Source organism: Strigops habroptila, chromosome W (genome assembly GCF_004027225.2).
Source record: "Strigops habroptila isolate Jane chromosome W, bStrHab1.2.pri, whole genome shotgun sequence".
NCBI classification, from domain to species: Eukaryota; Metazoa; Chordata; class Aves; order Psittaciformes; family Psittacidae; genus Strigops; species Strigops habroptila.
Window position 1 is genome coordinate 15,412,261 of NC_044301.2, and position 70,508 is coordinate 15,482,768.

The following is a 70,508-nucleotide window of genomic DNA, read 5'->3' on the forward strand; positions in this document are numbered from 1 at the left end:
ACTGGCTGGGCTCAAACCACGACAGCAAACGCTATTGGTATGCCATGAGATAGTAGGGGAATTCATTGCCTATCTCTAGTGTGCTGGTTTCTCAAGTGGAAGCAAAGCATTTATAACCTTTAACATCCTCTTCCATTAAGAAGGGGAGGTAGAAATGGATCCTTTAGCTGTTAGTAGGACCTCCAGAGAGAGTTCTTTGTCCCAAGTTTGCTAAAGGTAGCATGGTAAACGGACTAAAGGAATTTACTCCGTTAACTAATTTAGTGTGAGCGAGAAGCATAGCCTCCGAACATGAGGTCAGGGAGGCAGGAAACTGCCTCGAGTCCACCACAGCATCCCTCTGAGGGGTGGTTGAAGGGGAAGGGGGATGCAGGAGACCTGGCTCTCACCCACTGAGTCAGCCAGACAGAGGAGCTCCAGCACACAAATGCAGAGCAGCGGTGAGAGCTGACTGCTGCAAGTTCAAAAGACCAAATGGACTGAATCCAAAGCTATTTTATTTGCCTTTGCTCTCTCAGGCACTAGATGAGCCCAGATCCAGCCAGCCTGGTCTGAGGACAACAAAGTGCAGGCTCTGTTTACGCCCTGTCACCAAGAGAGGGATCCTTTAGCCAGTCCCTGGAGGCTTGCCTGACATTTCTTTTAAAAATTAAGAAAACAAAGCTGTATGAGTTGAGTGAAAGTGCAATTACACAGCGCTTTGAAGTGCCTTGCTAATCCTCTTGCTCCCTCAGGACATGAAGCACCGGTTTGCAGAGTGACAGCCACATCCCTTCACCCAAATGTTGACACTGGCTCACAGCAAAGCCAGTTTTGTTAACAGCTGACCTGCTGTTTGCTATTGATGTTCAAGCCATAAGTAAAATACCTCTGAAATAAGCTAAGAAAATAAAACTGGTCAATCAAAGGTTTCAAGAGACCCATCATGCTGCATAGGAGTGCAGAGCAGCTAGGTGCCCTGTTTTAAGATTTAACTTAGTCTGTTACTATTTACTCTCATTAAATCCAGAGTCATCTGGCTTAATTTGATTTGCCAGGAATCTACTTTAGGATAATTTAGAGTAGGATCAGAGTCACCAGGCTGTCTAGGTTCAGCTGTAACAGTAATTTTTCTCCTTCATAGTAGTTGGTGCAGTGCTCTGTTTTTGACTTTAGTCTGAGAACAACGCTGATAACAAACCGATGTTTTAGTTGTTGCTAAGTAATGCTCGCCCCAATCAAGGACTTTTCAGTCTCTCATGCTCTGCCAATGAGGAGGGGCACAAGAAGCTGGAAGGAAGCAGAGACGCAATACTCGACCCAAACTAGCCAAGGGGCATTCCATACCACAGCACGTCATGCCCAGTATATAAACTGGGGGGAGTTACCCGGAAGACCCAGATCGCTGCTTGGGTCGGGCTGGGTATTGGTTGGCGGGTGGTGAGCAATTGTATTGTGCATTGCTTGTGTTTACGGGGTTTTCCCCCCCCTTCCCTTTTTAGTTTTATATTCTCTCCCCTTGTTATTTCCCTTATCATTAGTAGTAGTTTTATATTATACTTTAGTAATCGGACTGTTCTTATCTCAACACATGGGGTTTATATTCTTTCAATTTTCCTCCCCATACTGCCTGGAGTGGGGGGGGAAGTCCTTTGTGGCACCCAACGTGGGGCCCAAAGGGTTGAGATAATGACAGATCTGACCAGAGTGTGTCAAAACATATCTGTGATAAGCATTCATTGTTTCAGATTAATAGTCACTTGTCGCAATGTTGATTTATTTGCTCTCGGAGTTGTTGTGCTTGGTCTCAAGTTTCATTATGTCCCACCTTACTTGCAGCCAATATTTGCAGAATTAGTGTTTATTGGCTTTGTACTTTATGATAATGGCTTGTAATACAATAGAATTATTGATCCCAAAACTGGCCTGGCATGCGTTCTCAGCGTGGCCATCACCTCTATACTTTGGGAGGCATGTAATGGGAATTTTTAACAATTACACCTCTCTTTTCCCCCCCTCGGAGGGCCAACCTATGGAGGAGACATCCCCTCACACCCTCCACTCCACCACCAGGCTATTAACAGCAGCATTTGAGAATTCTAAAAGTTTTGAATATCCTTTGAATACCCTTAAAACCAGCCTGCTTCTTTTGCCGGGAACCAGCATGCTGCTGCATATACTGCATATGTTTTGCCTATGGCCATACCACCCTGAGAATGCCCTATTTCATCTGATCTCAGATGCTAAGCAGGGTTGGGCTTGGGTCTTGTCTAAGGGTAAACAACTATCTAAGAATACCACCAGGAGATCTTGCCTGAGTCTGGACAGTCATGAGTGGCAGGGTGTGTGGGATCATATGGGCAAGTACCTAGGCCAGTGGGCCGCTCCAGTGCTTTGGAACTTCACCCCTGAACAAGTGCAAAATCCGGAAAAACTAGTAAAGCACTTAGACAAGGTGTCCTGTCATCCTGGCAATGCCAGAGAGGGACAACTCACTGCAATGTGCTGGGGTTTGGCCTACGCCTACAGAGCCCTGATGGCCAAGCAACAGACAACGCGACTGCTCCATCCCAAGCAACAAGCACAGCAACTACTCCAACTCCAAAACAACAGACATTGCACCCACTCCAATCACAGTGACAGACACTGCAGCCACTCCAACCACATTGAGAGACACTGCAGCTAAACCAAAGGACCAATCTGTGCCAATATCAGTTGCCCCTATAAGCAAGAGGAAAAGCAAATGAAAAGCATGAACAGCAACTCGTGCAGTGAGGGAAGATGAAGACCCAATGCATGAACTAGAGGGGGCAACACCTGAATGAAAGGAATTATTACAGGAATCAGAGGAAGAGGTAACTTCTTGATCCCTGACCTTGACTGACCTGCAGAACATCATAGGAAAACATTTCAGCCATCTTCCAGGGGAGCACATCGTCACCTGGTTGCTCCCATACTGAGACAATTGGGCCAACAGTCATGAACTAGAAGGTAGGGAAGTCAAGCAGCTGGGATCACTTGCTAGGGAAGGGGGAATTGACAAAGCAGATGAAGTCAGAAATTTACACAGAGTGCACCATCATCATATGCCCACTCATTGGCATCAACGAGCTGGAGGGAGGCAGCAGCACCAACAGTGGATGAAGTGGTTCATCAGCTCCGGGAGTTTGAAGACAATCTCGCCCCTTCCACCATTTCAGCCATGGAAAAACTCCTATCCCAGGAGTTCAAACAATTGAAAAATTATCTATCCAGCTCCAGACGTGTACCATCCTACATCTCAGCTATTAAAAGAAGGTACCTTATTGCCTGAGAGAGAAGATATATGAGTGTCATGATTTAAGCCCAGCCAGGCTGAACCTAGGACAATGAGGTACATGCCACAGGCCACCTTATTACCTGTGGGATCATGGAGAAGACATGAGAAAGTGGGATGGAAAACCTACCTCAGTTCTGGAGGAAAGGGTGCATGAATTGAAAAGGAAAACAATAGTCAATAATGATCGACCCAAGAGAGTTGCTGCTCCAGTCTTCAGTGAGCAGTTTCCCAGATGGAGTAGAAGAGCTGATTTAATTCCTACTCCTATAACAAGGAATTCTAATCCCTTTGTACAAGAAGTGGAGAATCTTAGGATTGCTATTAGAGGGGCCCTGCCTCCAGCCAGGTGGAGGAGAGGGACAGTCAGGTTTACTGGACTGTGTGGATCAGATGGCCTGGCACATCAGTCCCACAGGAGTATAAGGCTCTACTAGATACCAGCGCACAGTGTACCCTGATGCCATCAAGTTATCAAGGGGTAGAATCCATTTGTATTTCTGGAGTGACAGGAGGACCCCAAGAGCTGACTCTACTGGAGGCTGAAATCAGCCTAACTAGTAAGGAGTGGCAAAATCACCCCATCGTAACTGATCCAGAGGCTCCATGCATCCTTGACACAGACTATCTCAGGAGAAGGAACTTCAAAGACCCAAAGGGGTGCCAATGTAAGTGCCAATCGTGACCACAACAGTGCACCGGCAGCAATATCACAACAACCGATATTCCCTGATTCCCATTCATAAGCTGATCCTTACACTGGAGAGCCAAGGAGTGATCAGCAGGACCCGCTCACCCTTTGAGAGCCCCATATGGCCAGTGTGAAAGTCTAATGGAGAGTGGAGACTGACAGTAGACTATCGTGGCCTGAATGAAGTCACGCCACCATTGAGTGCTGCCGTACCGGACATGCTAGAACTTCAATATGAACTGGAGTCAAAGGCAGCCAAGTGGGATGCCACAAGTGATATTGCCAATGCACGTTTCTCAATTTCTTTGGCAGCAGAGTGCAGGCCACAGTTCACTTACTTGGAGGGGCATCCAGTACCCTTGGACTCAACTGCCCCAGAGGTGGAAAAAACATTCCTACCATCTGCCATGGACTGATCCAGACTGCACTGGAACAGGGGCAAGCTCCAGAACACCTGCAATACATTGATGACATCATCGTGTGGGGCGATACAGCGGAAGAAGTTTCTGAGAAAGGGAGGAAGATAATCCAAATCCTGCTGAAGGCCGGTTTTGCCTTAAAACGGAGTAAGGTCAAGGGACCTGCACAGGAGATTCAATTTTTGGGAATAAAATGGCAAGATGGACATTGCCAGATCCCCACAGACGTGATCAACAAGATAACAGCAATGTCTCCACCAAGTAACAAGAAAGAAACACAAGCTTTCTTAGGTGTTGTGGGGTTCTGGAGAACGCACATCCCAAATTACAGTCTGATTGTAAGCCCTCTCTATCACGTGACCCGGAAGAAGAATGATTTCAAATGGGGCCCTGAGTAACAACAAGCCTTTGAACAGATTAAACAAGAAATAGTTCATGCAGAAGCCCTTGGACCAGTCCGGACCAGGCAAGATGTGAAAAATGCTCTTTACACCACAACCAGGGAGAATGGTCCTACCTGGAGCCTCTGGCAGAAAGCTCCAGGAGAGACTCGAGGTCGACCCCTCGGCTTTTGGAGTCAGGGATACAGAGGAACCGAGGCCAGCTATACTCCCACTGAAAAAGAGATACTGGCAGCCTATGAAGGGGTTCGAGCTGCTTCAGAAGTGATTGGAACTGAAGCACAGCTCCTCCTGGCACCCCGGTTGCCTGTGCTGGGCTGGATGTTCCAAGGCAAGGTCTCCTCTACACATCATGCAACTGATGCTACATGGAGTAAGTGGGCCGCACTAATTACACAACAAGCTCGAATAGGAAATCCCAGTCGTCCAGGAATTCTAGAAGTCATCATGGACTGGCCAGAGGGCAAAGATTTTGGGATGTCACCAGAAGAGGAGGTGATGCGTGCTGAAGAGGCCCCACCATATAATGAACTGTCAGAGAGTGAAAAGCAATATGCCTTGTTTACTGATGGGTCCTGACCTATTGTGGGAAAGCATCAGAGATGGAAGGCAGCTGTGTGGAGTCCCCTGCATCAAGTTGCAGAAACTGCTGAAGGAGAGGGTGAATTGAGTCAATTTGCAGAGGTGAAAGCCATCCAGCTGGCCTTGGACATTGCTGAACGAGAAACATGGCCAGTACTTTATGCTGACTCATGGATGGTGGCAAATGCCCTGTGGGGGTGGTTGCAGCAATGGAAACAGAGCAACTGGCAATGCAGAAGTAAACCCATCTGGGCTGCTGCACTGTGACAAGATATCGCTGCCTGGGTGCGGAACCTGGTGGCGAAGGTACACCACGTAGATGCTCTTGTACCCAAAAGTCAGGCCACTGAGGAACACCAGAACACCCAGCAAGTGGATAAAGCTGCTAAGATTGAAGTGGCTCGAATTTAGATTGGCAACATAAGGGTGAATTATTTTTAGCCCAGTGTTGCGTGAAAAGGGTAAAATAATTTGGCAGAAAATAAACCCCCTTGCCTTCCAGCTGGTCCTCAGATATTAGAGGGGCTGGGTGCGGCTAGGCTTAGATTCTGAGTGATGCCCAATTTGCCACTATCAGTCCGGTCGCATTCAATATATTGAATAATCACGATTCCGGATGCACTAATAGTGCACTGCACCTTCAGTCTAATCGTGCTCACGAACTAGCATGGCCACACTGAGGGAGCTGGTCGCGTTCAATGAGAGATTTACGATTAGCTACTTAAACAGTGCAGTTTATTAAAGCAACAGATACAGGTTCTTGTGGATTGCCGGTGATAAATACACCGTCTGCAAAAGCACATGCAAATAATAAGGTATACAACCGCACGACAAAGTTATGAATAATACAGCCTGGCTTTAAAGTATAAAAGTAAAAAGTAACTCTATATAGAGATTCCTAATTTTCCCAGGGAAGCACTGGATACAGTGCAAGTCTTACCCAAAGGCGTCCCTATGGGGGGGGAGAAAGGTCCAGCCCGTCGACCGGTCCCAGGAGTCGAGAGTAGTCAGCTGATGGGGTCTTCCTCGGCTCATCCACGATGATGTCTTCCCTAAAGCCCCCCACTTTTTGGGTCATTTTTATACTATTTTTCACTTTCAAGGTGGAGCTTGAGTGACTCTAGTCATACATACCTTTATTGTTATTGGTGTAAACTTTCCTCGCTTCGCTTTTAAAGATATATGCCACAAAAAATTCAAAGAGCATGCTCAAAGAGGGGTGGTCTCACTTTGGAGGCAGGTAGCATTGGAGGTGGAGATGTGTTTTCGTATTAAAATGCATTATAATGAAGCAAAGTTCACACAAAGGACAGCATTTTGTCAAAAGATGACAGACCGTTGGCTCAGGGCAGCAAGTATGCAGCTTATCAGTTTTAAGTACCCCCTAGTTCCCATCTCTGCTGGTGTTGGGACAGAGTTTGGCCACAGAATTTCCACTCTGCTCCATCCTCCGTCAAGCAATGTTGCCACGGGAACCGCTGTGGAGTGAATTCCTGGCATACCACGTGCAGCTGCATCTTACCCTGAAAGTCCATTTTTCCTTTATGTGTGAGCAATGCTACATTTTTAAATATAAGTTTAATTTCTAAATCATATTCAGTAATTATCCCACACCCAGTGGGCCCATGACACCTCAGGCCATCAAGGCAGAGATGCAACATATAGATGGGCTCGTGATCAAGGGGTGGACTTAACAAGGGACACTATTGCCCAGGTTATTCACGAATGTGAAACATGTGCTGCAATTAAGCAAGCCAAACGATTAAAGCCTCTCTGGTATGGAGGACGATGGCTGAAGTACAAGTATGGGGAGGCCTGGCAGATTGACTGTATCACGCTCCCACCAACACACCAAGGCAAGCGCCATGTGCTGACCATGGTGGAAGCAACTACCGGCTGGCTGGAAACATACGCTGTGCCCCACGCCACTGCCCGGAACACTATCCTGGGCCTTGAGAAACAAGTCTTGTGGCGACACGGCACCCCAGAAAAAAGTGAGTCAGACAATGGGACTCATTTCCGGAATAACCTTATAGACACTTGGGCCAAAGAGCATGGCATTGAGTGGGTATATCATATCCCCTACCATGCACCAGCCTCTGGGAAAATCGAACGGTACAATGGGCTGTTAAAAACTACACTGAGAGCAATGAGTGGTGGGACTTTCAAACACTGGGATACACATTTACCAAAAGCCACCTGGTTGGTCAACAGTAGGGGATCTGCCAACAGGGCTGGCCCAGCCCATTCAGAACTATTACGTCCTGTAGAGGGGGATAAAGTTCCTGTGGTGCACATAAAGAATTTGTTGGGGAAGACAGTCTGGGTTATTCCTGCTTCAGGTAAAGGCAAACCCACTCGTGGGGTTGCTTTTGCTCCGGGACCTGGATATACTTGGTGGGTAATGCGGGAAGATGGGGAAATCCAGTGCATGCCTCAAGGGGATATAGTTTTGGGGGAAAACAGCCAATGAACTCAATTGTATGCTGTTGCCTGCTATATAACACTTCTATAGCCCATCAGCTAGATGCCCATCTCTGCCATTCTGGGCTTCGAAAAGAAGATGTGTCCTGTCATGATCATCAGCAGAGAATAAAGTTGTGGGAAAAGTTGGCTGCAGCAGCAGGAGTCTCCCAGAACTGTCCTCAGGTCACCATCGACTGACCCTGACTTCCCTCCGATCATCACCCCAACATAGAATGAACTTTGATGAAACCAGACGAGCTCAGCAGTGACCAGATGAGTTCAGTGGTGTCATCAGCAGGGAATAATCCAACACTACACACCGTGTCTCCTGCCCTGAAAGACTGTTACAACAGATGGAGCCTTACATCATGGACTGAATGAACTCAGCAAACTTTGTAGGGATGGTCTATGAACCATGGAATGATATCTGTCTCTGTGTGTGCTTGTGTGTGTATATATAAAGAAACAAAAAGTGATGGTATATTGAAAAATGTGGTACCTGAGCATGACTTAAATGGTATGGAATAAGGGGTGGATACTGTCCTGGGTTCAGCTGCAACAGTTATTTTTCTCCTTCCCAATAGTTGGCGTAGTGCTCTGTTTTCAACTTTAGTCTGAGAACAACACTGATAACAAACCGATGTTTTAGTTGTTGCTAAGTAATGCTCACCCCAATCAAGGACTTTTCAGTCTCTCATGCTCTGCCAGTGAGGAGGGGCACGGGAAGCTGGAAGGAAGCAGAGACACAATACTCGACCCAAACTAGCCAAGGGGTATTCCATACCACAGCACATCATGCCCAGTATATAAACTGGGGGGAGTTACCCGGAAGACCCAGATCGCTGCTCGGGTCAGACTGGGTATCGGTCGGCAGGTGGTGAGCAATTGTATTGTGCATCACTTGTGTTTATGGGGTTTTCCCCCCCCCTTCCCTTTTTAGTTTTATATTCTCTCCCCTTGTTATTTCCCTTATCAGTACTAGTGGTGGTAGTAGTAGTTTTGTATTATTCATTAGTTATTGGACTGTTCTTATCTCAGATTATGGTTAATTGCTATGATATAAATGAAATGTCTTGAGATCTGATGTGGCTCCAAACAGTCCTTCTAGAAAAGAGACCTGATCTTTTCTGTAAGGACTGGTGCTGGTACGGGCAGTTTATTTTAACCATCCAATGAGACTGAAATAACTTAAAAGGATTCATGTTGCCAATGATCTTTTTTTTTTTTCCCCCTCCTTGCATGGTATTTGATAGAAATCAGGATTTTCCTTAACTAAATGTCTTGTGGTCTCCTTAGCTTTGTTTCTTAACGGGTTGTCTTTATGTTAGTTTTCTTTGGCTTCCCAATAGAAGAGTAACAGATTTCTTTTGAAGTTTTTATTGATGAATGAGCTCCTATAAATAGCTCTCTGTAGCAGCAGCTTGATCTCAGAGTTTACTCTGGAATAATAGTAGCAGTGGGAATGGAGGAAATTTATGGCAGCATAACATGAAATAATTTAATGGGCTTCATACTGTTTAACTTAATCTTTACAGATGTAAAAACAGAAACACAATTATTTTAACAACTATTATTACATATTGTTTTTCTAATTAAAAAAGCACCTTAATAAGCAATTGAAGATAGGTAGTGAAGAATTAGAGTCCACCTCACTGTAGATTCAGGAATTAATATGTTGGGCCAGTGTATTTGCAAACCTTCATCTGGAGAGCCAAGGGAGAGCTGAGGTGGCTGGGAAGGAAGAATCTACAGGTGAAGTGAAGCTGAGTCATAGCGCTTCAGATCAGGACGTAGATGCTTGAAGCTGCCTAAAACCAGTGGAAGCAGTGGAGCCCTGTCTTTGGAGGAAAAGAAAACCAAACCACACTCAGCATTTTCTTCCATGCCCCCTTATTTCACCTGTCTGCTTGGTGAGGAGCTGATCCCAATCCCACCAAAGTTCATAGGTATCTTTGGCGACACTGGGGGACACTTGGCCACATCCCTTTTGTCTTGTAATCCCAGGAGCGGTACAGCTGTAATTCTCCCACCGTAGGAGCAGAAACAGGTATTACACTCACACCAACCAGAGGATGGGAAGGACGGACGGAGATGATGAAAACTGAGCATGATTTCCAGGCTCCAGCCCTCTGATACTGACCCAATAAAAGAGCATTTAACTGCTTACCATTGCAAGTCTGCTCATCTTCCCATCACGGGTTTGCTTGTTTCTCTGAGGCAACATCACTTAACAGAAAGGTGGCCCAGATGTGCCTCTTTTACCTGGGTAAGCTAAGGAAGGTGAAAAGGAAAAACTTCAAATCATCTGCCTTCTGTCTAAATTCCCAACTTGCAGGCAGGCTGGCATTTAACCCAGCCAAGGATCTGGCCAGAGGACTTTGGCAACCAATGTGTGAGACGTGCGTGTAAAATCCAGTACCATAATTCCTAAGAAGAGGCACAGGACCTAATTCAAATGTAAGATTTCCTTTGCAGGGGTTTGAACATGGCTTGTAGCCAAGCGCAGCTCCATTGTACTTTCTGGTGCTTTGTAAAGAGCTCAAGTAAATATTGAAACATGTTGATGCTCTGCATAATTTCTATAACAGTAGCTGACAGCTATTGTTTCCTCCTTGAGGGAGCATTATTTAAAATGAAATTACAATGAAAATTATTAGCATTGTGTTCTCAACTGTCTGTTTAGTGGGAAATTTGCATTATTCATAATGCTTTCCAATTCACAGAAATTGCCCATGCAAGAAATAACTTGCAAATTCTTACTCAATTTCAAAAAATGTTGGAAAGTTTATTTCTCCATGCACTCCTGATTCGCAATGTGCTCTCTAAAAATGTCACTAAGATTTAGGCTAACCAAGCTCATGTTAAATTTAGCAACTATATTTTAAATAAACATTCTTTACACTTTACTGAACCGGCTTTGAAGCGAGCTTAAAACAAATTGCGTTTGCATGAACATTAACAATGTTTTACTTTGGACTAAGTGAATCTAAATAAGTAATAATGTATTATTCCATATAATCCAAAAATGAGATTTAAGAGACCTAATTCAGCCAATTTAGGAAAGATTCCTAGGAAGAATAACGAATCAGACCCATGTTTATTTCTGTTCTCCTTGACCACACAAAACTCTTCTGGTGTCTTATTAGACACTGCAAGCTACGAGCCTATGTGAAATCAGCTGTGACTTAGCATGTATTGCATTTGAGGAATCTGGCCCATTTTAAAGCACTTAATGATTTGTCTGGATAAAGCACTAAAAATATACTGTGGAGAGCAATTATGCAATGTCCAGACTGATGGATTGCATAACCTCATAGACCTTTTCCATCTGTAACTTCTCTAATTCTGTGATCTTGTCTTCTTGGTCATTCACTGAAAATCAAATATGTGATCTGTTTAATATCCAAAATGCTGTTTCCCAGGAGATCTGTTTTCTGGGTGTGTGGGGCTATGAATCAAGTAATGAAGCAGATCCCTCTCCCCTTCTCATTTCAGGAATTGGCTGCTCTTCACAACAGCCTTAGGAGCAATTAGCCAGTGGGTTTTGGTATGAAAAGGGATGCTCTCTCCATTACATGTCTTCCTTGGTAAAGGATGGAAAGAGAATTTAACCATTAAAAGGAGGAAAGTAGAAGCAGTTACAAAGTCCCTTAGAGTTATGTGACCTTGAAATCAGATATGGACAGCCATGTACTTTGAGTGACAAGTCTTGAACATGGCTTCTGCTCACGTGTAAATACTTTATTATTTTTTATATATGCTATAGAACCAACTTTAAGAGAACACACACTGAGCATATTTAAAGACTGGAAGCCTCATTTATGAAAAATTAAATTCCTGTATTATTTTAATATGCCAAATTTTCAGTTCCCCTCAGGTCCTTTATATTTGTCTGTCCTGTACTGCCCAGCACCAAAATTCACAGGATGTATAGAGGATTAAAAGATGCTCCATTACATCCAAGTGGCAGGTACTGCGGTACTGACATGCACATTTATTTCTCCTCACCAAAGCACTGTTGTTTTTATTGTACCATTACTTCTTCTCTATATAAACAGATGACATGGAAAAGCCATGTGTGGTGAGTCATTCTGCCTGTTGGCAATAAGACCCTTTTTCTTGGTATTCATCTCCTCCAAGTTACATCTATGGCCTGATCCCAATTAATTCCAAATTGCCGCTCATAACTATTCGCTCGGTTCTGAGTTCATTCGAGTTAGTGTCACTTTTTTACTAATTTTACTCTCTCAAGTGAAACCAAAATTAAGCTCAGTGTGACTTTTAAACACTGCAGCTGTACTTGGTCCCAAGCCACTACTACAAAACAGAAATAAAATCAAATGTAACCATGAGCAGACCTTCGCAAAAAAATAAATCCCCTTTGCATAGAAAAAGTTGAATCTCAAAAAAAAATTATAAAAATATATATGGTGTACATATCAGACCGCAATCCTAATGTGAGAATTACTGCTTCAGATTTTGGGGTTATTTTTTTAACAGGACTTGCCACTAAAAACTGCCCTTGTACAGAAAGGGCCCTGAGGTGGAGGGGGTACACCCGTATGAGTAGGAAAGGAATAAAACCCCTGTTTGCAGGTCCAAAAAGGTACTTTGGGAGCTGGAACAGGAGCTGAGCAATACGAAAACTGGGGGGTTACATCTGTGGTGCCAAGTTAGGAGGGGAAAAACCTAGGAGAAGGGAAAGGAGAAGGGAAGGGAAGGAACCTAGGAGAAGGCAAAGGGAAGGAGAGGAGCCTGAAGACATAGGTTAAAAATGCTTGGGGGGGGATTTTTCTTTGTGTGGGGCTGTCCTCATACTCTGCACGCAGAAGCAAGCGCTCACCCTCATGAGCTAAGCTGGATCTTTTCCCTACCCCTGCAGCTTCCCAGGAGTGATGTTGCCACACAGACTCCGAAAAGACCGGTGATGTCAGCCCCCAGCCTTGAACAGAAACCTCCTCGCAAGGTGGCCACTTCTTTAATTGGCTATAATACCTATCTGGTTACACACAGGAGTGGCACTGTAGGGACTGAGGATTTCATGCAGAGAGCACTAACCCTCTCAGCACTTGCCCAGCCTTGTACGGTGGGAACACACATGGCTTTTTCCCCTTTACAAGTTAGTTGGGGTTTTTTTCATTCCATGCCATAGCTTTAAAGAATGGACTCAATAGATATTCAAACAGGAATTGTCAGAAATAGGAAGCATATAAGGGATTTTATTTAAATAAAGTCTAGCTTAAAAATCTATATAAAAAGCCCCCATCTCCTTTTTTATTTTCTTTTTTTCCACAGTGAGAATCTGTAGCTCTGCCTATCTAAGGATCCACCTGTGAGCATCCTTCTTTTGGGAAGCTCAGCATCAGTTCCCACCTTTGGGAGATTTTCTGTACTTCCCCAGATGAGAACTCTTTGCCTTGAGTTGAAATGAGCTCCCCTGAGCTCCTGGTCCAAATGTCAAGGCAGTTTGATGTCAAAGTTGAATCACAACTTAACTGAGAAACCAGATTTCCAGTAGTCCAGGTGCTAATTTGACAGGCTTTGCTAGTGAGACAGGGTGAGAGAGAGGAAGAAGAAAGAAGGAGAAACAGAATCATTTTGGGAACATTATCTTGGTCACAAGGAATGTGTGATTTCCCAGGGCCCTATTTTTAGCCTCTCCCACCTTTTACCTCTCCTGTCAGTGTGGTCCATCATGTCATCGCCAGGATATTTGCACCAGAGCTCACTGCTGCATCCAGCAGCAGGCCCCGCTCGTTTGCCCTCTGGCCACATGAGCCAAGGGGTGTTTTACAACACATCAGCCACAGTCCTGAACAAAATACTTTTATTGGATATAGGTTTGGTTTCATAATGAAAATTGAGAATATAGATTTATTTTTTTTTTTCCAAAAGGGCATTTGTCCACTAATATACAAAAAGCTTCGGGGGGGGGGATGATAAAAATTCATGATGGCTTGTATTGTGTCTGGATTCTTCCTTTTCTAAGAAAAAAGAAAACTTTGGAAACATAGCTGATGTCTTTTGTCCAGGTTGTTAACACAGTTACTTCAAAATGCCAAGACCATCCTCCACAACCCTGCTTCAGTCTTTTTTGTCAGAAGCAACTGATCCCAGCAAGACGTGGAAACTGGCCACATCTCCACATTCACAACATGTTCACTCGTCGGTCTCCCTCTCTCTGGCCACATCAGTGAGACAGAAATACTGTCGCAATACTCGAGAAGCACAAGTGCTAGGCAGGAAACCAACTCGTGTTAATGCTATATATACAGTGCTGAGTCAAAGCGAGCAGGATTGTGCAGAACGAGCCTGGATTGTTTGGTCTGCCCTTGTTTCAGGCCTGGTTACCTGCCTTTTACCTGCTCAGAGGACTGGGCCAGTAGAGCAGTATTAGGAATTGTTATGTGCAGGCACCCATGGGTATTAATAGCAAAACACAATTCAGCCTCCTTCCCCAGGGATGGAAGGGGCAGGTTTGGTTTTTGAAATTAAAAAATAATAATAATAAAATAAAAAGAAGAAGAAGAAGAAAACTGGAGACCCAAAGGGCTTGGCAGAAACCAGGCCTGAGAAACCTGAGGGATGCAAAGTCTAAAGGTGCAGAGCCAACCCAGCAGGGCTGGGGGCCAGCATGGGCCCCCCCCCGCTGCCTCCTCTGCCCCTCCACCACTGCAGGAAAAGAAAACTGGTTTACCTTTAAAAGTCGATCTGGCGGGGGGGCAGGAGGAAATTGCTAAAGAGAGCTCCACAGCAATACATGTCTTGAAAATGCCCTGAAATCCTGAGTCACCTTTAACAACGCTTTTTAGGGGTGCTTTTGGTCTTTACCTGCCTGGCAAGGACTGAGTCTGGTCTCTCCCTCCCATCGCCCCCCCCCCAGAGCAGCGATGGGGGTGGGGTGTTGGTTAATTATAGGGGCAACTACTGCAAATTAAACACCGCCTCGGAGAAGTGGAGAGGGAAGCAGGAGAGGAAGGGGATGCCGATGTGGTAAAGCCTCCCGTGCACCTGGGAGTCGAGCGTGAGAGAGGCGCTACAGGCCGGGCTGCAGCCGCCGCTAGCGACCAGGGAACCGACAGGGCTACCGACGGGGCTCTCCCGGGCCGCCCTGGGGGCTGCCCCAGGGGGCGGCTGCCTCAGCCCCCGGGCCAGTATGCTCTCGATGCTGAAGCTGCGGCCCCAAGGGCCGCTCTTGGCCGGTGGGACGGCTGCGGCGGGCGGCCGGGGGGCGGCGGGGGCCGAGGTACCGCCGCAGGGGGGGAGACCCCCGGGAGGAGCAGCTTCCCTCCCGCCTGGCCCCGGCACCACCTCGTCGCCCGAGGCCGTCGCCGCGCTGCCCTCGGCCCTCTTGGGCTCGTCGAGGCGGGCGGGCGGCCCCGGGTGCCCGCTGCCCTTCGGCTCCCGCGGCCACGGGACTTTGGGCTTCCTCTTTCTCCGGCGGTAGTTGCCGTTCTCGAACATGTCGAGGCACCGCGGGTCCAGCGTCCAGTAGCTGCCCTTGCCAGGCTGGCCCTTCTCCCGCGGCACCTTGACGAAGCAGTCGTTGAGGGAGAGGTTGTGGCGGATGCTGTTCTGCCAGCCCTGCTTGTTGTCGTGGTAGAAGGGGAAGCGGTCCATGATGAACTGGTAGATGCCGCTGAGGGTCACTTTCTGCTCCGGAGCTTCTTTAATGGCCATGGCGATGAGGGCGATGTAGCTGTAGGGGGGCTTCTGCGGGGGGTCCTGCTGGGAGATGGCACCGCTGGGGGCGAAGTCCAGGGCGGCTGGGAGGTACAGCACGGGAGGGCTAGCCATGGAGGGGAGGGGGCTGCCGTAGAGGTGGTTCATCGCCGGCGGGCTCCCAGCCCCAGGTCTTCCACCGTGGAGCCAGGCGAAGGGATGGGTCAGGGCAGGAACCTGGGACGAGTCCACCGGGGAGCTATTTGTGCGAGCTCGGATCCCACCCCTGCCTGAAGGAGCTCGTTCTGCTTCTGTCCCTGCTTCATAGCTCTTAAAAAAAAAAAAAAAAAAAAAAAAGAGGGAGAAATAAAAAAAGAAAAAGTTAAATAATTGTTGTAATTTTGCTATTATATGTTGACTTAGCACTGGAAAATAAATTGTCTCTGATAAACAGTCGTTTGAGTTCTCAGCCCACCCACATTAATTAAAATTTCATTGCTACAAAACTCCAACCTCTCTCCACGTGTCCCACTGGTACCAGCCAATGGTCTCGGGGTTATTCCTTCATTTGTTTATAGAATTAGTCTGTTGGTAAGTCTGCCCACCCAAGTCGAATCAAGCTGTGTTTATTTGGAAAAAATTCCGGGCACCCAATATATAAACGCACTAATCTGATGTTTGAAATATCACGTCCACCCTTTGACACTGTAAGCACACACAGCAGAGCAGCATATACACTGCAGGAGATCGGAGAGGAACGGGAGAGAAAAACAACAACAACAACAACAAAAAAATTAAAATAAGAAAAAGAAGGCAGGCAGGAAAGAAGGAAGGAATACAGGAAGGAAGGAAGGAAGGAATATAGGACAGAAGGAAGGAATACAGGACAGAGGGAAGGAAGGAAGGCAGACAGGCAGGCAGGCAGGAAGGAAGAAAGGAAGGAAGGAATGCAGGCAGGAAGGAAGAAAGGAAGGAAGGAATACAGGCAGGCAGGCAGGAAAGAAGGAAGGAATACAGGATGGAAGGTATACACGACAGAAGGAAGGAAGGAATATCGCATGGAAGGAAGGAATACAGGACGGGAGGAAGGATGGAAGAAAGGCAGGCAGGCAGGCACGCAAGCAGGAAGGAAGGAAGGAAGGAAGGCATACAGGCAGGCAGGGAAGAAGGCAAGCAGGCAGCCAGGCAGGAAGGAATATAGGCAGGCAGGCATCCAGCCAGGCAGGCAGGAAGGCAGGAAAGAAGGCAGGAATACAGTAAGGCAGGAGAGCAGGCAGGAAGGCAGGCAGGCAGAAAGGAAGGCAGGAAGGCAGAAAGGAAGGCAGAAAGGCAGAAAGGAAGGAAGGAATACTGGCATGCAGGCAAGCAGGAATTAAAGAAGAAAGGCAGGCAGGCAGGCAGGCAGGCAGGAAGGAAGGAAGGAAGGAAGGAAGGAATATAGGTAGGCAGGCAGGCAGGCTGGAAAGAAGGAAGGAATATTGGCATGCAGGAAAGCAGGAATGAAGGAAGGCAGGCAGGCAGGAAAGAAGGAAGGAAGGAAGGAATACAGGCAGGTAGGAAGCAAGAAAGGAATACAGAAAGGCAGGAAGGCAGGAAGGCAGGCAGGAAGGCAGGAAGGAAGGCAGGTAGGAAGGCAGGAAGGAAGGAAGGAAGGCAGGAAGGAAGGCAGGAAGGCAGGAAAGAAGGAAGGAATACAGGAAGGCAGGAAGATAGGAAGGAATACAGGCAGGCAGGCAAGAAGAAAGGAATACAGGCAGGCAGGCAGGAAGAAGGAAAGCAGGAAAGAAGGAAGGAATACAGGACTGAAGGAATACAGGATGGAAGGAAGGAAGGAATACAGGGCAGAAGGAAGGAAGGAATACGGGACAGAAGGAAGGATGGAAGGAAAGCAGGCAGGAAGGAAGAAAGGTAGTAAGGAATACAGTCAGGCAGGCAAGAAGGCAGGCAGGCAGGCAGGAAGGAATACAGGTAGGAAGGCAGGCAGGAAGGAAGGCAGGAAAGAAGGAAGGAAAGAAGGAAGGAATACTGGCAGGCAGGCAGGAAGGAATACAGGCAGAAAGGCAGGCAGGAAGGAAGGCAGGCAGGCAGGAAAGAAGGAAGGAAGGAAGGAATACTGGCAGGCAGGCAGGCAGTAAAGAAGGAAGCAAGGAATACAGGCAGGCAGGAAGCAAGGAAGGAATACAGACAGGCAGGAAGGCAGGAAAGAAGGAAGGAATACAGGCAGGCAGGCAGGAAGAAGGAAAGCGGGAAAAAAGGAAGGAATACAGGATGGAAGGAATACAGTATGGAAGGAATACAGGACAGAAGGAAGGAAGGAGGGAAGGAAGGAAGGCAGGCAGGCAGGAAGGAAGAAAGGAAGGAAGGAATATAGGCAGGCAGGCAGGAAGAAAGGCAGGCAGGCAGGAAAGAAGGAAGGAAGACAGGAAAGAAGGAGGGAAGGCAGGAAAGAAGGAAGGAAAGAAGGAAGGAATACTGGCAGGCAGGAAGGAAGGAAGGAAGGCAGGCAGGCAGGAATGAAGGAAGGAAAGAAGGAAGGAATACAGGCAGGCAGGCAGGAAGAAGGAAAGTGGGAAAGAAGGAAGGAATACAGGATGGAAGGAATACAGGATGGAAGGAATACAGGACGGAAGGAAGGAATACAGAACAGAAGGAAGCATGTAAGGAAGGCAGGAAGGCAGGCAGGAAGGCAGGAAGTAATTCAGCAAGGCAGGAAGGAAGGCAGGAAGGAAGGAAAGAAGGAAAGAAGGAAGGAAGGAAGGAAGGAAGGAAGGAAGGAAGGAAGGCAGGCAGACACACAGGCAGGAAGGAAGGAAGGAATACAGGGAGGCAGGCAAGAAGGCAGGCAGGCAGGAAGGAATAAGGCAGGCAGGAAGGCAGGAAAGAAGGAAGGAATATAGGCAGGCAGGCAGGAAGGAAGGCAGGAAAGAAGGAAGGAATACTGGCATGTAGGCAAGCAGGAATTAAGGAAGAAAGGCAGGCAGGCAGGCAGGAAGGAAGGAAGGAATACTGGCATGTAGGCAAGCAGGAATTAAGGAAGAAAGGCAGGCAGGCAGGCAGGCAGGAAGGAAGGAAGGAAGGAAGGAATATAGGCAGGCAGGAAAGAAGGAAGGAATATTGGCATGCAGGCCAGCAGGAATGAAGGAAGAAAGGCAGGCAGGAAAGAAGGAAGGAAGGAAGGAATACAGGCAGGCAATCAGGCAGGAAGGAAGGCAGGAAGGGAGGAAGGAAGGAATAAGGTAGGCAGGAAGGCAGGAAAGAAGGAAGGAATAGAGGATGGAAGGAATATAGGACAGAAGGAATACAGGATGGAAGGAAGGAAGGAATACCGGACGAAGGAAGGAATAGAGAATGGGAGGAAGGATGGAAAGCAGGCAGGCAGGAAGGAATACAGGCAGGCAGGAAGGCAGAAAGGAAGGCAGGAAAGAAGGCAGGAAGGCAGGAAAACAGGAAGGCAGGTAGGAATACAGGCAGGCAGGCAGGAAAGAAGTAAGGAATACTGGCAGGCAGGCAGGCAGGAAGGGAGGAATGCAGGCAGGCAGGGAGGCATGAAAGAAGGAAGGAAGGAATACGGGCAGGCAGGCAGGCAAGAAGGCAGGCAAGAAGGCAGGAAGGCAGGCAGGAAGGAAGGAAGGCAGGAAAGAAGAAAGGAAGGAAGGAATACAGGCAGGCAGGAAGGCAAGATGGCAGGCAGGCAGGAAGGAAGGAATAAGGCAGGCAGGAAGGCAGGAAAGAAGTATGGAATACAGGACGGAAAGAATACAGGACAGAAGGAATACAGCATGGAAGGAAGGAAGGAATACCAGACGAAGGAAGGAATAGAGGATGGGAGGAAGGATGGAAGGGAGGCAGGCAGGCAGGAAGGAAGGAATGTAGGCAGGTAGGCATCCAGCCAGGCAGGAGGGAATTCAGGAAAGAAGGCAGGAACAGAGGCAGGCAGGCAGGCAGGAATTCAGGAGTGCAGGCAGGCAGGAAGGAAGGAATACTGGAATACAGGCAGGCAGGAAGGAAGGAAGGAATACAGGCAGTCAGGTAGGAAGGAATGCAGGCAGGAATACAGGAGGGAAGGCGTACATGAAGTGATGAAGGCAGGAAGGAAGGAATACAGGAAGGGATGAAGGCAGGAAAGAAGGAATACAGGAAGGGAAGAAGGCAGAAAGACAGGCAGGAAGGAAGTTAGGCAGGAAGGCAGGCAGGAAGAAATGTAGGCAGGCAGGAAGGAAGGAAGGAAGGAATACCGGAAGGCAGGCAGGCAGGAAGTTAGGCAGGAAGGAATACCGGAAGGCAGGAAGGAAGGAATACAGGAAGGAAGCAATACAGGAAGGGGTGAAGGCAGGCAGGCAGGAAGGAAAGTAGTCAGGCAGGAAAGTAGCCAGGTAGGTAGGCAGGCAGGCAGGAAAGCAGGAAGGAAGGAATACACGAAGGAATACAGGAATGCAGGTAGGCAGGCAGGAAGGCATAGATTGAGGGAGGGATGGACGAGTAGAAAGCAAAAGGGACTCTCTGGAGCCCCGAGGAAGGGGGCCTCAGGTGTGTGAGGCTCCCCGGCCAGAGCCAGCACCTCCCTGGGTGTGGACCCGGCCCCGGGTGGGTGGGAGTCTCGGGGCTGCGCTGGGGGAGCCCCCCGTGGGCTGCAGCAAGCTTCATAACGGGGGATTTTGGCAGGACCGGGAAGGAGAGCCAGTATTTGTGAATGCAGTCCTGTTGCTTTATATTATGTGCTTTCCTGTTTATAACAAGGAGGGGGATTTTATCAACTTTACAAGTGCACACAGCTGGCCAGTGCTTACATTAGGAATTTGTGATGTTCTTTTTCTGTATAAACGTCCAGGTTTGGGCCTGTGTTTTCTGTTGTTGGATTTTTATTATTATTATTATTATTTACTGATTTAACAGCTTTAATCCGAGGCCCCGAGGGATTCCGATGCAGTTGGAGGTGTCTGCTGTTTCTCCAGCCCCCGCGGCTTGGACCATCGTTAGACCCCAGGGGAGACCCTGTTCCGTGAAGCATCATTTCTCTGGGGCAGGGAAGAGGAGGATCCCTTTCTCCTCCAGAGAGAAATAGCCCATCAGTGCAGCTCCCACCACCGTGGTGGGACTTTAACCTGGCAGGGGAAAAGGTAAAAGCTCCGAGGTGTCCCCCAGCACCTCCCGGTCCTGGCGATGCTCCCCTCTGCAAGCCCCCCTTCATCCGTGGGGTTTCTCGCCCACTTCTGCTCCCGTCCCGCCGTTCCCCCAGCAAACCATCGGGCGAAGGGGTTTCACCCCCGGGGTAAAACAACATCGCGGCGGCTGCGGAGCCGCCGAAGAGTCCCAGAGGCTGCCAGAGCCGTGCGAGCCTGGGAAATACAGCCAGGGTGAAAAGGGAGGGGACTTCTCGGGGGAGGGGACTTCTCGGGGGAAGGGGGTCTCCCCGCTCACTGGCTGGCCCCACGCAGAGGGGAAACCCGCCTCTCCGACACCTCCCTTGCCAGTAATGCCGCATCCCTCCCCCTCGGTGCACACACCCGCCGGGCCCGGGAACTGCGGGACCCATCCGGCGTGTCATAAACGCAATAAACCCCCAAATAAATAAAAAAAGGAGACAGAAGAAGGGTTGGGGTCGGGCTTCCCTTGTTTCGACACTGAGGATCAGCACTCTCGGAAAGCATCCTCGCCGGGGCGGGATGGGGCACGGCCCGGCTGCTCTAACGCATCCTCAGGGCAGCCTTCCGAGGCCGAGGGTCGCTTCCCCCCCAACCCCCACCTCGGGGAGTCCCCTGCTCCTTGGGACACTCCAAGCACGGATTATTAAAACAATAAATACTCGCGTGTACGGCAGGAAACAGGTACACGGGCTCCCGCTCCCTCCCTGAGCTCCCTCCCCGAGCTCCCTCCCCCAGTAAAATTCTTGCTTCCTCCTTGTTTTCCCCTCTTTGCGGTAGGAAATCCTTGGAGGCGGGGATGTGGCTTTTCTCTCTACTCCTTCTTCCCAGCCCATCTGCTGCCTGTTGTCCCTCTCCAGCCGGTGGCACCAGTGCGTTACCCGCCCGGGAACAGCCCTCCGAGCGGCTCCGACAGCGGCGGGGAAGCAACCGGCGCGGCGGGGAGATGTGTGTAGGGGGGTGTGTTACCGTCGCTCTTCCCCTGGACGTGTTTCCCCTCCTCTCCAGCTGACAAGTCTCTTTTAAAGTACCAGCGAGGAGAGCTTCCCCTCGGGGCCCCCGGGGGGAGCGGGCACAACTCAGTGCTCGTCACTCCTGCTGCATCCTGGCCCCTCGGGGGGAACAGGGCGCAAATCAATGCTTCCCAATCCTTGCCGTATCTCCGCCCCGGGGTAGCGGGAGTGTAAATCAGTGCTCCCCACTCCTGCTGCATCCCGGCCCGGGCTCCCTCAGACACGACCGGCGGGAGCTGCCCACACCTCGCCGCGCACGGCGCTGTATACAGTTGCAAAACCGTCCGATATCGGCCCGGGCTCGGGGGTGTATTTCTTCCTCTCCCGGCCCTTCAGCGCCTGGTGTGGATTTTCTGCAAAGTCCCCTCCAAAGTGACACAAGAGTTAGCGGCCTTCCGCAAAAACCTCCTGGCCGGCTCCTTCCCACGGCGCGTTGTGGAGATCTCGGGGGGATTGCCCGGGAGGCACCAGACAGCTCCGTGCTGGATTGTTCAGAGGCCTGTGGGGGGGCCTAAAGGGGCTGTTCTTTACCCGGGTCCTGCAGCCCCGGGGAAACGCTCCCTTGGCCGGGCTGCGGGGACAGCTGCTCAGGGACCTTCCCGGCGGGAACGAGCTGGAAAAGCGCCGGCCCTTCCCCTCCTGAAACCCGGACCTGTCTGGGCTTTTCGGACAGGTTTGCGAATCCGTACGTTAACGGCAGCGCCACAAGAAATAATAATTATTATTATTATTATTAAATAAAACCTTATCCACCATCCTCATCCGCTGCTCGGAACCGCGCTGGGCCCCGGCCCGGTGCAACCGGCCATGCAGCAGCTTCAGCCAGCTCCCCCCAGGGGCCGAGCTTGGCCCTCCTGATCTGCTCCTGGGGGGAATCATGCTGGTCCTTCAACTGCGAGGGCCTGCGGGGCCCGATCCGGCTGTGCGGGACCATAGGCCTTCCTCTTTCCTTCCTCCCCTTCTGCCCCGTCCGGGCTGAAATCACCTGTCGCGACAGACTCCTATCGCATTATCCACCTCCATAACTCAGCTTTTAAATACAGCTCCGAAAAAGATTCCCGTGTCCCGCATTTGGCTCTCGCCTAGCCTGCGAGTCCAACCCACCCAAAGGGCTCCCCCCGGAACGGTGGGGGCCACCTGTGCTCAGCAGAGGGGGGCTGAACCCCCCGGGACGGGGCACAGCGGTGGGACAGCACGCTCAGCTCCTGTCCCTGGGAGGGGGGCTGGATGCCCACCCTGCCCTGATGGGGGGGAGGCCTGATCCTACCAGCTCCCATCCCCAGGACCTCAGGACCTAATAGAGGGATTTTATTTTTCTGTCACGCTCCTGGAAACCTTAAAACCTAAAATCCCGAAATCTTAACATCCTGACATTCTGATATCCTGACATCTCCGAAGCCGGAGTGCAACAGGGCAGGGAGTGGGGAACAGGGGCCGGGAGCAGCGCAGACCCCACGCAGGAGCGTCCCGTCGGGACAGGGATGGGAAAAAAACCACCGACAAGGGGTTGTGGGAGCAAAGGGGACCCCCAAGCCCGGCTCCAGCTGCGGCCCCCCAGGAACTGTCCAGCAGCGGGGGGGGGAGAGAGGCAGGTTGCAGCACCTCCGGGGGTGCCCCGGCCCCCAGCATCGCACCCCCATCTCGGTGTCCAAAGGGTTCCCGTGGGTCCAGCGCCATTACCCAGCATGGGAATATGTGGGAGCAGCGGCGACCCCAGGATTTCTCGAAGGAAGAAAACCCACAGCAGCCACCTGACTTGAGTCATCCCGGAGGGTGGGCACCCACGCACCCGGCGCTCCCTGCGGGGAGAAAACCCGCAGGGAAGAGGGGCTGGACGAGGGGGGAAAATTCTTCCCAGTTTGGTTTTATTTTTTTGGTTGGTTGGTTTTTGTTTGTATTTATTTACCCTTTTATGCTATTTATTGTCTTTTTACTCCATTTATTTCTTTACCCTTCTACCGTATTTTTCTTTTACCCTTTATGTATTTTCTCTCTTTAAAATAGCACTTTGGATTCTGTTGCATTAAAAACAAATAAGAAAAAAACCCCCACCACACCACCCTCTGAGAGCCAGAAAAAATGGCAAGAGTTTTACAAGAATGTTCCTTAATATACAGATCAAGTGAGGCTTGGACATTCTTTTCTCATTTAAATCGAGAGTTCCAGTGCTTTTTGCCAGCTTTCTAGCGCGTGAGAAGTTTACCCGATCAAAACCAATTTATATCATCGATTAGAGCAGCCTACCACGGATGTAACCGCTCCCAAACCCGGCCAAGGCTGCGAGGGGCGGCAGGGGCACGGCCGGGAAGTGTCCCCGGGAAATGCTGGACGGCTGAGCCTCTGCAGCCGGGAAAGGAGCCGGTCTTGGGAAGTCCCAAAGAGCCCTCCTGAAGCCTGCCTCAGGCTTTACCGGCATCCCAGAACCGGGTTAAAGCTGCTTTACCAGGTTAAGAATGGTTTATGGAAAAGGCACAAGTGTCAGCGCCCGGCATCGCGAATAGGAGCTTAAACAGATAAAGAGAAGGTTAAAATCAGCCAAACCTTCAGACGGGAAAGTGATTAAAAAACGTAAAATTATTCTGAAGTGAACTTTCCGCCTTCTTTTTAGACTCCGCAGCGTGTCCGGGTTCAGCGATAGCATTCTTCCCCCCCCCCTTTTTTTTTTTTAAAGGATGGGGTTGGTTGATTTTATTTTTTTTTTTGCCATAGAAAAGAGCCGGAGACACGCCAAGCACCGCGCAAGGCCCGCGCCTGCAGGGACGGAGCAAAGGAAGCAGAAATCCTCTTTCCTGTGGCCCCTTTTTTCCCCCCTTTCTCCCCAAACTTCTTCCCTAAGTTTCAAGCTGGCCAAGGGTTTGGGATGGAGGGAGGGAGCCGGGGCCCAGACCCGGCCCTCCCCGCGGTGCCTTATTCGTTTCCCCCCGCAGTTGTCTAAATTCCACCTCTAAGCCTTTTCTCCAACCTCTAGGCTCCGGGAAAACGACTTTGTTTGTTTTAAAAACAACCAGTGCCACGTTTTCCGCATGAAGAAAAGGTAAAGGGAGGAGAAAAAAAAAAAAAAAAAAACACCACCTGGGAAAAAACCCACACACAGATAAGCGCCAGACTTGGAGCAGAAAAAAACAGCATGGATTTATTTTAAGGTAAGTACAATTACGACCACATAAGACAAACGAACTTTGAAGCAGGTTAAAGCAAATAGTCCTTAGGAATGGTCAAGGTGAAATCTATTATACAAAACATCACATGTCGTAAATAATAACAATAAAAAAGTATCAGATACTTAGTCTTTTTTTTTTTTAATCCACCAGCAAAAAATAAATTATTTCATCCTCTTGCAAAAAGAACAGCTCTAAACCCAATGAAACTATTGCATAATTGTACACAGAAGAAAAAGAAGAAATCACTTGTCATTAATTTGGAAGTTAGGAATCGTTGGGCGAGACAAAAATAATCCAGTGAACTCAACTTTAAATATTATATTAATGGCTGTGAAAAATCAGCCTGATTAGAAATCCGCACATTTTTTACAGCACAGAGAACTTAAATACCCAGGACGTATATTTATATATAATATATATTTATATACTTTTTTCTATTAAAACGTATAAATGGTCGTTGTGATATTGGTCCATAACTTATTTTTTTCACCCCCCCATACTTTAGCATATAATTTTTGCCACTTCTAGATAGACATATATATACAGGGGTTTTTTGTTTGGTTTTTGGGGTTTTTTTGGTTTTTTTTTTTTTTGAGAGAGAGATTCCCTTTTCAAGTAGGATTTACTTGTCTGGAATTTAAGGAGGCCCGAAATTGTGTTTGGAATCTACAAATTGTGGTCCCCGAGTGCACGGAGAAACTGTCGTGTTTTATTTTTATTCTTTTATTTATTTTTCCTGTGTCTGAAGCCTTTGGTATATTCTTATATCTCCTGATTTTTTTGAATTATTATTAACAGTTTTTTGGTTTTTTTTTTTTTACTTTTCTTTTTGGCAGGTGGCCCTATGCGGGAGGTGTCGGCTACTTAGTGCAGTCGTAGGAGTAGAGGGCGGCGTGGCGGTAGAGGGAGGGTGCAGATCTGTAGGGGATCTGACAGGCGGAGTTGCTGCTCACCTGGTGGTCGCTGAGCGAGGCGCTCTCCATCCCCAGCCGGTGCGACGTGAACGTTTCCCGGACGTTGGGAAAAATCTGCTGCTGGGAGTCGAACGTGTGCCCGGGCAGGTGGCTCAGCTCAGCCCCATAGTTGAGGTACCAGGAGGCGGGGGGCTGCCCCCCTCCCGCCGCCCCGCCGTCGCCGCAGCCGTAGGGGTGCCCGGCCCCTAGCGCCCCTTCTTGCCCCGCCGGCAGGCCGAGGGGCGACGAGGCGCCCGGGGGGTGCTCAGCCAGGCCGTCCTCCAGCGCTGCGGGGGGCACACACATGTGTCCCGGCCTCTCGCCGTTGTAGAGGCTCATGGCGCGCACACTGCAGTGGTAGCTCCCACTAGTGTCCGCGGCCTGGCTGCACGCTGCGCCGTACCCCGACGGCTGCCCCGGTGGGTAGCCCAGCGGCAGAGCAGTGCCCGTCCGGCCCGGGGCGGCACTCACTGGGCCGAGGTCCCCCGCGGGGGAAGTCCTCAGGGTCATGATGCTCTCCATGGTGAAGCCCGGCAGCCCGGTGCCAGCGGAGTGGTGCTCGGGCAGCGCGGCCCCGGGGGAGGCGGCGGCGGGGGGCGAATCGGCGCTGTGGGGACTGTCCCGGGGCGCCCCGCCGCTGGCCGGGCTCAGCGTCTCCACCTTGGTGATCACCAGCAGCTTGGGAGACGCCGTCTCGCTCTTGATCACCACCTTCTTCTCGGAAGCCGGCGCCGAGACGGAGGAGGAGAAAGAGGAGAAAGCTTCCTTCGGGAGGTCGGCGCCAGGCAGTCCGGAGGGCTTGGACTGCTCCTTCAACAGCCGTTCCCGGGCCTCCTCCTTCTCTTTGGAGACATCCTTCTTGAAGCGTCTCCGGCGGCGCAGAAAGCTGCCGTTTTCGAACATGTTGTAGGAGTCGGGGTCCAGGGTCCAGTAGCTGCCCTTACCCGGCTTTTTGTCGTCGCGGGGTACCTTGACGAAGCACTCGTTGAGGGAGAGATTGTGGCGGATGCTGTTCTGCCAGCCCTGCTTGTTGTCGTGGTAGAAGTGGAAGCGGTCCATGATGAACTGGTAAATCCCATTGAGCGTGATCTTCTTGTCGGGGGCGTTCTGGATGGCCATGGTGATGAGGGCGATGTAGCTGTAGGGCGGCTTCACCAGGTCCTTGGGGGCGGTGGGCTGGTAGGGGCCGTAGGAGCGCCCCATGCCCGCCGCGCACTGCTCGGCGGGGCCCGGGTACACGCTCATAGGGTTGCCCATCCCGCCGTACATCCCTGCCATCCGGTAGTAGTTCTGCTCGCTTAAATATGGCATCACTCCTAAAGCATTGGGGTCCGAAACGGAGTAGCAAGCCTGCATCATGGAGAGGGGCTTCCCGCGGCCAGGGAGGAGAGGAGGAAGAGGAGCAGGGCGGAAGACCCTCACCCCTGTCCGGGACCCCTCTGCGGAGAAGGGAGAGGGCGAGAGCGGTGCAGAGCGAGTCTCAAAGACGAGCTAAGTCCCAGCGTGTCTTCTAGCAGCGGCACCGCGGCAGCATCCTTCGGGTCGCCGGGGCCGAGTGGGCTCTGCCGGCCTCTCTCCCCCTCGTTATGGCTGTGACTCCTGCCTACACACCTGTGGCCCGCGGCGAGCGCTACTGCGGAGTGAGAGGTGGGGAGCGGAGGGGCTGCTCTCGCAGTAAAATGGAATTATTAAATATATATATAATTAAACAAATGGGGGGGAAGGAAAAAAAGCAGTCTTCCGGAAAACCAGCCCTTGTCACAACAACCGGCCAGGATCTTCTAAGAGCCAGCGTGGCCCGCCGGCTCCATGCGCGGGGGGCGCGGAACAACTCGGCTGTGTTGTGAAGCTTCAAAACTTGCCCCGCGCCGCCGCAGCGCTTTTACTCCCCGCTGGCCCCGTCCCCCGCTGCCACCGCCCGCCAATGGCCGAGCGCGCCCCCGCCGCCTCAGCCAATGGAAAGCGGCGGCGGGGATGTGGTGGCGTTGGCGAGCATCACAATGCAGGCATAATGCCACCCACCCACCCCCACACACACACCCCCACACCCCACCCCACCCCACCCCACCCCACACCCCACACCCCACTCCACGGGCCGTCTCGTCCCACTGTAAACCCCCGTATGCACACATCAAGAACGGGATCACCCACCCTTCATTCCGTTATTTTAACGTTTTGGCCCCAAAAGGAACCAGCGCCAAACGGCTCGGCCCGGGGGTCTCGCCGTCCCGCGGCACCATCCCGCGCGCTCCCCCCAAAAGCCGAGTTTTTGGTGCCAGGTCGATGTCAGGGACGGCAGGAGTCGCGACATTGCGCTCATCGCGCCGACAGAACGGTGCTCCCGGGACGGGCAGGCCCCGGTTTTACATAGATGGAAGTGAAAAAGCCCGGCGGGACACTGGGTCCCGTCCCCACTTTCTTCGCCCGGTGGCGAGTGGCACTTCGCCCTGATGGCCCCCGGCCCCGCCGGCGCTGGGGATGAGGGGTTCCTCTGACACTTTGGGGGTATTTTTTTTATTATTATTAATAATTAAAAATAAAACAGCACACTTTTTTCTTTCGTTCCGGCCACTGAGGCAGATTTTCCCGTGGCTGTAAAATCCGCCTCTGCCTATTCCTAAACGATTTCATTAGAGGCAATTAGAGAGGAACAATTAGGGACGCGCGGTAACCAAATGTAAATACAGATAGTGGAAAAACTGCTTCGAGCTGCCCTGTCCCAGCCGGGAGAAGTGCGGATCTCCCCGGCGAAGAAATAACGGTAGGTGTCCTGGGTTCAGCTATAGCAGTCATTTTTCTCCTTCTTAGTAGCTGGTGCAGTGCTGTGTTTTTTAACTTTCAGCCTGGGAACAACGCTGATAACACTGATGTTTTTAGTTGTTGCTAAGTAATGTTTACTCTGACCAAGGATTTTCTCAGTCTCATGCTTTGCCAGGGAGGAGGGGAAACCGGGAGGAAACAGAAACAGGACACCTGACCCAAATTGGCCAAAGGGGTATTCCATACCACAGCACTTCATGCCCAGTATATAAACCGGGGGGAGTTACCCGGAAGGCGGAGATCACAGCTCGGGTCGGGCTGGGTATCGGTCGGCGGGTGGTGAGCAATTGTATCCTCTCCCCTTGTTATTTCACTAATCATTATTATCATTGGTGGTAGCAGTAGTGGTTTTGTATTATACCTTAGTTACTGGACTGCTCTTATCTCAACCCATGGGAGTTACATTCTTCCGATTCTCTTCCCCATCCCTCTGGGAGCAGGGGGAGGAAAAAGGGGGGGAATGAGCGAGCGGCTGTGTGGTTCGGAGTTACCAGTTGGGCTCAAACCATGACAGTTCTTTGTGGTGCCCAACGTGGGGCTCGAATGGTTGAGATAACGACAGATCTGACCAGAGTGTGTTTAATCATATTTGTGATAAGCATTCATTGTTACTACTCGTCACAATGGTGATTATTTGGCTCTCAGACTTGTTGCGCTTGATCTCAGAGTTTCAGCATGTTGTACCTTACTTACAGCCACTATTTGCTGTTTTAGTGTTTATCGGCTGGGGGGCCTGGGCTAAGGTTCTTGTTTCACTGTACTTCATGGTAATGACTTGTAATACAATAGACTCATTGATCATGAAACTGGTCTGGTTTGTGCTTCCAGCGTGGCCATCACCTCTATACATTGGGAGGTATATAATGAAATATTTTAGCAATTGCATATCTTTTTTTTCTCCTCGGGGGGTCAACTTACGAAGGAGGCATTCTCTTTCACCCCCCGCTCCCCCACCAGCCTTTTTGCAACAGTAGTTGAGAGTTCTGAAGGTTTTAGATGGCCTTTGAATACCCTTGAGACCTGCCTGCTGATTGTGCTGGGGATCAGCATGTTGGCACACATACGGAGTGTGTTTTACCCATGGCCATCCCGCCCTGGGAACATCCTATTTCGTCTGATCTCGAAAGTTAAGCAGTACGAGGTTCAAATCTGGTCTAGGGTTAGAGGACGATATAGGAGGACCACCAAGAGATTTTCCCTGAGGCTGGACAGTCATGAGTGGCAGGGTGTGTGGGATAGTATGGGCAAGTATCTAGGCCAGTGGGCCCCTCCAGTGCTTTGGAACTTCACCCCTGAACAAGTGCAACATCCGGAAAAACTAGTAAAACACTTAAACGAGGTGTGCTGTTGTCCTGGTTATACCAGAGAGGGACAAATCATGGCAACGTGCTGGGGCTTGGCCTATGCCTAGAGAGCCCTGCTCAACACTATCCAGCACCTTCAAAGGGAAAAAAATGTCTCTGGATCTGATGGCAAAGCAACAGACAATGCAGCTATGCCAACTACAAGCACAGCAGCTACTCAAACCCTGACCACAACAGACAACGCAGCTACTCCAAGCACCGCAGCTACACCAACCCCAGTGACAAGCACAGTAACTACTCAAACCCCGACAGCAACAATGTGGCTACCCCACGCACTGCAGCTACACCAACCCCAGTGACAAGCACAGTAGCTACTCAAACCCCGACAGCAATAGACAATGCAGCTGTTGGTGTTACTCAACTCCCAAGCACAACAGCTGCACCAACCCCAGTAACAGACACTGCAGCCACTCCAACCCTAGTGGCAGACGCTGCAGTCACTCCAACCACAGTGACAAACACTGCAGCTAAACCAAATGGCCAGTTTGTGACAATGTCTGTTGCCCCTGTAAGCAAAAGCAAACGAGAGACACAAAGAGCAACCAGTGAAGCGAAGAAAGATGAAGACCCAATGCTATTACTACACGGAACAGCATCTGAACAAGAGTTACTACTACGTGGATCAGAGGAAGAGGAAGAAGAAGAAGAGGTCACTTCTCGACCCCGGACCTCAACCGAGCTGCGGAATACGCGAAAAGATTTCACCCGTCTTCCAGGGGAGCACATTGTCACCTGGTTGCTCCGATGCTGGGACAATGGGGCTGACGGTCACGAACTAGAAGGTAAGGAAGCCAAGCAGCTGGGATCACTTGCTAGGGAAGGAGGAATTGACAAAGCGATTGCAAGAGAGAAGCGAGCCCTCAGTCTTTGGAGGTGGCTCCTGGCAGCTGTGAAGGAAAGGTTTCCCTACAAAGACGATATTACGAGTCGCTCAGCCAACTGGACCACGATAGAGAGAGGCATCCAGTCCCTGAGGGAATCAGCCATTCTAGAGATGATCTATCGTAGGCCGGATGCCAGGAACACATCCGTAGATCCAGATTAAGTCGAATGTACACGACCCATGTGGCAGAAACTTACATGGAGTGCGCCATCATCATATGCCCACACATTGGCATCAATGACCTGGAATGACGGAATATCACCAACAGTGGATTGCCTGCTTCGTCAACTCCGAGAGTTCGAAGACAATCCCACCCCTTCCATCATTTCAGCTGTAGAAAAACTGTCCCAGGAGTTCAAACAATTGAGAGACGATTTATCCGATCTCTCCAGCTCCTCCAGCTCCTGTGATAAGGAATACTAATCCCTTTCTACAAGACATAAGTGGAGAATTTTATGATCACTATTAGAGGGGCCCTGCCTCTAGCCAGGTGGAGGAGAGGGATAATTGGGTTTACTGGACTGTGTGGATCAGATGGCCTGGCACATCAGTCCCACAGGAGTATAAGGCTCTAGCAGATACCGGTGCACAGTGTACCCTGATGCCATCAAGGTACCAAGGGGTGAAACCCATTTATATTTCTGGAGTGACAGGAGGATCCCAAGCGTTAACTATACTGGAAGCTGAAATCAGCCTGGCTGGGAGGAAGTGGCAAAAGCACCCCATTATGACTGGTCCAGGGGCTCCATGCATCCTTGGCATAGACTATCTCAGGAGAGGGTACTTCAAAGACCCAAAAGGGTATAGATGGGCTTTTGGTATCGCTGCATTGGAGACAGAGGAAATGAAGCAGCTGTCCACCTTGCCCGGTCTCTCAGAGGATCCTTCTGTTGTGGGGTTGCTGAAGGTCGAAGAACAACAAGTGCCAATTGCGACCACAACAGTGCACCAGCGGCAATATCGCACCAACCGAGACTCCTTGATTCCCATCCATAAGCTGATCCGTAGACTGGAGAGCCAAGGAGTGATCAGCAGGACCCGCTCACCCTTTAATAGCCCCATATGGCCAGTGCAAAAGTCTAATGGAGAGTGGAGATTAACAGTAGACTATCGTGGCCTGAACGAAGTCACACCACCATTGAGTGCTGCTGTACCGGACATGCTAGAACTTCAATATGAACTAGAGTCAAAGGCAGCCAAGTGGGATGCCACAACTGACATTGCTAATGCATTTTTCTCAATCCCTTTGGCAGCAGAATGCAGGCCAGAGTTTGCTTTCACTTGGAGGGGCGTCCAGTACACTTGGAACCGACTGCCCCAGGGGTGGAAACACAGCCCTACCATCTGCCATGGATTGATCCAGACTGCACTGGAACAGGGGCAAGCTCCAGAACACCTGCAATACATTGATGACATCATCGTGTGGGGTGATACAGCAGAAGAAGTTTTTGAGAAAGGGAGGAAGATAATCCAAATCCTGCTGAAGGCCGGTTTTGCCATAAAACGGAGTAAGGTCAAGGGACCTGCACAGGAGATTCAATTTTTGGGAATAAAATGGCAAGATGGACGCAGCCAGATCCCCACAGATGTGATCAACAAGATAACAGCAATGTCTCCACCAACTAACAAGAAAGAAACACAAGCTTTCTTAGGTGTTGTGGGGTTCTGGAGAATGCACATCCCAAATTACAGTCTGATTGTAAGCCCTCTCTATCACGTGACCTGGAAGAAGAATGATTTCAAATGGGGCCCTGAGCAACAACAAGCCGTTGAACAAATTAAATGAGAAATAGTTCATGCAGTAGCCCTTGGACCAGTCCGGGCTGGGCCAGATGTGAAAAATGTGCTCTATACCGCAGCTGGGGAGAATGGTCCTACCTGGAGCCTCTGGCAGAAAGCTCCAGGGGAGACTCGAGGTTGACCCCTTGGCTTTTGGAGTCGGGGATACAGAGGAACCGAGGCCAGCTGCACTCTCACTGAAAAAGAGATACTGGCAGCCTATGAAGGGGTTCGAGCTGCCTCAGAAGTGATTGGAACTGAAGCGCAGCTCCTCCTGGCACCTCGGTTGCCTGTGCTGGGCTGGATGTTCCAAGGCAAGGTCTCCTCTACACATCATGCAACTGATGCTACATGGAGTAAGTGGGCCGCACTAATTACACAACGAGCTCGAAGAGGAAATCCCAGTCGTCCAGGAATTCTAGAAGTCATCATGGACTGGCCAGAGGGCAAAGATTTTGGGATGTCACCAGAAGAGGAGGTGATGCGTGCTGAAGAGGCCCCACCATATAATGAACTGTCAGAGAGTGAAAAGCAATAGGCCTTGTTTACTGATGGGTCCTGCCCTATTGTGGGAAAGCATCAGAGATGGAAGGCAGCTGTGTGGAGTCCCCTGCATCAAGTTGCAGAAACTGCTGAAGGAGAGGGTGAATTGAGTCAGTTTGCAGAGGTGAAAGCCATCCAGCTGGCCTTGGACATTGCTGAATGAGAAAAATGGCCAGTACTTTCTCTCTCTACTGACTCATGGATGGTGGCAAATGCCCTGTGGGGGTGGTTGCAGCAATGGAAGCAGAGCAACTGGCAACACAGAAGTAAACCCATCTGGGCTGCTGCATTGTGGCAAGATATCGCTGCTCGGGTGCAGAACCTGGTGGTGAAGGTACGCCACGTAGATGCTCATGTACCCAAGAGTTGGGCCACTGAGGAACACCAGAATAACCAGCAAGTGGATAAAGCTGCTAAGATTAAAGTGGCTCAGATGGACTTAGATTGGCAACATAAGGGTGAATTATTTTTAGCCAGGTGGGCCCATGACACCTCAGGCCATCAAGGCAGAGATGCAACATATAGATGGGCTCGTGATCGAGGGGTGGACTTAATGATGGACACTATTGCCCAGGTTATTCACGAATGTGAAACATGTGCTGCAATTAAGCAAGCCAAACGGTTAAATCCTCTCTGGTATGGAGGACGAGGGCTGAAGTACAAGTATGGGGAGGCCTGGCAGATTGACTATATCACACTCCCACCAACCCGCCAAGGCAAGCGCTATGTGCTGACCATGGTGGAAGCAACGACCAGATGGCTGGAAATATACCCTGTGCCCCACGCCACTGCCCGGAACACTATCCTGGGCCTTGAGAAACAAGTCTTGTGGCGACACGGCACCCCAGAGAGAATTGAGTCAGACAATGGGACTCATTTCCGGAACAACCTCATAGACACTTGGGCCAAAGAGCATGGCATTGAGTGGGTATATCACATCCCCTACCATGCACCAGCCTCTGGGAAAATCGAACGGTACAATGGGCTGTTAAAAACTACACTGAGAGCAATGGGTGGTGGGACTTTCAAACACTGGGATACTCATTTACCAAAAGCCACCTGGTTGGTCAACAGTAGGGGATCTGCCAACAGGGCTGGCCCAGCCCAATCAGAACTTTTACGTCCTGTAGAGGGGGATAAAGTTCCTGTGGTGCACATCAAGAATTTGTTGGGGAAGACAGTTTGGGTTATTCCTGCTTCAGGTAAAGGCAAACCCACTCGTGGGGTTGCTTTTGCTCAGGGACCTGGATATACTTGGTGGGTAATGCTGGAAGATGGGGAAGTCCGATGTGTACCTCAAGGGGATTTGATTTTGGAGGAAAACAGCCAGTGAACTCCATTGTACGCTGTTGCCTGCTCTAGAACACTTTTATAGCCCACCAGCTAGATATCTTCAGGTCGCCAGCAATTGACCCTGACTTCTCTCCGATCATCATCTCAACAAAGAATGAATTTTGAGGAAACCAGATGAGCTCAGCAGCGACCAGACGAGTTTGGCAGTGTCATCAGCAAGCAACAACCCAACACTACACACTGTCCCTCCTGCCCTGAAAGACTATTACAAGAGATGGAGCCTGACATCATGGACTGGATGAATTCAGCAATTTTACAGGGATTGGTTCATGGACTAGGGAATGATATCTTTCTCTGGGTGTGGGTGTATATATATGTGTTTATATGGGACAGGGGCGATGGTGTGTTGAGAGATGTGGGATCTGAGCATGACGTGAATGGTATGGAATAAGGGGTGGATACTGTCCTAGGTTCAGCTATAGCAGTCATTTTTCTCCTTCTTAGTAGCTGGTGCAGTGCTGTGTTTTTTAACTTTCAGCCTGGGAACAACGCTGATAACACTGATGTTTTTAGTTGTTGCTAAGTAATGTTTATTCCAACCAAGGACTTTCTCAGTCTCATGCTTTGCCAGGGAGGAGGGGAAGCTGGGAGGAAGAAGAGACAGGACACCTGACCCAAACTGGCCAAAGGGGTATTCCATACCACAGCACGTCATGCCCAGTATATAAACCGGGGGGAGTTACCCAGAAGGCCCAGATGGCTGCTTGGGTCAGGCTGTGTATGGGTGGGTGGGTGGTGAGCAGTTGTATCCTCTCCCCTTGTTATTTCACTAATCATTATTATCATTGGTGGTAGCAGTAGTGGTTTTGTATTATACCTTAGTTGCGGGTCTGCTCTTATCTCAACCCGTGGGAGTTACATTCTTCCGATTCTCCTCCCCATCCCTCCGGGAGCGGGGGGAGGAAAAAGGGGGGGAGTGAGCGAGCAACTGTGTGGTTCTGAGTTACCGGCTGGGCTCAAACCACGACAGTAGGAAATAGCGAATTCCCCACTCGGAAAAAAACAAAACAAAACAAAACAATACAAATAGTCACCGCAAAATCGATTCGAGCCCGAAGAGACCAAGATAAGGTTAAAATTAATCAGCTGTCATGTCGGCAGGGTTCCTTCCCGCCACCTCCCCGAGCCCGGCCGCCTCCGCTCAGGTTTCCAAGCGGTGATCTTTGGGTTTCCTGCACTGTAATTCTGCCTTTCCATCCTTGCAATTTGTGTGGCTTCGGAAGGCTTTAAACAAAGGTTTTTTTATTATTATTTTATACCCTCAAAGTCAGATCGGGATTGTCGCTGGCTGCCGGTAGGAAGAGTTCTGCCGTGGCGGCGCTGCTAATTACCGGAGATTTTCTTAATAAGAAAATTTTTATGCGATTAAAAATTTTATGCGATTGCCGGGAAGAACAAAAAAAAAAAAAAAACCAAACCAAAATATAAAATAAGAGGCAGCTCCTCTACAAGGAGGTACGGTTAAAAATTATCTGCGATGGAAAAATGGATCGGAAAGTTTTGCCGGACGCTTCGAAATCGTGAGTTAATTTTGATGAAAATAAATGGAAACGTTCTGGGAGAGTTTCATCAACCGAGCAAACGTCCGGAGTTTGTTTTTTTTTTTTTTTAATGAAAACAAATAGTGAATTCTGCCAGGTCTTCTGATGCTTTTTATGTACGAGCAACGAGAAAACATATATATATTATTTTTTTCTGGAATAATTTGAGAACGGAGAACGACTTCCCATTTTTATCTTCGGTTTTCAAAGTAATCATATTTTTGGTAAAATCTAGGGAGTTATCTGAGCGTGCACAAGCACACAGGATTTCTTAAACAATATAACTTTTTAAAAAGCGGGATTTTTTCAACGCAAAAGCTTGACCCGAGCCAGCCCCGCGCCGTCCCAGCGCTGCCCCTTCCCAGAGCCTGATGCGCTCAGGAGAAATACCCTGGACGGAATCTCACCTCTCCTCGGCTGAAAGCTTTACCGATATGAGTTTCTACAGAAAGCCAGTCTCTGCTCGCCGCGGCCGGGAGCCCCACCGGGTCGAGCTCCGCGGCGGGGAGAGTCCGAATTTCGGGTAGCAGGAAGGAAAATAACACCGTCTTTGTGAAAATAGCCAGCTCCCTAACGGGGGGAGCGGAGAGCGGGGTGCCTCCGAGTGGTGGCCGGGGCAGCCGCTCCCCCGGCACGGCGGGTTCTTCTGCCCGCCCCCTGCGGGGCGCCGCGCTCCTCCGCGTTACTGAAACGGCGGCGGCCGGGCAGGCGGCGATGTCCCACCGCAGCTTTTATTAGCCTTTGGCGAGCAACAAGGGCCAGAGCGCGGATCCTTCCCCTCCCCGGGCTCTTTCCACGCCGGCTCAACGGGCCCCGCGGCGGTGCCGGCAGCCAGTGCGGCGGCGGGCGCGGTGCTCACCTGCCCGCCCCGGGGCTAGGCGCAGCAGGTGCTGCCCCCCAGGGAAGGGAAGCGCCGGGAAGGGAAGGGCCATCCTCAGGGAGCGCACCCACCACTAGCTGCAGGGGCTGACCCAAACCCCACACCTATTTTCCAGCAGCAGGTGATGTCCTGACAGGTCAGCCCGGGCCAGCCCCACCTGCCCTAAGGTGCCTCCTTTGTCGGGTTATTTTGTAAGCACAAAAATTCGCTCGTACACCGTTTATTCACACACAGAAACCCACTTCATAGTGGTTGAAAGACTAGTTTCTAGTACCCAGCTAATACACTGTATTAATGAAAACGTCATTAATAACTGTTGCCTTCAAAATTTGTAGCCTATTTTTAATTTTCAGTATTGAAACCCAAGCAGAGTGCTATCGCTAGCTTAGCACTCTTCTTTGGTTGTGTTTTGCCTGGTTTTTGTGGCTGTCCTTGTGTGTTCAGCCTGCATGTCAGAGAAATTATTCCCACAGCACAACGTGGCACTTTCTAGGTGTTTTCACAAATTATGGGTGTTTCACACACGAGCTGCATTTTGTCTTTTGTATGAAAGCTCAGGATCCTTTTTAACCTCTTTCAGTTGAGTATTTTATTCAGTTTGGTAAAATGTATATTAGAAGTGATGTAGGCACCTCCAATAGAGTAATTCCATTTATAAGGATGCTGGTAGCCCTGCCTTGCTTCCTGCTGAAAAGAGAGGCTTTCTCATGGCATCCATACGAGCTGCATCAGGCTGTTAGAACTAATGCTAAAGGCTGTGTGATAGAAGAGACCCTGGAAAAATAATTTGGAGCAAATTTAAGACCTGTAGAATCAAAGCAGAGAATTGAACCAGCAGAAAAGCCGTCATCTATTAGCAAGCTCCTCATTTGCTCAGGACAAAGTATCCTGACTTCTAGAAAACCAGCTCAAGCCCTCTTTTTTGGAAGGCAAATCCATGTGAGGAACAGCTTTACTGAGCATCTTGCACGGAGGTTGGAGGGAGATGTAGGTGGTCTGGTAGGATCTGAGCCCCCCTCAATTGTTAGTGTATTAATTAACAGCACTGTTGCTACCTCACTAGCTTCCTCAAAGGAGAGAAAGAAGGGAGTGCGTTGGAGTGGAAACAGGTCCCACGAGCTACAGCGTGGCAATTTTGGGTGATGGCGGACAGGCGCACAGCACTGGCACTCTCAGCCCAGGAGTGCAAATTGCAATGCTGAATTAGAGAGAGGTTGTAAATTGCTCACCAAAGGCCCAATCCCGAACTCCCCACAGAGATATCAAAGTTGCTGGGAGTTTTCCGTGAGTAGGAAGCAGAGGAATGAGCTTTAAACATTTAGGCCCAGCTCCACATGGGTGGTCTATTATGCCTGGATGGATTCCCACTGGCTCCAGCAGCACTTCGAGGTAGTGAAAAGGCTCTTTCTAAATGCACCCCATTGCAGAACCGGGGCTCTAAGTACTTTCTTTGAATGCTTATGAGGGACTTCAGTGGAAAGGTGAAGCCTCAGGCTCAGCACAGCTGCTCTGCAGCATTTAGCCCAATATATTGATATTAATTTGAGTTTGAAAAAAACACATAGTTGGAGAGGGAAAGATTCCTGAGCTTAGTGGAGTCCTGGCCTTTGATTTACACTGTAAAAAAAAGAAAAGAAAAAAACCCCAGCACTCAGCCCAGGCCTCTGCCACAGGGCACCATTTGACAGTGAGGAAGCCACCTGCCACCAGAGACACTCTGAGAAGGGAGCTGAGGCTGTTACAGTCACGCACATTGTGTGAGGCAATGTTTCTCCTCAGCATACCCCACTCACAGCAGGCCCAACGCCTGAGGAAAAGGCCCTCCATTAGGGCCCAGGTTTCCTCATAACCTTTATTCTGTAAAAGGGGCCTCTTGCAGGGCCTCACCTTGCCCAAGCAGACAGCACAGACAACCCCCTGGCTGCCATCCCCATCCCTCCACCATTTTGCAGGCTGGATCAATGGGCTGTGGCCAATGGTATGAGGTTCAACAAGGCAAAGAGTCTCTTCTCCCAAGTAACAAGTGATAGGACAAGAGGTAACAGCCTCAAGCTGCACCAGGGGAGGTTTAGACTGGATATTAGGAACGGTTTCTTCACAGAGAGGGTAATCAGGCATTGGAACAGGCTGCCCAGGGAAGTGGTGGAATCACCGTCCCTGGAAGCGTTCAAAAAACCGTGTAGATGAGGTCCTTAGTGACATGGTTTAGTGGTGGACTTAGCAGTGCTGGGAGAACGGTTGGACTTGATCTTAAAGCTCTGTCTTTTCCAACCCCGTTGATTCTATGATTCCGCTTTCGAGGCTGTTTGACCTGTTGCCGCCGCCGCAGACGCGTGTGAGGGGCGGATCCACGGCGAAGGCTCCTCCTCCTCCCGCCGCCGGTGGCGCTGCCATGGAGGGAGGCGTGCGGCGGCGTGCGGCTGCGTGCGGCTGGGCGCGGCTGGGCGCGGCTGGGCGCGGCTGGGCGGGTTACGTCACCGCGCAGCGGTTGGGGGCGACCATTGGCCTGAGGGAAGGAGGGAGGGGGGTGGCGGGCTCGGCTTGGTGGTGGTTGTGGGGCTTTTTTGTGAGGTGTTCGCTCGTGTCCTCAGCTCTGCTCTCCCACAGGTGCTTCTAGGTGGGATGCCCGGTAGAAGGCGTGGGACTACTTGGAGGCCAGTGGTCTGTCCGATTTCCTGCGGCCGGTGCACCGTCGCATCCCTCACTTCAAGGTACGGCGGCCCACCTGCAGGTCTGGGCCGCTTCCTTCTTCTTTCTCCCTCCAAGCCTCGGGCCCCCGCCGGGAATCTGGAGCCCGGAACCCAGACCGGCAGCTCCCCCCGCAGCAACCCTGCCTGCTCCGCGGCTGCAGCCCTGAGCAGGCAGCTGTGAACTGCACGTTCCTGCGGGCTGTGTGGTTGGTCAGTGGCTGTAGTGGCAGAGCTCCGAAAAACAGTGTGCAAACGGCATATATCTATAATTTATAGCGAATAAAGAAATACAGGGATGTGTATCTGACAATACATGGCAGGTGTGTGCTGTGTTTTAATCGGTGGATACAAAAACATCGTGTGAATGCAATAAGTATATTTATGGATGGGAAAACTGAGGCATTCTGAAATTATTTCAATCCCTAGGGCCTTCAGTGGGTGCGTTGGGATGGAAAGCTGAAGTCACCCATCTTGTAGGACTTAGCCTGGGAACACTGCTGCTAAAATGTGAATGGTGTTCAAGGTATTACTGGCAAAGTGTTGCTGGACAGTGGTGGGAGAATCCTTCCTCTGGCTTCATTGCGTCCCCAGTTTGATGGCGGGGGGGGGGAAGTAAGAGGACTTTAAAGTATTCATTTACTCAGGCCACTGCTTCACTGTCTACCTGTTTTAATCCAAGCTCAAGGTGTGCAGCCATGCACTGAAGAAATGATGACCAAAATAGCATTGTGGGGAGGTGTGTTGTGTGTTTTAACATTGGGAGAGTGTTAGGAGATGGGCTCTGCTTTTGCTCAAGAGACTGGCAGAAGCATTCTGCCTTAGTTTGGCACTGAGGTAAGATGGGTGCTGAAGCAGGTGGAGGAAGCCTCAGGCTTTATCACACCCTGAAGCAAGGGGATGTCAGCTTAAGTTACAAGAGGAGTGTATGTTGTGCTAAGCTTGAGCACCTTACTCTGCTAAGAAACTAATCTTCTGAGTTCAATAACTGAAAGAGGGCAGATTTAGATTAGATATAAGGAAGAAAATCTTCCCTGTGAGGGTGGCGAGGCACTGGCACAGGTTGCCCAGAGAAGCTGTAGCTGCCCCATCCCTGGCAGTGTTCAAGGCCAGGTTGGATGGGGCTTGGAACAACCTGGTCTAGTGGAAGGTGTCCCTGCCTGTGGCAGGGGGTTGGAAATAGATGATATTTAAGGTCCTTTCCAACTCAAACCCTTCTGTGCTTCTATGAATATAGTGTCTGTAAAACACAGAGAGCCTTGTCCAGAAAGTCTTCATCTAAAAAAGTTTTGGCTTGTGTTTAAAAGAATCTATTTGCATTCATTGATTAAAAAGGGAATTGATCTCCAACTGTCAGTTAGGTATGAGTGAGGGTGAAATTGGGCAAAGTGACTTACTTGGATCCCCTCTTTTTCTGAGGCCTGCAAGATATTAGCCAAGCACTCAGCATCTGTTGGTATGTGAGAGTTTCCCATAGAAAACATCACAAAATGAACAGTATATCCCTCATATTTAAAATCTGGGCAAATCCATTTCTCTGTAGGATGAAAGATTGTAAAATGGCCATCTCTGTTGTGAACTCCTTAGTGATGTGCTGATATCTTATGAAAACAGGGTGCATCCCATGCTGCGACAAGGCTTCTGGGTTTACAGGAGTTCAAAGCTGCCAAGACTGTAAAAATAAATCCTGATGCTCCCCAGAAGAACGCTCAATTTCTAATGCTGGAAGTAAGTGAATGTGTTCTCTCTCGATTCCTTTCTTCATGCAGGGGTTTCACCAGGCTTGCTGCTCTATTAGAGCGCTGGATGTGTTCAACAGAGCACGTGAGATTTAAGTGGATCCTGACAAACTTCTCGGAGGTGTTCGGCTAGCTGTGCTGCAGGTAACAGCACTGTTGCACCCCTGAGGAGGATAGTGGAACCGCAGCACTTGGCGGCATTGCATGGTCAAACAGTGCGGTTTCTCTGGTGGAATCTTTACCAGTCCTTAGCCTCGAAGTTGTTCGTGTAAGGATGTCTTTGCCTTTTTTGACAAGTGGCAAAGGTGCAGGTAGGGTTTGGGGAAATCAATATCTTTCTGCAGAGCAATAGCTGTTTCACTGTCATTGTATTCTTATTCCCCGAAATACATACGGTAGCCTTACCTCAAATTGCCTTGTTTATCACAAGATGAATGTGACAGACTTACCTCAAACCTGCATGTGTTCACTGGCTTATATGTGTAGCTCAGTTGTGGACATGCACTTTACATCAACAGTCATGTCTTGCCATCTGTTTCTCAAATAAAACCTTGCCTGGGATTTTGCTGTACTTGAGGGCATTCATCTACAAACATTACACCATCAGCAGTGCTAACTAATCAATAGCAAATGAGATTGACAACATGGAGACCTATAGGACAGTAAAAATATTTCTTTAGTGTAAAACGAGCCCACCTCCTTTTAATGTGAGAACTTCTTTTGTTACACAGGCAAGGAAGACTTTGTTGGTTCCCATGCCACACCTGAGAACTGGACTGTTCAATAAGATTGTTCCACCTCTAGGTGCAACTAAGGAGATCCTGCGAATATGTGCTACATCTCAAGTAGGAATGAAGAGTGGGGGAGGTCTGAATTAACTGGTGGAAGAGTATTGTGTTATGATAGTCCAACTAGAAGTTGGAAAACCAGGTGCTACCTGACATATTCTTCTGCTAGAGTGTTATTCCTGGTTTTATGTACACAACCACCATTAATAATTTTCTTTGTTGGTACTTAAATCATGAGGAAATTTAGTATTTTCACTATGTTTTATTAAAAGAATGGTGTTGATATTTTCTGAATGCTTTTTGGAACATTGAGCAGCTTTCATAGGTGAGTTCTTTAGGTTTCTAATAAATAGTACTCATTCTTCTGCAGTTTTCAGCTAGTGAACCCTATGAGGAATATTTCAATGTTTACAGTTTTTGCATAATCTGGTCAATAGAATATTAGGTGTTGCTAAACAGGAAAGATCAGTTCGTTTAGAATCCTAAGTTTAAAGAAACGTTAATTCTGTCATTTACATCAACTCAGTTGCAAAAATGCGTTGTTTTCTTTTGAAGTGTGGTATGTTGCTGCCCTCTCGTGTTAAAGTATCGTACTGTACAGCTAATGCCATTAGGCAGAGAAACCTGTGTTGATATCATTTGCATCTTTATTTGATACGAAAACGTAACGTCTGCAGAATGACTAGGCCAGCTACGTGGGTTTATTTTGTTCTTTATCTCCTGCTAAAGGCAATAAAGTTCCACAGTAATCCTGTATACAACTGAAGGTTGCAAATGGATGGCAATTAGTAGCAACTTTCCTTGTTGGAAGTTCTATTAAAGTCATTAACTAATTAAGCTTCTCAGGGTTGAAGAGCACTTTTGAAAGAGACTTTTCTCTTGACCTGCTTCGGGCCTCATATCTGATCTGTGATCTTACCACCATGTGTCTTTTTTTTCCCCCAGCCAGGTGTACTAACGAATAAATGCTATTAGCAGTTTATATTTACAAAGCACTGTGCAAACAATTCTTACCACACTGCTGCAAAATGGATAATGAGCATTATTACTGATAGTCACAAATTACTGATCTCTTTTTTTTTTTCTTTTGTGCTACACAGAAAAATTGGCTTTTTATTGTGAGGATTAACTTAGCACAAAGTTGCATTGGTTTGAGGAGGATTTACATTACACTGTACACATATGTTAAGAGTGAATGAATCACAAGATATCTTTTAAAAAGTTCTAAACCTCTGATATTTGAAATCCCAAGTAAACACTGGTTTTTAATTTCTGCAGCTCTGGACAGAATTTTGTTAGGATGTGTTCTTTAGAGAGGAGCCTGAAGAGGGGTGGGTGGGGACAAGCAGGGAGAGAGGGGAAGGAAAAAAGGATGTCAGGGCTATGTAAGATTTCTCTTTCCACTTCTCAGGAGTCGTGTGTTTTTCTGTTCATTAGCATCTCAGATAAAAGGTTTGGGTTTGCTTAGCCTGGCAGTGGCACATCCCGAATGATGATCATGCAGCAAAGTGTTGAAGAATGTATTCTCAGGGAATATGTAGGCAGATTTGGAAGGCGCTTTTAAAGATACAGGTATGGGGAAACTGGCAGTGTGGTGGCTGCAGTGTGGAGGGTGATACAGCTTGTGTACCTGGTTGTGACTTCAGGCAAACAGCTTAACATCTTTATGCTGTAGCTGTCTGTGTCTAAATTAACTTTGTGATTTGTATGTGAGAATTAATTAATGAATTTGTAGTGCTCTGGTATTCCTCATGGGCATGAATTTACATATTAGGACTTTGAGTTGGTAGTAGTAATAGGGTAGGAAGTGTCACTTGCCTTCATTTTTAGAAATTAATGTCCAATAAAGGGTTTCAAAATACAAGGCTTTGATCCTAAATAAGTAACCTTGCTTAAAAAAGTGCTCACTTCCCTTAGCTCTCCTTGAGGCATGCCAAAGTTCTTGTCACTGTAGTAGGGAATCTATTCTAGGATTCTCTAGAGGATAACTTTCCAGACGTGCAGCTTGGCTATACATGGAAATACTGAATACATTGGCTATACTGAAATGTGGGGAGTTACTTGGATTTATCAAAATACTCTGGATTTCTGCCTCACTGGTTGGAAGTCTGCACTCTGAACCTGATATTATGTTATTCTTGCAGGGTATAAAAGAATACAGTGTGTCTGTAGGTCTTGATGGGAAAGCACGAGTGGACTTGGTTGTTGTAAGATCAGTGGCTGTCTCTGAAAAAGGTAAGCTAAAGCCTTGTCAGCTTTTCAGGAGGAGGGTCTCAAGTTATGATTCACAGTCTCAATAGGCTACACTACATGTTCCTTTTGGCAGACCTGAACATACCTTTGGAACTGAATTATGATCTTGAGTTCTGTCTCTTCTGTGTGACAAGTCACTGATCCCAGTCCAACCAGGAAGAATCGATGCTTGCTTCACAACAGTGCTGCTAGGGCTTGGTGGGCAGACAGCAGTGTGGTTTAGAGCATGTGGGCTGGTGTTTTGGCCTTTAGTAGAACTATTTAGCAAGCAATTTTTATTTTATTTTAAGAATCAAAGAGGGCTCCCAGTTCAGAGGATCTGCTTTGCTTGCGCAGGGCGTGTGAAAGGACGTGTTACAGCTGCTGATTTAGTACCTATTTGGGGATCAGATTTTGCATTTGCTAGTATTTTGAAGATCTGCTGGTGGTGAAAAATTTTCCAACTGACTTTATCCATTCTTTATCCATTGCCTAAAACTAACATGGTTTTTGTATGTGAGCTGGACTCCTCTTTACCCACATGAAGTTAATCTATGTTTTACATGAATAGAGGGTTCTAATTACAATGGGTAAACAGGCTTCTGTGTTAAATGAATTGGTCTATATGTGGTTTTTTCTGAATGGGAAGGTCCTGGGATCCTTTAGGAGTTCATTGAAGCTAATGTTTTATTTTAATTTTAGTGCTGATTACAAGGAAAGCTGCATTCTGTGAGACGCTGATGCGATTTTTTTCCTGAGTTAGAACTCTGTGCTTGGTTTATCTGTTGTAGGCTGCTTAGTTTAATTGCATACTTTGGACAGCAACCCACCTTTCCACTCTGCTGTTTCTGCATTTACTATCACTGTTTACTTTTATGTATTTTAGGCTGGAGAATTGGAAAAAGGGGAAGGTTATTGTCCTGGGTTCAGCTATAGCAGTCATTTTTTTTCTCCTTCTTAGTAGCTGGTGCAGTGCTGTGTTTTTGACTTTGAGCCTGGGAACAACGCTGATAACACCGATGGTTTTAGTTGTTGCTAAGTAATGTTTACTCCAACCAAGGACTTTCTCAGTCTCATGCTCTGCCAGGGAGGAGGGGAAGCTGGGAGGAAGCAGAGACAGGACACCTGACCCAAACTGGCCAAAGGGGTATTCCATACCACAGCACGTCATGCCCAGTATATAAACCGGGGGGAGTTACCCAGAAGGCCCAGATGGCTGCTTGGGTCAGGCTGTGTATGGGTGGGTGGGTGGTGAGCAATTGTATCCTCTCCCCTTGTTATTTCACTAATCATTATTATCATTGGTGGTAGCAGTAGTGGTTTTGTATTATACCTTAGTTGCGGGACTGCTCTTATCTCAACCCGTGGGAGTTACGTTCTTCTGATTCTCTTCCCCATCCCTCCAGGAGTGGGGGGAGGAGGAAGGGGGGGAGTGAGCGAGCGGCTGCGTGGTTCTGAGTTACCGGCTGAGCTCAAACTATGACAGTTATGCAGACATGGAATATGCAATGATGGTGTCAATGGGTGCAGTGCAGGAGGATACACCTGTAATCACTGTCATGCATGACTGTCAGGTAAGTTAAAATATCCCCTCTTTGGTGATGAGTCAGAACTGTGTGAGAGTGAATGATGTGTCTGAAGAAGAGACTCGGCATGATGTTGGTGTAGCATTTTTACTTTGTTTCCACCATCACTGACAGATTTTCCTATGTTGCAAGACATCAGGAATGGTGTACGATTTTAGTGAATTTGTTTTAACTACTTAACAAATCTTGTTCCATGTTGGTGGTTGACATAGCAGAAGAGCTTCTTGGTGATCATGATTTAACTGTGGATTATATACTCCAACAAGAACTATCAAGACCAATTGCAAATGACCAAAGCCTCAGGGAATAATATGGCATAAGGCAAGTTACCTCTGCTAATGGTGGCTTACTGGTACCAACATTCTGTTGATCAGTCCCCTATTTTTACATATAAACACATTTCTTGTATTAGAAATACTTGGAAAAGGAGCAAATGTGTTAAATGAAACAAAACAGCAGCATCTGTGTTCAGTGGTTTTTAAGTGGTAATTGTGAGGAGGAGAAATACATTACTGAAGCTGAGGTTGCTGTTCCAAATGGATTATGGGGTGAGTCAGTGGAAACATTGTGGATTTTTAAGGCAGACATTGTTTCTTGTAGTCGTTTGTGGTATAATAGTCTATGTAAGGTGAGGGGCTTCTCCACCTTATGTGTTTTACTCCTCAGTGCTCGTTGAGATTGGCTCTGTTCATTTTCTGGAGACTGTACCACAGAGAGAACTTTATGGCTTTAAGTTGTGTGGGATGGGTAGAGTACGTGCTGCTCTGGTTGTGAAAAGAAAGGACCTGGTGGCTGGTACATTGCTGTTTATGTAGCGGATTAACTTTCAAAAGATAGATAAGTTTGTGGCTGGAGCTTGTTTTCAGGTGGAGGAATAGTGACTGGCTGGTCTTAAACCATGACAATTACTTTAAATCATGAATCATTATTTATTGATAATTATTGTTTTATGGGTTTGGCCTTCCTCCCTCCCTCCCCCTCCCCCCCCCCCCAATCCAGATTGTCAGAAACTTTAGCAGCTTCACAAATGGTTTCAGAAAAGCATTTAGTGAATTGTTTTACTGGAAGTTCATGCTGGGAAAATTCTTTCTTTGTCATTAAATTTTCATTCCTAAAATCATTCAGTTAGGGAGCAGACTCAATCCTGCATGACTGAGTAACAGTAGGAACACTAAAATGAGGAATAGCATACCAATGTCTTGCAGAAACCACTGAGGAATTATTAGTGAATACTTCTAGGGAAATCAAGAGTTGTTTGCTAAGCACGTGCCACACAGCAAAAAGAGTTAAATTTGTTAAGGTAATGTATCTACAACAAACAATTCTAGACAGTACTATTTTTATTCCTATGGTGAGAGAGTATTTTACCCTGCTTGTGGTTGAGGATTTGAGGTTATAAATAAATAAAAGCTCTGTCTGTACCAGTGCATTTTTTTCCATTGAATTATTTTTGAATCCTAATTTTTTTAGGATATTATTGAATGTAATTGTTCTGAAGGCCTACCCCTTGTGCTCCATCCATCTTACCAACGTACTTTTGATCACAGGCTGTCTTAGTGTCAGGCTTTAGTCTCAGCAAGTGGCCTTGCTAACACTTTTTTTTTTTTTTTTCCTTTTTTTCTGTCTCATTCCCTTTAGCAGCAACATTTTTTAAAGGTCTGGGGAACCTTGCAGGGGCTGTTGAATTTCTGTGAAACTTTTGCTGTTCATGAAAGATCAGTCAGACCCAAGCAATGTATCAAATTTGATGTTACCTTTGCATTTCTTGGCTTTTCAGAGAAAAAAAAATCAAGATAATATTATAATATATGCCTCAAACTAATGAAGTATCTGCCACAACTCCTTTATGCTTGTTTGTAAAGCTTGAGGAGAGATGCTTTGTAGAGTTGTAGCTAAAGCTTGTGCCACACTGACTTCAGCCAGTTTGCATGAGACAGTGAAAGTGTTTTTCTCTAGTAATCTCCATGTTAGTGGTGTTGTCTGAAACAGAGCTCTCACTGAATTTCCTACAGCTTTCACTGAGAACAGAGCACATTACGTGATGGACCCTTTATTTGAATATTTAAATGTTGATTTAATGCATCAAACGGCTTTTGGCTGTTCTTCAGAGTGCATGTTGATTAGCTAAGAATATTGGAGAATACTAGCCTCAGCAGGAATAATCTTTGCATTTCTGTAGTTTTGGGACAAGAACAAAAAGTGTTGTGTCTATGTGAAGAAGGCAGCAAATAGCATTATTCTTTCTCAGAGAGCTGAACAACTTGTGTATATTTTGTTTGTGCTTCTGGTGGTAACTCATATGTTCAACTCTCATGTCATGGTTTAAGCCCAGCTGGTAACTCAGAACCACGCAGCTGCTCGCTCACTCCCCCCCGTTCCCCCCCTCCCGGGCAGGATGGGGAAGAGAATCGAAAGAATGTAAACCTCACGGGTTGAGATAAAAATGGTCCAGTAACTAAGGTGTAATATAAAACTACTACCACTAATAATAATGATAAGGGAAATAACAAAGGGAGAGAATATAAAACTAAAAAGGGAAGGGGAAAAAAAAACAATAAACACAAGCGATGCACACCACAATTGCTCACCACCTGCCGACCAATACCCAGCCCGACCTGAGCAGTGATCTCTGCTTCCTCCCAGCTTCTTGTGCCCCTCCTCACTGGCAGAGCATGAGACTGAAAAGTCCTTGATCAGGGTAAGCATTACTTAGCAACAACTAAAACATTGGTGTGTTATCAGCATTGTTCTCAGACTAAAGTCAAAAACACAGCACTGCACCAGCTACTAAGAAGGAGAAAAGTAACTGTTACAGCTGAACCTGGGACATCTTCACAGAGGGTCTTGGAAGTGGAAGGTCTAGCTAATCGACAGGGTGTTAAAACTGCAAGATTCGATATGGGCTATTTAAGTGTTTGTCTTTTGACTTTTCCTGGCTGCTTTTGCATCCTTTTCTCCTTCAAATCCTGGCTTTACTGGTGCATTCCTGTTCCTCAGAGCAAAACTAAATGAACCAAGAAGTAGTCAGTAAATAAATAACCCACTTCTAAATATGGTGGTTTGTCAACAGAAAGTAGCTTAACTTTATTGTTAAGATTTGTGATGTGTAAAATATGTTGCAAAAAAGTTCATCCTTCAGGAACATGGTTGGATCAAGCTAAGATGATGATTTAAGAGTTTAAATTAAAGGTGTTTGCAAACATGGGATTATAGGTAAACATTGCTGTGAAGGATGTGCTTTCCTGAAGCTGTTAGGATAAATAGCCATTAATACACACACTGCTTTCATCTCAAAAGAGGTAAGAAGGTACTTATGCAGTGAACAAAATGCATGTCTCCAGGCTAGATTTCTGTGCTCAAAGAGGTACTGTATTTTCCTGGAGTGTTTTTGTTTGTTATGTGCTCTGTAGGAAGGAAGTAGAGTGTCAGATATGGGAGGGTAAATAGGTGTTGTTCTGTGAGTAGGTAATTTGCTTCTTGGGGTATTTGGCATGACTTGCCCTCAGTTGCCTTCTTTCAGTTCTTCTCAGTGCAGAATTTCCAGCTGAGCTGTTTCTTGCTGTATGTTTTTCCAGACAGGAAGATGTGAATTACTTGCTGTGATTTTTGTCACAGAAATGCTGATTTAAAGACTTCTAAGGAAGTACAAGAGCTACAATATTACTAATACCAAAGAAGCATTGTCAATATCAGTGCTAGGCACTCTAGAAACACTTCTAAATACAGAGGCAGTACAGTGTGTATGGGGAAGCTTTCTGCATCTGAATTCAGGGTTTTGAGAAATCAGTATGTGCTCTTTGAGGACAGCAAGAGCTGCTAAGAGCTGAGCACTCTGGAAAACTTTATTTGTATGTCAGTGGAGAGTTATTTGGCTTAATCTATCTTGCAAATATAACCCATTGTTTCTGGGAACTCTTAACTCATGAAACAACTTACTTTCTCATTTAGTTTTTTTTTTATGGGTAGCTATGATCTTTATCTGTGGCACCATTATATTACAATTATGAAGTTATTTGTGCTGTGCTTATTTTAAATTGAAACTATACAGACCAATTAAAATATTTGGGGTCATGAAGAGGGAAATGAGAGTAGTTGGTGGAAAAATCACTATATTCTAGCAAGCATTTCCTTCTGTTTCTTCAATCATTGTTTTGCTGAGAATTTTATGGAAGTAGGAAAAAATTTTTTCCCAAAATAAAATGAACTGGGGGGAATCCCTGGGTCTAAATTTGAAAGAATTTGGTGTGCAGTGGCAGAGATGGAAACTATCTGACAACAGATTGATTCGGGTCTGTGATAGAATATTTGGAAAGTAAAATTATATTGTTTTAAAGCTCAAAATCACACATTCAAGCTGGCAAAACCTTTAGCAGGGACACAGTATTGTCATCAGAAGAAAATTGTGGTTAGTTTAGCCAAGGTTTTGTTTTGTGGAGGGATAGCGTAAGTAGGGCATGCTTCCATGCATGGTTAAACATCTCAACACCTTTGCAAATCTGACCCTTGCTGCAGAGTCCATGGAATCAGTTTTTGCTGATGGATTCCAAATGTGGGTTGCATAAGTTTCTCCTGAGGGACACTAGCAGACTTCATGGGCTGCCAGCTCCCAGAAATATGCCCTTGGATTGCATGCACATATTTGGACATTTTGTGCAAATGAATGATAAAAATGTTCAACTGTGCTGGCCCATCCTAGCTGTCTTGGCTTTCTCTGCACTTTAAACCCCTGTGAGCTCAGTGCTCATTTAAACAAGCAACATGAGAAGTAGGCTCTGTCCTGGAAGCCTTTATGAACAGTCTTGGGTCAGAGACCCCTCTGGCTGGGCAAAGATTAATTTTTCAAATGTCTTCTGCCTACCAGCCTCAATACCTGGAGGGGCCGGTGGATCTGTTGTACCAAACATTGACTGGTTGTGTTCACAGCCTTCCACAATGGATGCAGCAGCACCGTCTGTCTCCATCTTGAGCCACATGTTCCTACATCAGTTGGTGTGTGCAGATGGGTAGCTGTGTGAAGCAGAATTAAATAGCAGACCTATCACGCTCTCCAATCTCTGGCTGCCCTTCCCTCATGTGCCGTACATCAGAACTGCACCGTTTCTGCTGCCAGGGAAATCAAAGTGGTGTTTGGTTTGGCCTGTGCTGTATCAGGGGTCAGCATTACTCGTTCTGTCAGAGGACAAACACATCTTTCATTTTGCCCAGCAAAATATTGAAAGTGGCCACGTTCACTGTTCTGGAATAACAGAGGCTGAAGAGAGCCCTGATGTTCCAGCAGAGCCATTGCAGAAGCCCATCTGCCACTATGTTGTTTTGGGACCAAACCAGGTGTCATAAGAGTGGATGCTCAGGGTTAAGTGTTGGGAGATTTGTATTGGCACTCAGCACCCAAGACTCTGTTTTCTTCAGGTTTCTGTCAGAAAGGGGCCATGTTTCCCTTCTCAGCTCCTTTCCTATAGCCTGGTAGTTGTGTGCCAGAAGAATTCATCTGCCCTGCTGTCCTCTTTCCCCAAGGCTTTCCCAGCCATGGCAGAGAGTAGGCAGGATTGTTAAATGATGAATTGCTTTTGGTGAAGTTATTTTTAACCTGAATTGCTTAAGTTACTGAGTTTATAGCGCATACCCACAAACACTTCTGTTGGCCAACCCCAGAGGGCTGAAGTATGGAACTGGCCTGGGAATTGGTGGTCAAGGGGTAATAGGAAACTTCTTCAGCTGGCTTCACTGCCAAAGCCAATCATTTAGCTAAATCCCAACACTCAGTACAAAGTTTGCAAACATCAATAAACGATTTGACCTTGACTTTATAGGGATGAGGGGAGCTTCCACCACTGGGTTTGCCCAGGTCCACATAACTGGGTCAAGCAGACTTGGAGTAGAACCCAAGTCCCTTGCATCCTGGCTTAGCTTAAAGCAGTAGGTCAAGCTAGGAAGGAGTGACCAGGCTGCACAGGACCAAGAAACATGCAGCTTGTTTGAAAGAGAGGAAGAATATCTTTGGCCTCTTTCCACATCATAAATCATTGCAATCCTCCCCAACTCAAAAGACAAAAGAAACTTTTTGCATGATGTCATGGTTTGAGCCCAGCCGGTAACTCAGAACCATGCAGCCGCTCGCTCACTCCCCCCCTTCTTCCTCCCCCTGCTCCCGGAGGGATGGGGAGGAGAATCGGAAGAATGTAACTCCCATGGGTTGAGATAAGAACAGTCCCGTAACTAAGGTATAATACAAAACCACTACTGCTACCACCACCAATAACAGTAATGATAAGGGAAATAATAAGTTTGAACCCATTCCCCCTTGTCCTATCACTACAGCCCCTAATGAAGAGTCCCTCTCCAGCATCCTTGTAGGCACCCTTCAGATACTGGAAGGCTGCTATGAGGTCTCCACGCAGCCTTCTCTTCTCTAGGCTGAACAGCCCCAACTTTCTCAGCCTGTCTTCATCCTTGTGGCCTCTTCTGGACTTGCTCCAACAGCTCCATGTCCTTCTTATGTTGAGGACACCAGAACTGTACACAATACTCCAAGTGAGGTCTCACAAGAGCAGAGTAGAGGGGCAGGATCACCTCCTTTGACCTGCTGGTCACGCTTCTTTTGATGCAGCCCAGGATACGGTTGGCTTTCTGGGCTGCGAGTACACAGTACTGGCTCATGTTCAGTTTCTCATCAACCAACACCCCCAAGTCCTTCTCCTCAGGGCTGCTCTGAATCTCTTCTCTGCCCAACCTGTACCTGTGTCTGGGATTGCCCCAACCCAGGTGTAGGACCTTGCACTTGGCTTGGTTGAACTTCATGGCTGAGAGAGCTGGGCTTGTTCAAGCAGGAGTTTGAGCCTGGGCACTCTGAAATCAGCATGATTTCCATCTTGGACAGTGAGGGAAGAAGGTGTCCCAGTCTCCCTCTGAGGGCAGTGAGATATCCTTCCATCTTAAGACTCTCATGATAAAAACATCTACAGTGACAAAGAAGTGCCTGGATGCTGCCAAGAAGTCTGAAACACTGGTGATAAATGGGCAGTTTGCTTTTAATAGGTAATTAAGTGATCCCAAACACAGGCTTGATTGCACTTCACTGCTGCGTGATGAGAAGAAAAGTTCAGCAGTACAATACTTTACTGAGCCAACTTTGTTCAGAGGTAATTAAAAATGAGGTCTTTCTATTCTCTGTGCAGCCTGATGCCCTCGCCTGTCATGTGGTTCAGCACATTCTTTCCAGCCCCTTTCATGGCACAAACAAGTTGGGATGTTGTTATTGCATGCCCCTCTTTTTCAGGGTTCAGTGGGGAAAGATGCTGAACAGCTCTGGAGGCTGGGAGCAAACCCAGCTCTGTGCTCCTGGCAGCAATGTGGCATCCAGCAGTGTGGCATCCAGCGGCGACCACCCTAGGTGTTACATCGTGGATGTGAGCTTCCCAGGGCCATTCCGCCCTTCTTCCTCCCCTCACTTGTGGGAGAGATGCAGGGAGAAAACAGTATCACAGATGAACGGAGCCTCTACCAGATCCATTAGGCTGGAGAACACAGTCACTTTGGAGGGGATTTTCTTTTGTTGAATGACATTAGTCACAGCGTGGTATGTGGCACAGAGCAGCGAAGCAACATTGTAATCATCTGCTAACAATAAAAGCAAGGTGGCGAAGTACCACTCAGTGCTGAAAACTATATAGTCATTCTGGTTTTCCTTCAGACAGCTACATCCATGCATTTCCTGGAACAAGGACAAGGCCACACAGCTTCAAATCCACCCAAGACAACAGCGAGTAAACAAGCTGTGTTGCTGTGTAGTCTTCTCAGAGGGACAAGAGTCAGAGATTGTTTGTTTCCATAGAGAGAAAAAAGGAAAAAAATAATTTAAAAATAAAAATCTCAGCATCAGGGTGGGGAGGGAGCAGAGCCCTCTCCTGGGTCACACTGCCAGGTCCCCATCCATCCCTCCAGTATCTCCATGCACATCAGTCCCTGGTCTCCTCCCAGAAAGCAGTCTTCACAGACAGAGGCTTTATCCCATTATCTTTGGAGACCAATAAAACAGCTCAGAAAAGGGATGGTTAAATACTGTCTTCAAGTCATATCTGTCTGTTGTTTTTGTTTTCCTTGTTGTCTTCTACTGCTCCAAAGGGAGAAACAAATGTTTTTTAGGGGAATGTTTCCATTGAAAAAAATCTAGCACTGGGGCTGTGGTTTTCTCCACAGCTGCAGCAAGGGGTGAGGAGGGGGAGGAAAAGCATGTGCTGGGATTTCTCTCATTCTGGTTCCTCAGGAGGAACAGCCCCATGTAGCAGTTCTGGCTCTGGAGGAAACATCTGTGGCTGTGGCCATGTTACTCAGGCAAACATACCCCCTCCATGAGGTAGGCTGTTGTGTACAAATGCTTTTATTTCCTCATTGCCATCTATTGAAGATTATCTCCCTACAAGAAAAGCACACCATTTCCCATGTTTTCATGTGTAATGTCAGTGATGTCCATGATAAACATCATGAAACATTTCCCTGCCCCTACACTGACATAGGAAAGTTTCCGCTTTTCATCTTTCAAAGCACTGCAGAAATGTTTAGGGTCGTGTATCCTGCCGTTGTTCTGGGCTGGGCATCCCACTGAAATCACTGGGAGAAATGAGTTCAGGATACGGACCTATCTAGTCAATCTTTACAGTGGTCCCAGTAACATCCATGTTTTACAGATGGGAAAGTGGGGAAGGAGGAGATGGCTCCTGTTAGACTAGATGCAACTGGTAATTAATACCACTTTGAAAAACAAATGGAGGAAACAGACTAGAAACTCATCAAAAGTTCTCAAAAAAACCCCAACAAAAACCCAAACCCCCAAAAAACCCCACACAAACCAAACACAAAAAACCAAACAAAACAAAAAAACCCCAAACAAACCACACACACAAAAAAATAAAATAAAACAAAACAACACACACCCAAACCCATGGCACGGTAGCCTTTGGACTTCTCTATGTCACAGGTACCTGATGGCCCAGAAGGGCATCTTGTTGCTTCCCAATGGATCTGGCAGATCCTCAAACTCCAGAGGAACCTTCCAGGACAGGCACACAACACACACCTCCCTCCAGTCCAGGGGCAAACCACAGCTCTCTTGCCCTGGGAGACAAGACATGAGAGAGAAACTGAGATACTTTCCCCCAAATGTGCCTCCTCCAGAGGTCTGGCAAGTCACATAAGTGTGTTACAGTCCACCCATCCCATGCAAGGAACACATGGAGCTAAACAGGGGTGATTTTCTTTCTTTAAGGAATAAGGCAAACATACAGACTGTTAGATGGGAGGGGAAAAAGGGAAGGGAGAGAAACATTCATGAAATGCTGCAAAAGCTTTGACATTTCTAGGCATTAGTGTATCCATTGCTGCCTCTCCTCAGTATTTTTGAGTGACTAATTGTTCAGACAAGAGTAATACTTACATTTTTCCAGGGGGATATCATGTTTTCAGAGTGTTTCCAGGCACCTCAACTGCTCAGACTCCAAAGTGTGGTGTTTCCATCTCTCTGAAGGAGGTGATTATTCAGGTAACTAACTGCTCTGCAGCAGCTTTGCTTTACCACCACAGAGGAACACAATTGCTGTAGCAAGTTCTGCTCCAAGTGAACTCTTGGTACTCTAAGTCCCTGCAAGACTTTCCAGGCCATGTCATCTTGCTTTCCCAGGTGTGTTTGCTTATTTTTTCAGTAATTAGCCTGAAGCTGAGCTGCAGAACTGCACTTTCTGTACCAGCCTGGGTTTTTCCAACTCCTGCTGTTTTAAATAAAAAAATGCCTATGTTCAGGCTCATATATGTACACAAGGGTAAGAACTACTGAAGTAAAGTGGCACTGCCAGTGTCCCCACATCTCTTTCCATAATTAAGCAGAGATGGTTTGACCTCTGGAATTGTCACTTGCTCTCTGATGCTTATCCCAGTGGCCTGCAGGCTTCCTGGGATCTCTCAGAGGACCTGTGGGAAGTGTCCAAGAAGAAGAAATTCATGTTTACAACACAGTGATTCACCTCAGTGAAATTTTCTGAAGGATTTTTACAAGGGCATGTAGTGATAGGACAAGGGGGAATAGCTTTCAGTTTAAAGAGGGGAGATTTAGATTTAGATTTTAGGAAGATGTTCTTCCCTGTGAGGGTGGTGAGGCACTGGCATGGGTTGCCCAGAGAAGCTGTGGCTGCCTGTTGTGGTTTAAGCCCAGCTGGTAACTCAGAACCACGCAGCCACTTGCTCACTCCCCCCCTTCTTCCTCCCCCTGCTCCCGGAGGGATGGGGAGGAGAATCGAAAGAATGGAACTAACTCCCACGGGTTGAGATAAGAACAGTCCAGTAACTAAGGTATAATACAAAACCACTACTGCTACCACCACCAATAACAGTAATGATAAGGGAAATAACAAAGGGAGAGGATACAATTGCTCACCACCTGCCGACCGATACCCAGCCCGACCTGAGCAGTGATCTGGGCCTTCTGGGTAACTCCCCCCAGTTTCTATACTGGGCATGACGTGCTGTGGTATGGAATACCCCTTTGGCCACTTTGGGTCAGGTGTCCTGTCTCTGCTTCCTCCCAGCTTCCCCTCCTCCCTGGCAGAGCATGAGACTGAGAAAGTCCTTGATTGGAGTAAACATTACTTAGCAACAACTAAAAACATCAGTGTTATCAGTGTTGTTCCCAGGCTGAAAGTTGAAAACACAGCACTGCACCAGCTACTAAGAAGGAGAAAAATGACTGCTATAGCTGAACCCAGGACACTGCTCCATACCTGGTAGTGTTCAAGGCCAGGGTGGATGCAACCTGGTCTAGTGGAAGGTGTCCCTGCCCATGGCAGGGGTTTAGAACTAGATGAGCTTTAAGGTCCTTTCCAACCCAAACCATTCTATGATTCTATGATATGATTCTATGATATGATCTGCATCTCCCTTGCAAAAATTTAGCTCATCTTAAGATTGAAGTTTAAACATTTATCAGAAGTTTGATGGGTCAGAGCAACCTGTGATAATGGGAATTGGTCTCAAAGAGCTTTTTATAAGCCTGTGCAAATAGATCTCCAGCCCAGAAGCTCAAGTAAGGTTTATTCCTTCTGTTGTCTTTCCTTAATAATATTCTCATTTTAGTTTCTAACTAGGATCCAACTGAACTTCATGCCTTTCCTCATTTGTTGAGCCCATCTGCTAATTGTTTTCTATGAATAACATCAGCTCAGGATTGCAGAGCTGCTGCTACTGCTCAGGACATATCCCGCTCATGGTGGGGGGGATGGGACTCCGTTAGCCAGATACACACTCACCTGCACCAGGTATTTTGTCCTGGAGGATGACTCCCAGTGGCAAAGATTTCTTAGCAGGAATGTGCAAACACAAAGCCCACAAGAGCACCCCAGGATGGTCTTTTCCTGCAGAGATTGGGGTCAGGCAACAGTTCTGCTTGTAAATATGCATGGAAAGGGAACAAATGTTCAGGCATGGTCTTCCAAAAGCATTGCAGTGACATAGAAATCAAAGTTCGCTTTTCCAAAGTGACAGGAACTGTGGTGCATATTCCCCGAGGTACATAGGTCCCAAACTCCTTGGTTTTGAGGGAGAAATCAGGCACCCAATTATTCTGATAGATCTGAGCCTTTACCTCCTAAGCAGTCAGTACCTGACTCAGAACTTAGCCTTCCAAATACCCGTTTAAGATCCAAGGTGTCTGTTCCCATAAGTTAAAAGTCTCCATGGAGCTGGTTTTCTGCTAGTCTGGGTAACCAGCCTCATCTGAAAGCATCATGTGCCGAGCGCCTGCATTCATGGGCTACTTCCTGCTATCCCATGCCAAGTGTTCCTACCTGAGTGCAGAACAGCCCCGATCCAGAAGCCTCCCATGAACCTGGCCTGTTCAATCCCAAACATCACAATGATAAATCATAGAATCATAGGAATCATTTAGGTTGGAAAAAATCTGAAGATGTGACAAAGGGACGGTCACCTTCAGGGTTCCGGATGCCAGAAGGGAACAAGAAAATAAAGAAAAGAAGAAAGGAAAGATTTAACAGACACACACACGGGGAGGAAAGGTCAGAAACCACCAGACCCAGCCGGATTTGAATCCCAATTTCGGGAAAAGCGCGGCTGGGGGGAGCGGTGCCGGTGGTACTGGTCGCCGACAGCAGGTGGCACTGCCGTCAAGGGAACGGCGCCGCCGGACCTTCCCCCCGGGATTCCCCCAAATCCCCACCGAATTCCCAAGAGGCCCCTCGACGGCAGCCCTGCCCCCCAAAAAGGACCGCAGTTACACCCCTAAATGTGTCCCCACCCTGCGGGAGACCCAGCCCCGCATCGCCTTTTGCATGGACTCTGCAATGCACATCTCCGCTTTGGGATCCCCTGTCATCCCTAAAGCGTGCCCCAACGTGGGACCATGTGCCCCTCATAAACACACTGGGGGACACAAACACATAGGAGGGTGGCAGCAGCCAACACGAGATCCAGCTCTGGGTGACCCTGCAGGGGTGGGAGAAGCCTCTGGAAAGGAGAAGGGGGAAGCATTGAGGCTGCCAATACACCTAGACAGCTGCACCCCTGCAACGGCAGGGCATGGCCCTGGTCCAGCACCCCCGGGACCCCCAGCCGGGGGTACATCCTGCATCAAATACCACTGGAGACACCAGGCCCTGTTTCTTGTCATGCTCCAGAATTTCAGCCCAATTTCATGGGCATCTGCAACAAGAAACTCTTTCCTATCGTAGAAATGCCAAAACCCCACAGAAAATCGTGTTGTTGTATCACCTACAGATTGGGAAGTGGGTGATGAGATTGCCGACACCAAACCGAGCCACAGCAGCTGACCATGGTCAGATCTGGGCCGTTACGTGAGCAAATACAATGTTTCTGAGTAAGCCTATGTCTCATCTCCTTGCACAGGGCTCCAACAGCATTTCTGACAACAGCTGACTTCTACTTGCCTACTACCAGAGCCCAAACAACCCCAGAAGACGTATGAGCAGAGCTTGTACAAAGGGACCGCTTCTGGTAGCAGCTAGAGGTTTTTGCCATCCCCTGGGACAATACACACAGGGAAAAACTCAAGTTTGTCTTGTGCAGAAGGGCTGGGGGCAGAAGCCAGTGGGGTTTCATCCTCACCTCCCTGCTGTAGGTGTCTGAGACGGAGAGCTATCTGTTTAGACTGTGCTCACTGGCTTGAGGAATATGTGGCGTCCACAGTATGTGGTGGTTCTTTTTTTCCAGGTTTGGAAAATGACAGAAAGGAGAAAAATGAATCATGTAAACCTTTGTTGGGGACCAGCTATCAAACCCCTTCAAGCAGGGCCTGAGGCTTGCAAGGTGCGTGCCTGCCTGCCCTTTCCAGCTCAGCATCGGTGCCACATGCAAAGGAGTGAGTCCAAAAATTCATCTTGAAGGATTAAAATAAACTTTAGGAGCAACAGTGAGGTTTCAAGGGAGGAAGAACCACTTGGCAGAGACTGAACTCCTAAGCCTGGACCTTTATCTCAGCCACACCTAGCAGAGATATGTGCTTCAGGAGCAAAAAATCCCTCAGTTTTCAGCTTGGGTATAAAAAGGATGGGAATGACACAGCTCACCTTCAAGAGGGAGGGAGGGAGGGAGAGAACAAAAGGAAGGATGGAAGGAAGGGAGGAAGGGAGAATGAGAGGGAGGAAGGAAGGAAGGAAGAGAGGGAGGAAGAGAGAGAGGAAGGAAGGGAGAGAGGGAGGGAGGAAGAAAGAGGGAGGAAGGGAGGCAGGGAGGCAGGGAAAAAGGAAGGAAGGGAGGGAGGGAGGAAGAAAGAGAGGGAGGTAGGGAAATAGGAAGGGAGAGAGGAGGGGAGAGAGGAAGGAAGGAAGAAAGAGAGGGAGGGAGGGAGAAAGTGAGGGAGGAAAGGAGAAAGAAAGAGAGAGGGAGGGAGGGAGGAAGAAAGGGAGGGTGGAAAGGAGAAAGAAAGAGAGAGGGAGGGAGGGAGAGAGAAAGTGAGGGAGGAAGAAGAGAGAGAGGAAGGGAGGAAGAAAGGGAGGGAGGAAGAAAGAGAGAGAGGAAGGGAGGAAGGAATCATAGAATCGTAAGGGTTGGAAAGGACCTTAAGATCATCTAGTACCAACCCCCCTGCCTTGGGCAGGGACACCTTGCCTTAAACCACGTGGTCCAAGGCTCTGTCCAACCTGGCCTTGAACACCGCCAGGGATGGAGCATCCACAACCTCCCTGGGCAACCCATTCCAGTGCCTCACCACCCTCACAGTAAAGAACTTCTTCCTTATATCTAATCTAAACTTCCCCTGTTTAAGTTTGAACCCATTACCCCTTGTCCTACCACCACAGTCCCTAAGGAAGAGTCCCTCCCCAGCATCCTTATAGGCCCCCTTCAGATACTGGAAGGCTGCTATGAGGTCTCCATGCAGCCTTCTCTTCTCCAGGCTGAACAGCCCCAACTCTCTCAGCCTGTCTTCATACAGGAGGTGCTCCAGCCCCCTTATCGTCCTCGTGGCCCTCCTCTGGACTCGCTCCAACAGCTCCATGTCCTTTTTATGTTGAGGACACCAGAACTGTACACAATACTCCAAGTGAGGTCTCACAAGAGCAGAGTAGAGGGACAGGATCACCTCCTTTGACCTGCTGGTCACGCTTCTTTTGATGCAGCCCAGGATACAGTTGGCTTTCTGAGCTGCAAGCGCACACTGCCGGCTTGTGTTAAGCTTCTCATCAACCAACACCCCCAAGTCCTTCTCCTCAGGGCTGCTCTGAATCTCTTCTCTGCCCAACCTGTAGCAGTGCCTGAGATTGCCCTGACCCAGGTGTAGGACCTTGCACTTTGGCTTGGTTAAACTTCATGAGGTTGGCATCGGCCCACCTCACAAGCATGTCAAGGTCCCTCTGGATGGCATCCCTTCCCTCCAGCGTATCAACCGAACCACATAGCTTGGTGTCGTCGGCAAACTTGCTGAGGGCGCACTCAATCCCACTGTCCATGTCACCAACAAAAATGTTGAACAAGACAGGTCCAACACCGACCCCTGAGGGACACCACTCGTTACTGTTTTCCAACTGGACATTGAGCCGTTTACCACAACTCTCTGCATGTGGCCATCCAGCCAGTTCTTTATCCACTGAGTGGTCCATCCATTAAATTGATGTCTCTCCAGTTTAGAGACAAGGATGTCGTGTGGGACACCGTCAAACACTTTGCACAAGTCCAGGTAGATGACGTCAACTGCTCTGCCTACTGTTCTGTAGCCCTGTCATAGAAGGCCACCAAATTGGTCAGGCAGGATTTCCCCTTAGTAAAACCATGTTGACTGTCACCAACCACCTCATTGTTTTTCATGTGCCTTAGCATGCTTTCCAGGAGAATCTGCTCCAAGATTTTGCCAGGCACAGAGGTAAGACTGACTGGTCTGTAGTTCCACGGGTCTTCCACTTTCCTCTTCTTGAAAATGGGGGTTATATTTCCCTTTTTCCAGTCATCGGGAACTTCACCTGACTGCCATGATTTTTCAAATATGATGGACAGTGGCTTAGCAACTTCATTTGCCAGCTCCTTCAGGACCCGCGGATGGATTTCATCAGGTCCCATCCACTTGTGCACATTCAGGTTCTTAAGATGGTCTCGAACCTGATCCTCTCCTACAGTGGGCCTAAGGTCTTCATTCTCACAGTCCCTGCATCTGCCTTCCAAGACTTGGGTGGTGAGGTCAGAGCATTTGCCTGAGTGAGGAAGGAAGGAAGGGAGGGAGGGAGGGAGGAATAAAGGAGGAGAGGTAGAGAAGGAAGAGAGGAAGAGAAGAAGGAAGAGAAGGAGGGAGAGAGGGAGGGAGAGAGGGAGGGAGAGAGGGAGGGAGAGAGGGAGGGAGAGAGGGAGGGAGAGAGGGAGGGAGGAATAGCAGAAGGGAGAAAGGGGAGGGAGAGAGGGAGAGAGGAATAGCAGAAGGGAGAAAGGGGAGGGAGAGGGGGAGAGAGGAATAGCAGAATAGCGGGAGGGAGAAAGGGGAGGGAGAAAGGAAGAGAAGAAGGAAGAGAGAAAGGAAGGAAAAGTGGAAGGGAGAAAGGAAGAGAGGAATAGAGGAAGGGAGAGGAAGGGAGAAAGAGATGGAGGAAGGAAGGGAGGAAAAGAGGCAGAGAGGAAGGCAGAGAGGAAGGCAGAGAGGAAGGCAGAGAGGAAGGCAGAGAGGAAGGCAGAGAGGAAGGCAGAGAGGAAGGCAGAGAGGAAGGCAGAGAGGAAGGCAGAGAGGAAGTAAGGAAGAGAAGAATGAAGGGCAGAAGGATGGGAGCAAGGAAGGGAGAAAGGAAGAGAGGAAGGAAGGAAGAGAAGAAGGAAAGGAGGGAGGGAGGAGGGGAGAGAGGAAGAATGGGAGCAAGGAAGGGAGGAAGGAAGGAAGGAACAAAGGAAGGAAGAGAAGAAGGAAGGGAGAAAGGAAGGGAGAAAGGAATGAAGAGAGGAAGAGATGAAGGCAGAGAGGAAGGCAAACAGGAAGGCAGGGAGGCAAGCAGGAAGAAAGGAAGGGATGAGGAAGGAGAGGAAGTAAGAGAAGAAGGAAGAGGGAAATGGAGAAAGAGAGGAAGGAAGGAAGGGAGCAAGGAAGGGAGGGAGGAGGGAAGGAGGAAGGAAGAGAGGGTGGAAGGGAGGAAGAGAGGGAGGAAAGAAGAGAGGGAGGGAGGGAGTTAGGAAGGAAGAGAGGGTGGAAGGGAGGAAGAGAGGGAGGAAAGAAGAGAGGGAGGGAGGGAGTTAGGAAGGAAGAGAGGGTGGAAGGGAGGAAGAGAGGGAGGAAAGAAGAGAGGGAGGGAGGGAGTTAGGAAGGAAGGGAGGGAGTTAGGAAGGAAGGAAGGGAGGAAGGAAGGGAGTAAGGAAGGAAGAGAGGAAGGGAGGAAGAAGGGGGAAAGGAGGAAGGAAGGAAGAGGAAGGAAGGAAGGAAGGGAGGGAGGGTGCAAGGGAGGAAGGGAGGATGAAAGAGAGGAAGGAAAGAAGAAAAAGAGATGAATGAAGGAAGGGAGGAAGGAAGGAAAAGAGGAAGGGAGGAAGGGAGGAAGGAAAAGAGGAAGAGAGGGAGGGAGGGAGGGAGGAAGAGAGCAAGGAAGGGAGGAAGAGGAGAAGAGAGTTGGAGGGAGGGAGGAAAGGCCTCCACCAGCTCTGATAAAACCTTTCCCACCTGCCTTAATTAAAAGAATGGTTAGATTTGTTGTTGTTACCAGCTAACTTTGCTTTTAATTAAGCTGATTACACACAGCTGGACTAATTACTGTGCACTAACCTTGTTTCCCTATATGAAGGCAGAAATACACAGGCAATTAATCAGATTAATTTGCGTGCATCTTTCCCTTTTCAATATGCGTGTATAATGTTCATGGTGTGAGTGCTGAGATAGACATATCAGCCCAGGGATTAAAGCAAAATTTCCTAGGTATGGAGACTCCTTAATTAGACCAAATAAACGCAAGCTTTGCAGAAAAAGACTTATTTTTCTGATGAATCAGGCTTGTGTTCCCACTGCCTGCTCTCCTCTCGCTGCGCATTTATCTCTGCCCAACGCAGGACCTTGATATTATCGCTCTCCTGCGGCCGCTACGAGCAGAGGTTCCGAGGGGATGCGCGGCTCGGGCTGCCCGAAAAATGACCGTGTCCCTCCCGGGGTGGAGGAGGAGAGAGAAGGAGCCGCAGGCTCCATACCCGCAGCGCCGCGCCGCGCCTCGTCCCCGAGTAAGAAGCAAAGAATAAGAGTCACACCCCGCCTTTCGCTTTCTCCTCGCGGGGGGGATTAAACAATATTAAATAAATAATAACAAAAAGAGAAAAATTTAAATCGCCTCCGGTTTTCCTCCCTCCTCCTTTCACTATCATAATTTTAAATATCTCCGCACAGCCTGCCCAGGGCACTGGCCCCCTTGTAAGCCGCCGCCAAACCCCAAAAAATCTCTTTCGAGTCTGCACCGAGATGGGAATTATCGCAGGAAGGTTTGCGGCGGCCCCTCCACGCCCTGCAGAGCGCTCCGCGGAGCCCACAGAGTCCTCAAATATAATTACGTGTGTTACACCGCATGCTCGTTTATTTGCTGCTCATACAATCATGAAGCCCATGTACAAATAACATACATGTTTTATTTCGGTTCGATTTTTTTTTTTTCCCCTTTAGGGACAAAACGTACACAAAAGGGCAGGGCGAAAAAAAAAAAACCAACAAAACCCATATACAGATGTATACAGTGCAGAAAGAATTAAAATAGGTGTCACCGAACTGTACAAAGTGGGGGCGAAAAAACCCAAAATATAGAGAAGAGAGGGAAGGGAATAATCCTTCATTTTATATATATTTCTATAAAAACATATGGAGAATTGTCTTCACACAGAGACCACGATCGGCTTAAAATTTAAAAAGGTTAACTAAAAAAAAAATATATAAAAATCTATATGGCAAATATTGCCGACAGAGATTCACCGATTTAATACTGATCAACTGAGACTACTCGTGTCTCGATTATTAGCAACAACAACAAAAAATGTAGAATAAATAACAGAATGAGCATGGCTGTCTCTTTTCAAAGTGCCTTATTCTCTCTGCATAGGGTCTGATCTTGCAGTCTTTATGCAGGCAAAAAAAAAAAATAGCTAAAAAAAAAATCATTCTGATTTTTGCTGCGTGTTTGCTGGGTAGAAAAAAAAAAAAAAGGAAAAAAGAAAAAAAGAAAAGGGGTGTGTGTGTTTCTCCGAAGAAGGGGCTCGAAGTGAAGTGGGATCGAAGGGGTCGGGCAGGGGGACCCCGGCCGCTCCTCCCGCGGTGCAGCGCGGAGGGGCCGCGGGATGCGCCGGTTTTGGGGTCGGGGCCGTCTCCAGCCCTCCAAGGCCGAGCCGGCTCTGCGCCCGCCAGCCGCGCTGGTGGCACCGCTCAATGCCAAGGACAAAACTGAATTAGTAATTTTTTTTTTCTTTTTCTTTTAAAAAGAACCATCAAACCCTCATTTATCGAATCCTTAACGCAAACTCGCAGTCGGGGGTTTTCGGGGGGAGGGTTCTTTGCTTTCTTCTCAACCCAGCCCCAAACGAAGAAGCAGAAGGCAGAGACCATCCATGACTGAGGAGCCGCGTTGGAGGGTCCAGCCGATGCTCAGCTGCGGGGCAGGCTCAGCCCCGGTTCCCCGCCCACTCCCGGGGCGCCGGACTCTCCCTCCCGGGCACAGACGGTCCGCAGAGACCCCCGCACTTCCACCGAGAGGGTCCGGGAGGGGGGGGTCGGGGCCCGGGTCAGGCCTCGCCGCTCCCGGGAGGTGTTTTTTTCCGCCCTGTATCACATAACGCACGGCTTGATGTCCTGGTATGTCACTTGGTGGTGGTAATAGGAGCCGCTGCCCGCTGAATGCATGGAGGAGGAGGCCATGGCGTTGAAAGAGAAAACGAATTCCTTTCTGTCGCACATGCTCGGAGACTGGGAGTGATACCGCGGGATGCCTGCGAGACGGAGAGAAAAGATCGTCAGCCATCAAAATTATATTTGCTGGGGAGGTTGAAGGCGGGGACGGGGGGAGGGGGAGAAAGCCGCCGTCCAAGTTAAAAAAACCCAACAAAAAAACAAAACCCCAAAACAACCCCAAAACCCACCCCAAGCCCTCCGCAGCCCCCGTGTCCCAGAGCGGAATTGGCTGTATTTCTGCGTTTTCACACAAATACACGGGCGCTCCTGGGACTCTGCGGGCGCAGACAGGTGCGGTGGGGAAAACCTCCTGCCCGGCCCAAGGACGCTTCGAGGAGACGGGGTCTGGGTCGGGTTGGGTTTAATTTTCCCCCCATTTTACGTCCTTGAAGGTACCGGCTGCTTTTCCCATTGCCTCCGCGGAATGCCGCGGATCTATCGTAGGCCGGATGCCGGGAATGCACCTGTAGATCCAGGTGCACGTCCATCCACCGGGGCCGACGGCAGGGAGCGGGCGGAGAGGCCGAGGGTGAAAAGCCGGGTGGACCGGAGCTGTTCCTGCCCTTTCTGCTGCCACTTCGGGACAGAAAAACGCCCCGTGAACTCGGGGTGCTCCGGGGAGGAGCGTCTGCCCGGGGCCGCGCTCCCCGCCACGCCGGCGCCCGTCGTCCGGGCGTTAAACCGGAGCGTTTCGGTTAAGGCCGCGGGCGGGCCCGGTGGCTCCTCTGGCTTGATTTTTGCTCTGCTTTCCAGCAGATCCGGGTGCGCTCACCGCCGACGAGCTGCCCAGGGCTGTATCCGGGCCTGGCCGCTCCGTCCGGCCCGGCTGATGCATATTTTTCCCCACTTTGTGTTTTCGCCCCGCTAATGCTCCGTTTCACACCCGTTTCTGCCGGGCACTTTCCGCTCCCCCAAAGGCCCGGGGTGATGTGCAGAGATCCCCAACCCTGCCCCTTCATCCGGCCACGGCTCCCAGGGCTCCCCCGTACTCCGAGATTCCACCCCCCGAGATGAATTTGGGCCGCAGAACGAAGCGTCTCGTCCCTCCCGAGGCCTCCTCCCGGCCGAATCACCATCTTCCCCCTTCCAAGAGCCAGGGCAAATCCCCCCCAGCATCCCGGGGCCGGGGGTGATGCCAGGCCGGGGCTGCGGGGCACGGGGGCCCCCCGATTTCTGCATGGGCGGAGGGTGGACAGAGGCGATAGGCCTGGGAAACAGCCCCGAGAGGAGTGGATGGCGGGGCCAGGACTATGCGGTTGGCAGGCACCCTTATGGGGAAATGCCCCCCTTTTTCTCCCTCCGGAGCTCCCTAGGTCCCGATGGAAGGGGAAAACCCATCGGGCCCATCCCCGCAGCCTCCCGCCTGCTTGATCCCGGCGGCCCTGGCAGCAGAGCGGCAGCCCGGGGCAGCAGAGCCCCGGCCCGGCCGCTCCCAGCCCTGCAGTGGCGGGGAGCCCAGACGGCTACCCGGGTGCCGGTCGGAAGGGAGGCGAGAAGTGGATCCACGCGTGGCCAGCAGCCCCCAGCTGACCCCCGCGGCGGCGGTGTCGGGCGTGTCCCACGCGTGTCCACGCCTTACCTTGGAGCTCGGGGGTGTTGTGGCTATTCTGGTGCAGGTAGGACTGGTCGAGGGAGTGCGTGGAAAGGCTGGAGGAGAGCGGGTTGGCCGTGGGGTTGCAGGGCGAGAGGGGCTGCTGCTTGATGTAGGACGCGCCGGTGTTCAAGGCCGCCGAGGCGGAGGGTGCCCACGCCGAGGCCGAGCTGGAGTAAACCGAGTGAGGCTCCATCACGCCGCCGCCGGCGAGCAGCGGGGAGGCGGGCACGGAGCTCTCGTGGTGCGGGTAGTCCCCCGCCGAGGAGCCGGTGCAGCCGCCCATGTAGGAGTGCCCACCATTGGCGGGCAGATGGGGCACGGAGTGTCCCGCGAAGCCCATCCCCTCCACGTTGCTGGACAAATGCCCGTTCATCATCCCCAAACCCCCTTCGAGGGAGAGGCTGTTGGGGGGGCAGGAGAGCCCGCCGGCCGAGCCCTGGAAGCTGTAGCTCTCGGGGAGGTGGTTGAAGCTGAGCCCGTTCATCATGCTGTACATGGGCTTCAGCGCTTGGCATTTCCTCCTGAACCCGCGGGGTCGGCGGCGAAACGAGCCCTCCTCGAACATGAACTCGCTGGCCGGGTCGATGGTCCAGTAGTGGCCCTTGCCCGGGCGTCCCAGCCCCTTGGGCAGCTTGATGAAGCACTCGTTGAGCGAGAGGTTGTGGCGCACCGAGTTTTTCCAGCCCTGGTAGGAGCCGCGGAAGAAAGGGAAGCGGCTCTGCAAGAACTGGTAGATCTCGCTGAGGGTCAGACGTTTCGAGGGTGAGCTCTGGATGGCCATGACGATGAGGGCGATGTAGGAGTAAGGCGGTTTCTCCGGCCGCCGGATCCCCGCGTTGGTCTTCTTCCCTTTGGGACCGGCGCTGCCGGGCGCCGCGGAAGCGGTGTCCATGGCCGAGCTCTGCGGCTGCTTCTCGGCCACGGAGGACATGGGGCCGTAGCTGCTCTGCACCGGAGGAGGAGGGGGCTGAGAGGACAGAGACTGCTGCGCTTCTGCAGTCATCTACGGCCGGGTCCGCGGCGGCCAGCCCCGTCCCTCCTCCGCCAACACCCCCCCCCCCGCGCCCCCTGAAAAGGCCACGCTGCTGGGGGCTCACCGCCACTCACCCCCCCCCGGCCTCCTCCCGGCTTTCCACCGGGAGACTTCACTCCTCCGTGGATAAACAAATGAAAACAACTATCTCCCCCACCCCCTTTTCCCTCCTCCTCCCACTTTATCCCTAAATCCGAGCCCGGCTGCAGAAGGCGAGCGAGAGGGGGCGGGGCGGGGGGGCCGCAGGGAGGCGGGATGGGGGGGCGGGTGGAAGCGAGCTGAGCTCGGCTGCTGCGAGAAGCCGGCGGCCTCCGCCTGCCCCTCGACGGGCCGGGCTCCTGGGGCCGCCGTCCCCCAGCTCTAGCTGGGCTGGCGCTGCGGGGAGCTGCTTCCCATCGCGGTGGCTGTCGAGTCTGCCGCCGGCCCCGCCGCTTGCCTTTTACTTTATCTCTTGCAGCGGCGTCTACCGCTCCTTGATAGACGTAAGAGCGGGGAGCAGCGCGGAACTTCCGCGGGCGGCGCAGGGCGGTGGAGGCGCTGCCCGGCCGCGGACTCCGCGCAGAGCGGAGCTTCACGTACTTGAAACCCGCTCTTCGTGCGCTTTTAAGATCGGCGGGCTCGGGCAGGATGTTTATACTGCGCAATGTAAACACGGGCTCGGGGGTGCTTTAATAAAAAGAAATCAGCGAAAACTCCTGCTGCCTCTCGAAATGCCCTTTTCTGCCTCCGCCGCCGGGCCGGGGATGGGAATGGGCTTCGGACCCCTCGCCTGCTCCGAGGCTGCCTTAGGATGAGGCTGGGGTGGGCTTTTTGGGGGGGGGGAGTTATACAAATCTGTGCTGAAGTGTCGCAGTTGGACGCCAGGAGCCTGATGCTCAGCTCCGGCGTATGCCACGGGCATGCATGCGGGGTGGGGGGAAGGAGAACAGGAAGGCAGGGGGGCAGAGACCCCCTTTTCCTCCCCCAACCCCCCCAAAAAACCCCAACACACCCTTTTGAGCATCGTCCCATCAGAAGAGCTGTCACTTAAGGTAAGTTGCTTAAAACCTTTGTCACCTTCTTGCGGATCGCGCGTGGAAATCTGCACTCCGGGGGAGGGGGGATGGCAGGAGCCTGGGCTGCTGGCTGGGAGCGAAGCAGATGTGCTGGCTGCTGCAGCGTGCTCCCTTTCAGGATTGGGGAAAAGAAGAGAGAAGGGAAGTGGGGTAAAAAAAAAGAAGAAAAAACTTACACACATACATCCCCCCCTTGCCCATTGCAGGCTGCAGCGCTGCGGATCCGTCCCGCTGCATCCCCTGCAGAGAGAGGAGGAGGAACCCTCCCCAAGGCCCCCGTCTTCCAGATTAGCTTTCAAAGTTTTTAATGATCATTTAATACCTTTTAAAAGAAAGATAGATACCGATCGGGTTGACAAACTCCCTCCACGTTATTCGCGGGCAGTTGTGAGCAGCCTCCGGGGTGCCTGTCACATTTGTGATACCACAGAGAGGGATTTCACATCAGGGACTTTCCCTCCCTTCCCCCATCGTCTGCCCCCTCCCCGCAAAATAAATAAATCCTCCTGAAGAAAGCACCGGCCCTCCCATTCCCGGAGCAATGGGGGGGGGGGAGGGCTTTGGGGACGGGGACAAGCAGGGGACAGCCCCGGGCAACCCCCAGGCCGTGGCCAGGTACCCGGGGAGGGGATACGGGCAGTTATTTCTGGAGCTTCTCCCTTAAGGAGGAAGAAGAGGACGGGCGGCTCCGGCACTTTCCGATCACTTTCCCTGGGTGTTACAGCCCCGGGGTGGCTGGTCCAGAATAAACCCTCCGCTTCTCGCTGTATTTCTTTTTATTTTAGCGGGGGGAGCGCATCGCTGACCCTGAGCTTTGGTCTGCATCGAATGCCCCTCCCCGGGCCTCCAAAAGGGTGTTTTTCTTTTCCTTACATCTCTGCGACTGAATCTCCCCAACCTGCCTCCAAAACACCCGGAGATGGAGCTCGAAACACAACACAGAGTTCGTGTAAAATCCACGTTGAAAACCGTCCCACCAGCAGCGTTTCCACTAGGAAATAAAATATCTCCGAGGAAAAAAACCAAAACAAAACAACAAAAAAACCCCACCCCCAAAACCCCAAAAAAACTCCAAAAAAAAAAACCCCAAAACCAAAAAACCCAAACCAAACCAACAAAACACCCTCTCCGAGGAAATCAAACGGTTCCCCTTCAAAGCAAATCAGTCCCTGCAGGAGTATCCTCTCCCTCCCTCGCACTATCTTTTCTGAGTGCGAAGATTTGGTTTCCGATGTATTTTTTATAGCCAGCGAACGTGAAAAACGCAAATATACCGCTCCGGGTTTGATAGGCCTCGCCGTGGGAATAGCAGAAACCTTGGAGGGTTTTAAACTGAGCCCGTGAATTGGAGAGAGTTTTGCAGAGGAAAAGCCGGGCCGGGCGATGTCCGATGTACGAGGGGGTGATGGTGACGGTGAGCGGGACCCGCCTGTTTGCTGGTGCTTGAACCAGCTCCG

The 70,508-nt window shown here is 49.3% G+C and overlaps 3 protein-coding genes and 1 pseudogene across 3 annotated transcripts; 1 reads left to right on the forward strand and 3 right to left on the reverse strand.

Moving 5' to 3' along the window:
- Window positions 1-14,778: 14,778 nt before the first annotated feature.
- Window positions 14,779-15,684, reverse strand: LOC115619102 (forkhead box protein L1-like). Its single transcript, XM_030511143.1, has one exon. The coding sequence runs from the start codon at window positions 15,682-15,684 to the stop codon at window positions 14,779-14,781; it is 906 nt and encodes a 301-aa protein (XP_030367003.1).
- Window positions 15,685-25,691: 10,007 nt separating this feature from the next.
- On the reverse strand, window positions 25,692-27,143 carry LOC115619101 (forkhead box protein C2-like). Its single transcript, XM_030511142.1, has one exon. The coding sequence runs from the start codon at window positions 27,141-27,143 to the stop codon at window positions 25,692-25,694; it is 1,452 nt and encodes a 483-aa protein (XP_030367002.1).
- A 227-nt stretch (window positions 27,144-27,370) lies between these two features.
- On the forward strand, window positions 27,371-46,318 carry LOC115619249 (annotated as a pseudogene).
- An 18,928-nt stretch (window positions 46,319-65,246) lies between these two features.
- LOC115619109 (forkhead box protein F1-like) lies at window positions 65,247-67,966 on the reverse strand. The gene is made up of 2 exons (XM_030511154.1): window positions 66,949-67,966; window positions 65,247-65,407 (listed from the first exon to the last, which is right to left on the reverse strand). Exons 1-2 carry the CDS (start codon window positions 67,964-67,966, stop codon window positions 65,247-65,249), a joined length of 1,179 nt encoding a protein of 392 aa, XP_030367014.1.
- Window positions 67,967-70,508: the final 2,542 nt, after the last annotated feature.

Bases quoted from the DNA above. Each gene is read 5' to 3' on its own strand.
- LOC115619102 (XM_030511143.1), bottom strand. From the start codon at position 15,684: ATGAACCACCTCTACGGCAGCCCCCTCCCCTCCATGGCTAGCCCTCCC.
- LOC115619101 (XM_030511142.1), bottom strand. From the start codon at position 27,143: ATGATGCAGGCTTGCTACTCCGTTTCGGACCCCAATGCTTTAGGAGTG.
- LOC115619109 (XM_030511154.1), bottom strand. From the start codon at position 67,966: ATGACTGCAGAAGCGCAGCAGTCTCTGTCCTCTCAGCCCCCTCCTCCT. The intron at 65,408-66,948 runs GTAAGGCGTGGA...TCCGTCTCGCAG, and splicing joins CAACACCCCCGAGCTCCAAG to GCATCCCGCGGTATCACTCC.